This window comes from Pyxicephalus adspersus, chromosome 8 (genome assembly GCF_032062135.1).
Source record: "Pyxicephalus adspersus chromosome 8, UCB_Pads_2.0, whole genome shotgun sequence".
Lineage (NCBI taxonomy): Eukaryota > Metazoa > Chordata > Amphibia > Anura > Pyxicephalidae > Pyxicephalus > Pyxicephalus adspersus.
In genome coordinates, this window is record NC_092865.1 from 50,992,470 (window position 1) to 51,063,755 (window position 71,286).

At 41.5% G+C, this 71,286-nt stretch overlaps 5 protein-coding genes across 6 annotated transcripts; 3 read left to right on the plus strand and 2 right to left on the minus strand.

The window, feature by feature from the left end:
* Positions 1–3,525: 3,525 nt before the first annotated feature.
* Positions 3,526–34,709, plus strand: RAB7A (RAB7A, member RAS oncogene family). Of its 2 annotated transcripts, none has more exons than XM_072420561.1 (6): positions 3,526–3,668; positions 26,669–26,735; positions 27,574–27,700; positions 28,592–28,810; positions 29,590–29,718; positions 31,741–34,709. In XM_072420561.1, exons 2-6 carry the CDS (start codon positions 26,683–26,685, stop codon positions 31,834–31,836), a joined length of 624 nt encoding a protein of 207 aa, XP_072276662.1. In that variant the 5' UTR covers positions 3,526–3,668; positions 26,669–26,682; the 3' UTR covers positions 31,837–34,709. The 2 variants fall into 2 exon arrangements, with proteins under 2 accessions (XP_072276662.1, XP_072276664.1); XM_072420563.1 differs by lacking the exon at positions 3,526–3,668 and adding an exon at positions 13,693–13,796.
* Positions 34,710–39,116: 4,407 nt separating this feature from the next.
* Positions 39,117–40,616, plus strand: LOC140337048 (uncharacterized). The gene has a single exon (XM_072420559.1). The coding sequence runs from the start codon at positions 39,132–39,134 to the stop codon at positions 39,867–39,869; it is 738 nt and encodes a 245-aa protein (XP_072276660.1). The 5' UTR covers positions 39,117–39,131; the 3' UTR covers positions 39,870–40,616.
* A 5,135-nt stretch (positions 40,617–45,751) lies between these two features.
* On the plus strand, positions 45,752–46,763 carry LOC140337049 (uncharacterized). The gene has a single exon (XM_072420560.1). It carries the CDS (start codon positions 45,767–45,769, stop codon positions 46,493–46,495), a length of 729 nt encoding a protein of 242 aa, XP_072276661.1. The 5' UTR covers positions 45,752–45,766; the 3' UTR covers positions 46,496–46,763.
* A 2,462-nt stretch (positions 46,764–49,225) lies between these two features.
* Positions 49,226–52,989, minus strand: LOC140337051 (histone H2A type 2-B). The gene is made up of 2 exons (XM_072420564.1): positions 52,902–52,989; positions 49,226–52,824 (listed from the first exon to the last, which is right to left on the minus strand). Exon 2 carries the CDS (start codon positions 52,807–52,809, stop codon positions 52,429–52,431), a length of 381 nt encoding a protein of 126 aa, XP_072276665.1. The 5' UTR covers positions 52,810–52,824; positions 52,902–52,989; the 3' UTR covers positions 49,226–52,428.
* An 8,713-nt stretch (positions 52,990–61,702) lies between these two features.
* On the minus strand, positions 61,703–68,988 carry HMCES (5-hydroxymethylcytosine binding, ES cell specific). The gene is made up of 7 exons (XM_072420565.1): positions 68,836–68,988; positions 67,000–67,210; positions 65,397–65,540; positions 65,198–65,317; positions 64,661–64,821; positions 62,311–62,503; positions 61,703–62,211 (listed from the first exon to the last, which is right to left on the minus strand). The coding sequence occupies exons 2-7, from the start codon at positions 67,186–67,188 to the stop codon at positions 62,011–62,013; spliced, it is 1,008 nt and encodes a 335-aa protein (XP_072276666.1). The 5' UTR covers positions 67,189–67,210; positions 68,836–68,988; the 3' UTR covers positions 61,703–62,010.
* Positions 68,989–71,286: the final 2,298 nt, after the last annotated feature.

A 71,286-nucleotide genomic window follows, 5' to 3' on the forward strand; every position in this document is an offset into this window, starting at 1 on the left:
GAAAAAAAATTAACATTCATATAGAAAGAGAATGATGTGCTGCTGTTGGAGAGTTTGCTTCACTTCCTGTCTGGTAACACAGTGCCAGGTGGACAGGAACTAAGGGGAAAATCTCAGCCCTCACAGCAGAAAAAAAAATGTTTAATGCTCAGATAAAAACTTGCACCTCAACATAAATTTTAACCCTCATTGATAACATAGTTTAGATCTCGTTCACATGTAAATCTTATATTAATATTAAATACCAAAGAAATGAGTGGCCCGTAGATTGCTTTTAAATTAAAAAATACTAGGAGTGTTGTTTTGCCTGGGCTGGTGAATGAAAGAGGTTGAAGTCAAGTATTCACCCTGTCTACATTTATAAAATACATTTGATTATGTATTTTGATCATATTCTGATGTGACGACCCGAGCTAAACATCTAGGGATCACATGCACCGGGAGCATGAGAAAGTGGCTATGTTGTTGGGTGTACTGCTAGCAATATATAAACCTTTGATCTCTGCCTGGCCAATCCCTGGATATATGACGCACACCATGAACAGGGTCACCCATAATTGTGGGAAAAAAATGAAGATGAAAGTTTTAAGCTGCATGGGAAAGTAACTGCAAAGCCAACAGCCTGTGCATTGCACAAAGGAGTGCTGAGATCCCTATACTCCCCCCTTTCTTCACTGCCCCTAGGTAATCATGGTCCTTATTTTTACTATTTACCTGGAAGCACAGTTATGTGACAGACTGATTTCCACTTTTTTTTATCTGGGTCTGTAGTGTCAAAGGGTCCTATCTTAATAGAAATGTAATAGTTAGCAGAGGGTGGGCTGGGCACGGTGGGCACAATGAGCTCCCCCTACCCCAAAGTTGGTTTTTAATCTGCAGTCTGCCATTATCAGACACTAGCTGTTAAGGGTGACAACACCTTGTCCTTGGCTCTAATTATACTTCTATGTTGTCACTTATATGGGTCATTTCAGAATACATAACACAGGCAGGATCTACTGTCTTCACCATCAAGATACCCACCCTGAGAAACCATGCAATCCAACCAGGAAGGAAGGCCAGGTAAATACAGCCTGGTCACCTCTCCACCCACAGCCTGTGATTGGACAATGAAGCAGCAGCAGCACTCCTCATAAACCCCTCCACCAACCTTAAATCTAATATACAGGGTATTATAAGAGGCAAATACCACTAACATGGGTGTCCATTGTAGGGGGGCTGCAAAGAGGCTGCTTGGGATTTGCAGCACTAAATTGTAACAAAGAATTAACAAAAGTGAAATCAAGTATTCTAATAAGGAAATGGCAGCTGTACATCATACATGGTGCTTCAGTAACAAGGTAACATTTCAGTAGCCTACTATTACCATATAAAGTGACCCTGAATGAGAAATAACCATGGAGGTGAGTGTGGAAATCAGTTGCCCCCCCCCCAATATTCTAGGAAATGGACACTTCTAGGAGTGTGGATCTCCCCTGTAGCTTCAGTGGTTCCTCCCACTGACCACCACGTTACTATAGTATTCTAAAATGAGTGGAGGTCAGCGGGAAAAACCATTGAGCATGGTGGGGGGACCCAGGGGATCAGCACGTGTAGAAGAGTCTCTTTCTCAGCAGACAAGGGGGACTTGTTGTTACATTTGTCTAAAAAAATCTAATATAGACGTTTTCAAGCATGATCACTAAAGAGTGAAAACGGAAATCATTTTCAAATATCTCCTACTCCAGGGTTAGGTTATAGAGGATGAAATGGGCCAGGGGAAGTGATTAAAAACACAGTTATAATGGGGCCCCTGCGATAGGGACACATGAATTAGAGTCGGTTAAGGCAGCTAAATACAACATTTAAATGCATAAATGAGAATTATTTTACCAGCCAGAGGATCTACAATTCTGTCCAAGCAACCCCTTCATATACATTGCCTAACTAATATTATTAAACAGTATTTATATAGCACCAACATATTACGCAGCCCTGTACATTAAATAGAGTTACAAATGACAGACAGATACAAACAATGACACAAGAGGAGTGGACACTGCCCCAAAGAGCTTACAATCTAAAAGGAAGAGGAAGCAAGGACAGGTTGGTGACCACACTATTTTTTTTACTGAAGTTAGGCAATACAGCCTGTGATTGGACAATGAAGCAGCAAAAGCGACACACCTGATTGGGTCTTCCTTCTCCATCATCAGAACTATTATACTGGGCATTACAGAAGGCAGATACCATGTCATTCAAATAGCTGCATTTACCAAAAACACGTAATCATTTATAATAAATACATGACTTATTTTTTTACCTATTTTTTTTTTGTTTTATTATCCGCCCAGAGTTCAGGGCAGAAAATCAGGTTTGAAGCCTGAAGTCCACCCATTTTTTGTATTTTTTTCACTTGAAATGAGTAAAGAATTGTGTTGTTTAGATTGTACCATGTGACCCCATTGGGGAGATGTCACCTTACTTCCTGTCCGAGTGACAGCAGCACAAGGAATGAGTGAAGATCCCTTGCCATACTACTGTTATTATTGTAGGAAGTCCCTCCTGGAGACACATCCCCAAAAATGCCGGTTGCAAAGGATCAAATCTGCACTGACCGACCCATCAGATTGATTCCAATGAACACACCAATCACATGAGTACAGTATTCTGCCCTTCTGAACCACTGGACCAATAGAAGCTCTCAAAATAATTGATTGTTCATATACATGACATGCTGTGTATTTTCCCAACATTTCCAACCTGTCTACCCCAAAATCCATCACTTATCATTGACCAGATGTCAAGATCCTTTTTAAACCGAGCATTGGATCAGATTGGAAGTGAGAATTGTCCCAAATATCCCCACAAACTGCAATGTGGCTTGGAAAGGAAACAAATTGTCCTATAGGGAGCCTTTAGAGACAACAGAGGGAAAAATAATGAAATAATGACATTAATACCTACACAAATTATATATTTAAAGTGTAAATTACATTTGTAATGACCAAAAAGTTTAGATTTTCATTCTGGATAAAGTAGGGAAGGGTCTAATTCCTACAAATTAGTGAGATTTCCCTGGACTTCTTAGGCTATTGAGTCAACAGAAAGTGGGGAAAATCTCTTGTCAAGAGAACACTGCAAGATGTCCTCCATATTGTATATATAAGGCTATATTTATTCATATTTCACACACATCTGCTCAGGGATGTTTACCTTGCTGTAGAACAAAAAAACATTTCCCTTAGCAGGTGACTCCTCCCTGACTGGAGGAAAGCAAAGGTTTTTGTTGAGTTACAGATTATAGTGTCAGCTTTGACTTCCTCCAACCACCCAGTGGTTGAAGCCTGTGGCTGTCAATGTTCAGCCATGTAGCAGACACAATACCCCCTCCTATGGCCGCCCTTCCCTGGAAACCCCCTTACACTCTTCCACACCTGGCCCCAGGTAACATGGCGGCTAAGAGGTGACACAACACATCACATGACTAAGCTTTGTCCCCGCCCCGCCGAGCGCTCCAATAGGCGTGCAGAAGGAGAGGGTGACGTCAGCTGCCTCATGACTGCTTGTCACTTCCGTTGGGCAGAGAAGGGTTGGCAGGGGAGGAAGCAGAGAACAGCAGAGTGCCCGGCGGACAGCTAGACCGGCCTGGGGTACACAGACAGATACTAGACTTCCAGCTAGCGCCGGTAAGACACGGGAGAAAGGGGAGGCGGGGTGTGAGGATACCGGGGCGGGGGAGACACATTCGCAGCCCCCTCTTTACAGCTCTGTCACCGGCCTGCTGTACTGTGTACACCAGCGGGGCCTGTCATCCCCGGCCCCATCCCTTCTATATAATACGTCCATAGCTTCCGGCCTGTGTATAGGAGGAGCCCTCAGTCTACCTCTGTGTATATATAATACATCCAATATTCCCAGCTTCATATATCTCCATCCATCCTGCCTGTCTATTGGAGAACCCCTCACTATATATATATATATATATATATATATATATATATATTACATCCAATATTCCCAGCTTCATATATCTCCATCCTGCCTGTCTATTGGAGAACCCCTCACTATAAATATAATACATCCAATATCCCCAGCTTCATATATCTCCATCCATCCTGCCTGTCTATTGGAGAACCCCTCACTATATATATAATACATCCAATATTCCAGCCCACTTCTGCTCCTTGTATCCTGGTACCCCCCTCTGTATTATACATCCTATATCTCCATCCAGCCTGCCTGTCTATAGGAGAACCCCTCACTATATAAAAAATTTTATCCCCAGCTTCATCATCCAGGCTATGTTTGTTCCTGGTAACCCCCCTGTATTATACATCCTATATCTCCAATATCTCCATCCATACCGCCTGTCTATAGAAGAACCCCCCACTATATATATATCATGATATCCCCAGCTTCATCATCCAGGCTATGTCTGCTCCTTGTATCCTGGTCCTCCCCCCCATATTATACATCCTACATCTCCATCCATACCCGCTATCTCTGGAAGGGCTCCTTACTATATATATAATGAATCCCCATCTTCATCATCCCTCACCCTACAAACCTGGTTCCTAGTACTCCTATTGTAGTAATAATCATATAGCTTTATCCAGTCTGTCCCTGCAAGGACCCCTCATTGTACCCTGGTGTCCCTTGCAAATATGATTTATTGTACATGCATTGCAGCATATCTCCCACATTGTATCACATTGTACATCCAGGTCTGCATATGTAAAACATGACAATTTGCTCCATCTGCCCAGTCCCTGGAGGGACCCCTGACCCCCTTCTGTGTCTTAATTTACCTCTTTGTTATATTGTATTACTGCATCCCTCCTGCTGTATTCTGAGATCCCTTCCCCCTACTAATTTTCTATATTATGTATTGTATATATGTATTATACATATATAATATATATAATACAGTATATATGTAGTTTACATATATTTCCCTGACAATATTCAGAGTACATATTATAGTTTTTTCCATCCTTCGCTGTCCTGTCTTCCTCTTTTTATGCTATTAACGTCCTATATTAGTTCACCCATCCTGACCTTTTCCAGAGATCCTCTGCAATAAGTATGATTAAATTCTTTATTATATTGCTTCATCCATCATTCTCTGCTCTGAGATCTGCACAAAAAAATTTATGAAAATTTTCTTTATAACATAGCCTGATCCATCCTATTGTACCCTGGCAATCCCCTTCTTGTATCTTTAATTGTGTTATAATTACTATTGATATTGACCTAGGTTTAGATATTCTAATTAATCTCTGTATCGGGTAACTTGATCCCTTTTTCATGTACTGGGACCCCATACAGTGAATCCTGATATTTCTCTAGATCAGTGTCTCATGCAGGATTCCTCCAGACATTGCTAGGGGTTCCTTCAGAAATTTTTGCCTCTCAAGTCAGATTAAGTGCCACCAATGATCTGGTAATGAGGAGAGTACTTTTTGCTTTTGGTGTCTTCTATAAAGCAAGCCTTTCATTTTGTTTACGACTGAGTACAGGTTTGCAGTGCCATTGTTTAACCAAACTATCTATTTTACAATCTGTCTATTTTAAACAATACTTTGTATTGTGTTTGTAGGGTTTTACGCTTTTCACCCCCCATCATCACTTAGTGTCTGATAACTTTCTGTGTTTGTGTCTTGCTTCTCTGTCCTGACATATGCTGTATTGTATAAGCATAATATATATATATAAATATACAGTGGTGCCTTGGTATAAATCCTTAATCCGTTCCAGATTATTGGATTTATACCAAACAGTATTTATACCAAACAAATTTTTCCCAAAAGAAATACAAGGAAAATGAGTAATCTGTTCCCATGAAAAAAAATCCTATTGATATTAATATACATTGATGGGTTTGTATAGAATAATTAAACACTGCTTAATACTAAAGTACAAAATCAATTAGATGAAATAAATGAAATTTACCCTCACTTTACCTTGCTGAGAAGAGTCTAGTACCTACTAGGATGGTGCTGAGAAGGGAGGAGAAGGAGATGTTATGTATATCACAGAGAGTTATAGCGCGGGATGTGCACTGAATGGTAGCAACTGGCGTACGGACGCTCGTGGGCAGTCGTGGCTTTGTCTCGAGAGGTTTAAAAGGGTAGCGTGTGGTGTTATGACTCATTTTGACCCATACAAGTTCTAGTAAAATAGTTGTATACCAAGCAAAATCTTTCATGTCCAAACAGGACTTATACCAAGTTAGACTTATTCCAAAGCTGACTTATACCGAGGTACCAGTGTATTTCATAATCCTGATCTAGCGCAAACAGCCCTAATATCTCTGCCCTGGAATCATGGGTTTTATGTACAAAGTCAGTATCTCTGTTCATCATTTCCAAGTCTGAGCGATACTTTATTGCATTATTTATAGCCCAACACTGCACCTTTTAAAGCTTTGTCCATAAAATGTATTTGCAGCATCTGTGACCAAGATCTTTATCACATTCAACATTGTTATGTTTTGGTGTGTCTCCTCCCCAGGGTCTTCATACATCTTTTTGTTTTATATATCTGCACTTCACATGTCTACCAATATATCCCTCATACTATATATCCAGTGATATATTTTATGTGTATAATATTTATGTAATGTATATTCAATATATTTATATATGTTATGTGTATAATACATATATTTATATAATGAATTTATGTTCAATATATTACATAAATAATATATATTTATTTAAGTATCTGATTCTATAAATATACCAGGTTTCAGCCTAAGTTTTCACTATAAACTTGTTCATGTTCTATTATTTTCTCATGTTCATATTTTTCTCTCCAAATCTTCATTCTTTGTGCCCAAAAATTTGTTTAGTTAATTTTCTAATCACTCAGTTTTTTCAATTATTAATCTAAAGCCTTTTCATTATTTAACAATAGACTCTTAACTGCTCTTGTTTTTTTATGTGCTCACCTCTCGATTCACTTAATATTTTCCCAGGTATAAGATGTTGGTTTCAATTTCTATTCTCTTGCTTTCTTGGGACACATGTTTTCTTTACCTTCAAGGCAATGAAACACCACAGCACACAATGTAACAATGTCTTACCTGGGTAAATATTTGTCTAATGCCTAATATGCAGGGTTGCCTCAGAGATAATTGAACAAGGACAATTCTTCAGGTATTCCTCCCACCCCCTCCTGTTCAGCACTATTGTCCTTGTTAATCCCCCCAACCTTCAATGTGGTAAAATATTCCATTTAGTTTTTTTACTGTATGCTTCAGTTTCTTTTTCTATCACATCTGTAAATTCTGTTAAACATCATACTCAGCAATTGACAGATAAGTCTGTTTATGCTATGTGGTGCAACTTTCATTTTCTTTTTGGTCTGTTCTTTTATCAGCAGTTAGGGCGTTCACAACTGAATTCTAGCAGTTAAAATAAATATGTATTTATGTAGAATTTTAAAAACTTCTACAATTTGATGTTAGTCAGCCCCCCCCCCTGACTAACTACTTTTTGATTATTGTACTCTGGCACACCGCTGAACCAGAAGATAAAAGGTTAAGTTGGTCTGGGAATTTCCAAGTAGTAAGAAAAGGACAGGTTGACTTTATAGGGAGCACCATGAGTACTGTTAGCTCCTTCCTTCTGTTCCCACTCCACCCATATCTTTTAGTTAGTACTTGTGGTTTTAGGGGGTGTCATGTGATTATTCCTGCCTATCCAAAATTCAGTGTTTGGCACAATGAAATTTAAAAACATTTAACTTTAAGAGAGCAAATTTTCCATTATTAAGGGCAGCTTTGACTTGGACTGGGAGACAATATTGTCCTCAAAGAACACAGAACAGAAATGGGAATGTTTCATGTCTGTTCTACATAAACATACTGAAAAATATATTCCAATGGGTAGAAGCTAAAATTAAAATGTGGCTCACAGCTGATGTAAGAAAAGTGCATTCCAAAATTATAAAAAGGAAGGATCACCTTTATTGCTTGAAAACTATAAAGAATATAACATAAGATGTAAAAAGTAGATAAAATGTGGAAAACTTCAAAATGAAAGACAGATTGTCAAAGAAAGTAAAGCGAACCCCAAAAACTGTTTAAAATATATTAATAGCAAAAAGATTAGATCTGACCCTTAAAGAATGTCGTTTGGTTGGTAACTGGGCATAAAGAAAAGGCGGATTTACTAAACACTTTTTTTAGCTCTGTGTACACAAAGGAAAATGGCAGAGCTCAAGTCCAAATTCATAATAGCAATGTCACTTCCTTAAATGAGTCACAATGGAATTTATATGGTTGAGAAACAGTTGGGCAAAATTAAGGTTGACAAAGCACCAGGACCTGACAGATTACATCCACGTGTCCTCAAAGAGCTGAGCTTGGTTATTTCAAAGCCATTATTTCTAATTTTTTGAGACTTTCTAGTCACTGGCAAGGTACGGATAAATTGGCGTAACGCCAATGTGGTTCCTATCTTCAAAAAGGGAGCAAAGTCATTACCAGGTAACTACAGACCGGTTAGTTTAATGTCAATAGTTGGAAAGGTCATAGAGAGTTTGTTAACCACATAGAGAAGTTTCTGCTAAAAAATAATATTAAAAGGGATAGTCAGCATGACTTCAAGAAAGACCGAAGTTGTCAAACAAATTTACTCTCTTTTTATGAGGAAGTAAGTAAACAGGTAGACCATGGAATAGTGTACTTGGACTTTGCTAAAGCATTTGACACTGTACCCCACAGACAGTTAGTATGCAAGTTAGGGTCGATAGGTTTAGAAAAGTCATTCTGTAAATAGATAGAGAACTGGCTTAAAGATTGCATCCAGAGTTCAGTGTTGGGACCTTTACTGTTTAACATCTTTATAAATGATATAGAATTTGGGATTAAAAGTACCATTTCTGTGTTTGCAGATGACACCAAACTATGTAATGGAATTAGAGGTAGAGGTATGCACTTAGGGGCTAACAACATGCATGCTTCATACTGTCTAGGGGGAATACATTTGGGGGAGTCAGAAATGGAAAAGGATCTGGTGGTTCTAGTTAATAGACTTAATAACAGCATGCAATGCCAAGCTGCAATATTTAAAGCTAGCAAAGTACTTTCTTGTATTAAAAGACTACAGAGATGGAGACATCATCCTGTCCCTGTACAAAGCATTGGTCAGACCACATCTGAAATATGCAGTGCAGTTTTGGGCACCAGTTCACAAAATGGATATTGTGGAATTGGAGAGCGTGCAGAGAGGGTCAACTAAACTAATAAAAGGAATGGAGGAACTCGGCTATGAGGAGAGATTAGCTGAACTGAATCTATTCTCCCTTGTTACGAGACGTTTAAGGGGGGATATGATCACCCTGTATAAATTTATAAATGGTCCGTATAGAGAACTATCTTCCCCATTATTTGCTGTAAGATCATTACAAAGGACAAGAGGGGTCTCTATGTCTGGAGGAAAAGAAGTTTAAGCTCCGGATAAGAAAGGGATTCTTCACTGTAAGGTGTGTGAAAAGGTGGAATCAGCTCCCTCAGGAAGTAGTTTCAGCAACTTCTTTAGATTACTTTAAGAAAAATCTGGATGCTTTTCTAGAAGCACAGAATATAACTGGGTATTAGGGCTTTAAAGTAAAGATAACAGAGACTGATCCTAGGAACATCCGGTTGCCTCATGAAATCGGGAAGGAATTTTTTCCCCCTGTTGAAGCAGATTGTACCAGGGTTTTTTTTTGCCTTCCTCTGGACCAACTACGTCTTATAGGGTTTTATATCTGGGATATGTTTATTTTCCAAGTGGTTGAACTTGATAGAATTATGTCTTTTTTTCAACCCAACCTGCTATGTAATTATTATTTGCCTCTACATGATCCAACTTTTTTCTTCTACCTTTAGCCTGGCTTCCTCTTCCATTCTTCCTCTTTTTTTAACGTATTGCACTAGAGTGCTCTGTAGCAATGTGATGTAGAGGAAGGGTTGTCGTTTCACAGTCCTAGCCTAGAAAGGTCACCAAAGGCCTAAAGAAAGATCTGCCAATGGCCCCCAGACCCCCCCATCCTCCTTGTGCTGGAAGAATGGTGAACTAAAAGTCTAAACTGTTTTAGGCTGGATTCTTACCTTTCTGTTTTAGAAACAGAGAATACAAATGATAAATGTACAACAATGGACCTTATCCAGGATCTGTAGATGACCCGCCCCCTGTCAGTGTGCAAGGAATACAGCTGTGCTTTGTGGTGCAATAAAATACCGGTCCTTGTTGTTCTCCCAAATTCACCACAACAAACCAGTGCACCAAGGTGAATCCCCTGTGTACTGGGGAGGGAAACTGGTGCAGGTAGAAGGTTTGCTGTGGGCATTGGTAGCTCATTTCCAATAGACCAGATGCTTCACTGCATTACTGATTATTGTGCAAAATAAGTGTTTCTGAACCAGGGTTCCTCCGGATGTTGCTAAGGGTTCCTTGAGCAATGAGCTTTTTGTACCCCTCGGGTCCTTTTAATGGACACCAATGATCTTTTTGGCTATCTGTAAGGGTGACATTCTTCTCGCTGACCATCACACTAATGTACTGTGAGCTGTGTATATAGAAAGTTCCTCTATGTAAAAAAGGCCAAGAAAGGCTGCTTTAACATGTATACAGTAATGCGCTGTATGCGTGGTTCCATTGGGTAGATTCCCCCCTTTCATTCTTGTGGCAGTGTTGACAGCAGTGCAATATTTTTTAAAAAGATTCCCTAACAATGACACAACAGCAATAAAAACAAACTTTCTCAATTTCAACAGAACAACAAAAGACAAATTGGGCTGGGGCAATACTATGAATCCAATCTGTTCTTGGGAACCTGATGTTGAATTGGTCAGAGAAAAGGAGCTGTTTCAGCTGTCCCTGCTTTTGTTTAGGAACAAGTCAACAGCTGTTTTAATTTTTAGGTGTCCTTTTGTTTCATAAGAAGAGACTCTCACTTTGTCCATTAGGTTGGTAATGACAATCCTGGTAAATCTCATCTCCTGACCCACTTATATCTTAGAAGCAGCTGCTAAAGCCACATGGTCAGCTGTGTGTTGGATGGTGGTGGAGCTTACACAATGTCATGTGACCGTGTGGGCTCATGCATAGCTTCATGGGAGATCGTCTCGATTCCCTGTACGTTTTCTTTTTTTGCAACGGCGATATGAGTTATGTGAGTGTTCTGTTAAGTTGAAAAAAGCGGGTTGGGGTGAGCTTGAATGTACAAGTTGGCAAAACCGTTTTTTTTTTTTTTTTTTTTTTTTTTTTTAATTTTTTAGTGATCAGCAACCAATTCTCTTAACTGCCTGCAAAAGCAAAATCTAGAAGAAAAATTATCCATAGATGGATATCAAATTAAAAGCATCGTCAGTACCTGAATGTGACTTATCAGGCTCAAGTGATCCAGCGTGGCACCTTGCCAGCCTCTTGGCCATTCACACCTCGGGGATAGTTCTTAAAGAACCACATTTTTACATTTGGCATCAGGCGGGAACTAACTGTACTAAATCACTCACTGCTACCCCTGTTCATTTTTCTTTTTGGGCTGCTGCAGGTTGCTACATGGAGTGTGTTCCCTAAGGCATTAGTTCACTGGTATGATGAAGCGGTACAGTCATGGTACCGCAGATATTAGAGAGAAGCAATACGTGGAGCTAATCAAATGTCTTGCAAAAAAAGATGCAGGTAGTAGAGCAGTAGGACAGATCAGCTCATCAGTGTGATTCTTCCCATTTTACTCTCTAGTATAAGGTGAAAGTGAGGAGGAGACCTAGAGGTGAAAGTAAAACCATTCTTGGGTCTGAATGTAACAGATGTAGTGTGTGTGTGTGTATATATATATATATATATATATAATGCTCAACCCAGAAATGTTTGTAAGCTGGGTGGGAAGAAATTCTAGGCGGGTGGAAGCCCCTGAATGTTGACCCAACTCATCAGTAACCACCCAAAAACAGCCGGGTGGTTGCCAAAAAAGTGCCAGGTGGTGCGCCCAGCTAAAAGGGTCTGGGGAGAACATAAATATATATATTTACACATACATACACAAAGAGGGTGCTGACAAGTTCCTGGCTTTGCCCAGAAAGAAGAGATCCAGAGTTATGAAATAACACATTTATTCAACATATTCCCCCCTGAGACTGATGCACGTGGTACAGCATAGTTTCAGCTTTTGTAGACCGTTCAAATAAAAGTCCTTTGGTTGGGCCGCAAACCAGCTATCGGCAGCATCTTTGACGGCAGAAATGTCCTCAGAATGTTGCCCCTTCAGGTGTTTCTTCCAATTCGGAAACAGATAATAGTTCGAAGGGGCCAGGTCAGGTGAGTGGTGGACCAGTTGGAAACCCAGGGTGTTCAATTTGGCAGCCACAACGTTGGACGTGTGCACAGGTGCATTGTCCTGCAAAAAAAGGATCCCTTTGGTCAACTTTCCACAGCGTGTGGTCTTAATTGCCTCCTTCAGCGGGTCCAGGGGGTTAGCATAATACTGTCCAGTGATACTAGAGCCCTGAGGTAGGTAGTCCACCCAACAGAATACCGTCCTTGTCCCAGAAAACGGACGCCATGACTTTTTTGGACGATTTCTGGGTTCGGAACTTCTTGAGCCGAGGGGACCCCGCTGTGGCGCCATTCCTTTGATTGTTTCTTGGTTTCAGGATCATGGATGTGGAGCCAGGTTTCATCCTCAGTCACTAACCTAGCCGAAAAGTCCTGTATAGCTTCAAAATGGGCCAAAACGGCTTTGGATGCTTCAACTCGTTCCTTCTTCTGATCACTGTTCAAACATTTCAGCACCCACTTCGCTGAAAGCTCATCTATCAGCACATGGACAGCATCACAGGTTGCTGGGTCAGTTGAGGTTGGGGGGCGCCCACTGCGGGGGTCATCTTCAACGGTGAAATGCCCAGTCTTGAAACGAGATATCCAGGCTTTGACAGTGCTGTAGGAAGGACACTTCTCCCCCAGTGTTTGTGACATCTCAGTGTGAATGTCCCTTGCTGACTTTCCCTGGAGAAACAAAACTTTATGACGGCCTGTAACTCCAATGACGTGAAACATGCTTGTGCCTCTGCCATCACGGCTTCTCACTAAAAGAAAAAACAGTTTTAAGAATCGTAAAGACCTGATGTTTGCACAGTTACATAACAAGATATTAGGCTGTCATATGCCCCCACTCATTTTTCTTTTTCATCTGGAAGGGGGCAAAGCCAGGAACTTCTCAGCACCCCCTCGTATGTGTATATGTATATATATGTATTTGTATGCAGTGCTCAACCCAGAAATTTTTTTAAGCCGGGTGGGAAGAAATTGAAGGCGGGTGGCAGCCCCTGTATTGTGACCAAACTCTTTAGTAACCACCCAAAAACAGCCGGGTGGGTGCTGAAAAGTGCCTGGTGGTGCACCCAAGCTAAAAGGACCTGGGGAGAACTCTGTGTATATGTGTGTGTGTGTGTGTGTGTGTGTGTATATATATTTGTGTTGAGCAAAGTATGGTTATTCCTAGTCCAGGCATCGTCTGTGCCTTTCATAGCGTGTTGTGGCCCTTTTGGCTGTGTATTGAACAATCTGATCTCAGATCCCTTTTATCATTCTCTGTTATATGAAGTGGCAGGAGACTTTTGTTCTGTTTTTTAACTTCCTCATTTGAATCATTGTTACAAAGCAACAATTTCTGTTCCTTGTCCTGACTGTTGTTATTCATTCTGCTGAGCTTGATGGGCTTGGAAGTATATTAACCAGCTGTGGTCTTCTGTAAGCATGGAAAGCCCAATATGGTCAGCAAATTCAATCTGGGAGCAAGAGGCACTCTGCAGTCTATAGGTAATCAATAGGCTTTTAAGTTGTCTTGTTGTACTTGTGAATCAGCTTTTGTGCAGAGTTTATGATTTCAGTAACTTGCTTTGGGTGGTCATAGAGGAGTAGTAGTTATGCATTTGAAAAAGAAATTTGTCAGGTGCAATTAAATCATATTTTTACACAGCCTTGTACAGCCATACTCTGCGTGCCGCCATTTGTACAGCTATCACCTAGGAAGAAATAGGTCTGGAGCTTAAATGTACAGGGTGGTTTAGTTCTGCTTCAATTAACAACTTATACCACAGATGTCGATGTCCCCCACAGACTTTTAACATTTCTCATAATTTGCACGGATACCAGTCTGCCAAAAATAATTTTCTCATCACTTTGAAAAATCAGTTTGTCAGTCATATTGATATATAAAATAAAAACGTTGCACAAATTTGTTGAATATTTGTCAAAAATAAAATTTAGGTTTTTGGGCCAGACTGTCCTTTCCTGCTAAATCTGTCAAGGAACTGCAAATCCCAAAATGCCTCGTCAGTATTATGTTCAGGGTTCAGCTGCTGATCATACAATCATTTTCTGCAGGGAAATATAATCTACAGTTATGACGGTTGGCAAATGATCTGTATCCTGCAAGTTTGGCATTGTGTAACGTTGCCTTATGACATGTTGATTAATAGGGTTATTTTTGCTGTATAATCGCTGTGTTGTGTTGTGATTCAGAGCCTAATAATCAAGAGTGCCTAGGGGGCGGGGTTTATTACCGACTGTACACACGGCAGATTTTCGCCCGATAATTGGCCGATACCGATTATCGGGCGAGAAAAATTTGCCGTGTGTACGCAGCTTAAGTCCTAACAATATCTCCCATTTGCTGGTTTTGTAAACCGTTTGTGTAGTGGAAAAAAATGACTTTTTTGATCCTGCAAGGAAATCTAATAACTGATAACCTGTGCTATTAGTTTGTATTTTTCACGGGTTTCTGTGTGGCCTTTGGTATGGAATAGAAGAGATGTCCTGCATCTGCAGCCTTCAAACACTTATTCTTTAAGGGTGACTATCTCCAAAGATTCAGTATGGTGAGGGAGTGTTGCAGCCCTAGAAGGGGGAGACATACTTGCAGAGTCATTGGGTGAAAATGAAGGAAGACAATGACTGAAATAAAGAATACTGATGCAATCATTACATCTAAGGAGTAGTGAGCTACAATAATAAAATATTTGTTCTCTGGTGCATTAATTGTAAGCTCTTCGGGCAGGGGCCCTTTTTAACGTACAGTGCTGGTTACAGCTGGTGCAATGGTTTAAAACTAAGTTTAATCTCTGCTGTTCAGCGAACCTTCTTTTTTTTCCTTTGTAAAGGAACAGCAACGTTCATTGACTGCCCTGGGGAATATATATAGGGGGTCCTCTGTGTTCTCCCGAAATTTTTTTTTAGTTGGGTTGGGAGGAAGCTGTTGGCTGGCGGCAGCTCCTGTACTGTGACCTAACTTTTTAGTAACCACCGAAAAAAAGCCGGGTGGTTACTGTGTCCAGCCAAAAAAGCTTGGGAAAATGCTGGATCCTGATTGTGCAAACTTTAAATGTTGCTGGAGGACCCACGACCCTCTGTATGACAGCCCTGGCTTCAGATCGGAAGAGCACATTATTAGGTATTATTTGGTGCAGAGGTCACTGGGCAATAGAATATATTTTTTTTTTTCTCTACTCGAACAGATTTAATGTGAAAGGATTGTAGTATTTGTGTGAATAACAATTTCCAAATTGAATTTAACCCAGTTTTTTCATTGTTCGGTAGAGTAGGGAAGTGTTAGAAATTTTTTTTTATACCTGTAATTAAGAGGTAATTTCTTCCAAAGAAGGGAATTCCACCTTTACGTTGTCACTAAGACAGGTATGGCCAAAGGGGAATTTCCCTTTGGCTTGTTTAGAATTTGGCTACCTAGTTCCTGGACCTTTGTTTTGCATGTGGTTTTTGTGTAAGGTATAGGTTTCAGAAGGGCTTAAATAAGAGATTCCGAACAGTGGAACAAATTTAGGTCTTTACAGTTGTGTGCAGAGAATGAAACATGTATATAGTCCTGCAGGTACTTTAAGGTCTCATAAAATGTAGTTATGATGGAGATAATGAAGGAATTGGTGGTTGCTAATGGACAAAGAATAGGGGACTTCAATGTGGCCCCTGACAACTCCAGATGTTTTCTGTGTTAAATGCCCTTATTCTCCCTTTCTCCATAGAATAAATGTTCCAGCAAATATAAAGTTATAACTGCTATTGTGGTTGTGTACTCTACATTACTGCTGCTCTCCATTACTTGTGGTAGTTGAAGGGTTAAGAAATTGAGACCCTGCAGCAATTTTCAAAAAAAAAAAAAGGATTTACTATAACTTAGGACTTGGCTGTCTCCTGAGGTTTTTCCTGCTCTGCTCATGATTAAATCAAAGGAAATGCATGGAACAAAGAAAACTGAGCGGTTTCACAATTTACTTTGCCAGCACAGGTTGAGAATAGAAAGCTCCTCTTCCCTCATTTTCCTGAATTCTGTGCTATAGAAATAAAAGGGGATTTTTAGGTCTCATTGGTGATGGGTTTCCGTGGTGCAGTCGGAAGTAAAGCATGTGAGCGTGTTCACGCTGTAAGAAGATCAAAGCTTCAGACAGCGGACCGAATTCCCAAGGGTAGCTGCTTGTCTCAGAAGTGCCCAGTGCTACATTTGCATTTTTTTTTTCTGGGATTTTTTTGGCATAAAGGGAACTTCAGTTTTAGCTGTGCATATGAAAAACCTCTAAATCTAAGTATACCCAAACACAGAAGCAACAATGTATTTCACTGTATTATGTAATATGTAATATTATGTAATATGTAATATAGTATTTCACTGGCCCTTAGATGTGGTGGCTGCATTTTTCTCCTATCACTTTTGTCAATAATGCTTTTCCTGTCCGAAAATAACTACATTACCAAACTGGGCTATGAAAAAGCAGCGTTGCCACCCTAGAACAGGAAGTGTTGGGACTACCGAACCTTCCCATGTCTTCTCAACTTTATTACATAGCGTGGAGGAGTTCTGTCGTCCTCCGAAGAAAACTGGACCAGGCTGATACTAATGCCTGAAATTTCAATGCAGTAGAGGCGGAAACACGCCCTTTGTGTGTTCATCTGTGAAATCTGGCTGCAGTATATTGGAGGAACAAAACGCTCAATACTCACCTGTCCCGCTCCTTTGCAGGGTGCCACTATCTTTCTTTTTCTTTTTTTTCCTCATCCTGTAGATGTTCTTTGGCCATCCTGGTTGGCCAGGCCAGGATGATGACTGCAAGTTTTTTCAATCCCGGTATGCGCAAAGGGAAGCTGGGATTGCAAAGTATCACGGCAACTGAAGCTGCGCATGCACAGCTTTGTTTTTTTTTTAACAGATACCCAGAGCAATCAGGCAGGTAGGAAGAATTATTGAAGAAGGGACATGGCCATGTTGGCGCTATATAAGTCCTGTGTAATATTAATAATAATATGCTGTTTGCCTGGCTGTTTTGCTGTTACCTCTTTCATTAATTTGTGTGGCTGACCCAGAACAATCATGCAGATTAGAAAAAACCCTCATCTGCTTTCTTGAGCCAGGTCACTGATTCAGTATTGCAGCAAGATTGTGCTGCTTGTCTGAACTTCACACTGACAAAGAGGGTCAGCAATGGCAGCTTATCGGTTTGTCTCATAACAGGTTACTTTAATTGGTCAGATGATCCCTCTGGTGTGAATAGTAAAAACTTTCCCTAATGGAAAATAGAGTGGAGGATGTACACTGTTTATAGGTAGACAAGTCACAGTGTGTGGATACTGTATGCAGCATTTTTGGTAACAGAAGGTAAACCGACAGCTGGGGGAAAATGAGCAGATGGATCAGAGATGCTGCTTCTGCAGAGATTCCCCATCGCACGCAGATCGCTGGTTTATTAATAAATCACAGCCGCCATTATGCAATTCTATTGATGGCCTGGCTCTTTCAAACCTGCCATAACCTGATATAAGGCAGCACACTGCGGGGTTCCCTTCCCCGGCTGCTGAGGCTTTTACGCTGCATCCATCAGGCTCTTTGTTCACACGTGCTGTCCCTCCCTTGTGACTTAAGCAGCTGATTAACCACATGATTCTTCATACAACAATTAGGTCTTGAGGGTTTTCTGGTGGCTGAAGCTTGAATACATGAAGTTAACCCATTTCTTTTTTTTTTTTTTTTTTTGGAAATGCACATTTCAGGGTTTTGGACCATCCATCATAACACACCGACAAGGTTTGTGTGTCCTTTTTGTGCAGCAGCGTGTGCCGAGATTAGCAGTTTGAGAGGTTGGTGTGTTTGTCAGATTTTAAGGATCACCAATAAAGTACAAAATGCTATGTACATGGGGTCTGCACCAAGTCTGAGCTAAAGGGGAGGGGACTGATTTGTAAAACTGGATAGATAATGCAGTATTCTCTCAAGGATTTTTTTTTTTTTTTTTTTTTGAAGAAGCTGTAGGTTGGTGGCTGCCCCTGTATTGTGACCCAACTCTTTAGTAACCACCAGTCAGCAGCTGGGTGGTCACTGAAAAGTGCTGGGTGGTGTGCCCAGCTAAAATGGGCCGGGGAGGATACTGTAATGGTTACATGGCCCACTGTTCAGACAGGTGATTGGGACATTTTGGGCTTATTAAATGGTCAGCCCATATACCCACATCTCAACCCAAATGATGTTTACTGTATTCACAAGCTGACCACTACATACTAGTGTGTCCTTAGTTGGCATAGATTTTGGATGCTGAAAGTGTTTTGGCGAGCAAGAAGATCAGGGGCAGGCTCATTTTATCTTCTCTCTGTTCATTTACTTTTATTGCAGGGATTGTATCTTCATGTTCACTGCAGGAAATCACATTTTCTGTAAAAGAGACTGGCAGCAGTCTGATGCCATGTGTTGATGTGATTTAACATAAGATGCTTTCTGAAAGACCTCTGTTGTCCTGCCATGCTCATACCAGAACAAGTTCCATGCTGTATTTTGCAATGCAAAAATGTATAGTACATTTAATAATCAATTGCAGTTTTTCTTTTAGATCAAAGACCTTAAAACAGAATTCCAGGCAAACTACTGAGTGTGAAATTGAAATGTCTAGGGCTGTCATATGATTTATTTTTCTGCCCAACCAGTTTGAGTTTACTGAGCTTTGCTGCACAGCCCTATCTGGCAGGGTAAAGAATTCATTTTTAATGGCAGCCCCCATTACTAAAGCTACTGTGTTGTAAGGTTGCAAACAGTTTTTTTTTAATTGCAGAGGCTGCAGTGTATGAGGAAGCTCGCTGTGCGTGCCATGTATTGTCACTTCCTTAAACACGGCTATACTTTGGTTAAGGCAGGCTTAAGTTTTTCAATATTTTCTTGTGATTTAGTGAGTCAGCTGCACAGAATGGTGTGACTCAGGGAGGCGGGGCCCTTTCTAAAGTCTCCGCCCACATTCCAGTTTCGGCCTTTTTTTTTTTTTTTTTTTCCTGGTCAGCTGTTTTCCTTCCTTTTGTATTTTGGATCACCTTGCTTGATCAGATCATGTTGTAGCCAAGCTTGTTTTTTTTGCACATGGAAGAACAGATTTGGATGCTGTTGACTGAATAATTCTCTTTCAGTTTCTTTAGGCAGGGATGTGTGTCTGTCTCATTTAAAGCTCAAGATAATTCATATGTTAGGTTTTTGTGCAATCCTCTCAAATCATCTATGTATAAAGATTCTGAATATTTTGCATAGATCATTTGAAATTTTGCAGTCCGCATTTGTTGCGTTTTTCAGGCCTTGCTGCTACTTCTGCCTTGCTATAAATCTTCAAATCTGAGATCCAGTTCCATAGCACATAACTTCTGGAATTACTAGGTGTGCGCGGATTTACAAGATTTCGTATGAGTGAATGAACAGTCATGGTGTTGTGTCATCACTTATCAGTGAAGGGATTTTGTTGTTGTGTTGTTTAGCTCTCCTATTGCGATTGCCCAAGATCCTGGACCCTCTGTCGGTTCCTGGAAGTGTTGAGGAACAGAGGGCTGTTTAGGAATAGAACAGCATGTTGTAACACAAGACAAAATTAGCATTGGTGAAAAGTATCAGCTATTGCTTACATGAGGAGAAGGTAAAATCATTTTTACAGTTTTTATTTGCATATATGGGGCACATCTGCTAGAAGTAAACTTGTCACTTCTGTTTTGTATCAGAAACTAATTATATTAGGAAAAGAATGACCTTGCTTTAATGTCAATGTTGATGACTTTTGGTGAATTGACTTTTCACCCACCCTTCATCTGCTTTCTATTGTTCAATCACCATGAGATGCAGGTGAGGTGGGGCACTGCTGGGCTTTACAGAAAGCTTGCAGCTACACCCACCCATAGCGCTCTCCAGTGGTCTTGCAGAACAAAGCTTTTTAAAGAAATGAATAGGACAATGGCGTGCATGCGAAAGAAAAGTTCCTTGTGGGGAAACCTTGATCAGGCCCTGATTGTGGATTCTCAAAAGTCTTGCTTGCAAAGTCCCTTCTGCCTTAAATAATACTTACCTACCTTTCAGTAGTTTTTAAATAAGCACTTGCATGATATTTGTTTGTTTTTTTTCCATGTTGCAGTCTGTATACAATTATTAGGAATCTGACCACTTCCTGGGAGTGTCAATTTCTGTTTGTGCCAGGCCCTTCTCCGCAATACAGATAACAGGAGCATGACTACCCACTTGTTAGGATTGAGGGAATGATTAATGATTTATAATCTACACACCCGTGCAGATGCCATTCGGAGTTGTTGGTGCACAAAAATATCAACAAAGTGTAAACTGATTGTAATTGTGCTAATTGGAGGATGTGTCACTGCTGGCATTATTCAGCATTTCATTGTTTGAGCTCCTGCTGTCAGCCCTTTTGCCTTGTTAAAGGATAAATCCAAGGCTGCTCATTGAACCTTTAAATATTAATTATTGATCGTAGGGGAATAGTACAGAGCATCGGCTAAGTGACTGCTGAGTCTGCCTGGGACTGCAGATGTTGGTGGGTCTCAGGCCTATTCAGTATCAGAATATAAATATTGACAGGGAGATTAGATGCACACACAGTAATCTTGTAGGAAAAATGTTGCTGATACTAATATTATGGAAACAACAGGGTCTTCTGTAAAGAGCCCACATTGATTAGACTTGATTTTTATTTTTCACACAAACATAGCTATGGAAATGTTAATGGATCAAACCCATACGACTTCTTTCTTTGTTAAACTTGTTTTTTTTTTCTGTTAGATTTTTACAGCTAAGCTCACAGCCTTGCAGACATTCTGGATGAACAGAAGTTTTATAGACTGATGAGAAGGATCTGTGACTAATACTTAGAATGTTGTTGCTATGAAACCAATTTTTTATTACTCACTAACAGCATGCTAAATGTATTATATGCAACACTTTAATATTTCATTTTCTAATATTCTCTTGGTGCCAGGATGTTGGTCACCCTGCAGTGTTGTTCTGGTTCCCATTCGGGATATAATACTTCATATACTGTGCCTAAGGAGTTCTGAATCTTGGGATGTACTTTGAATTTGGGACAAGGACTCTTTATTTTAGTTTACTTCATCTTTTATGGCTACTTGTGCCTTGCAGCAACCAACAGATGTGATGGCATCAGTGGACTGTAGGAAGGCCAAAGGGTCAGTAGTGTTTTTTTCCCAGGAATTTTAAAGCTGGTTTGGAAAAAGCTGTAGCTGGGTGGTCAAAAAGTGGGAGAAAATTCAGCGTTCCTAGTTGTCGATGTCATAGCATTCTAGTAACCGCCTATGATTCTGTCAGATTTCTACCTACCCCTTTACTTTGTTCCAACTTTCTAATGCTAATTCTAGTATGTCCCATTTCTCTATTATTCCCCAACTTTCAGATTCCTCTGTGTTGTGACCCAACTTTTCAGTAACCACCATAAAAAGCTGGGTGGTTATTTAAAATTGCTCTGTGTTGCGTCCAACTAAATAGGGCTGGGGAGAACACGATGTAGGTTACATGACATCCAGCAGGGTGTGGGTTCAACTCTTATTTTGGAGAACCGTTTGTTTTGAGGCTCCTGGTTCACACTGGTAATACGCCCCAGAAGCATTCTTGATGTTGGCCTGTCATCAGACATATAATATTTTTATGTGTAATGTGCTGATGTAACACTTCCAGGTATTTTATTACCTTTCACAAAGATCACAGGACTCCCAATAACATGGCCTTCCTCTGCTTTTCTTGCCGGAAGTACAGAACCATCTTTGTTCAGGCTGCAGAACAATACAGGCTCGTAGATGACACGGTTGTCCCGGTGCCCAAATCATTGGCTGTTTTTATGAATTTCGAACACACCGAACCCCCTTCTGCCTCTTGCCTTGTAACTTTATACAAGTTAGGCTACATACTCCCATCGGATAACTATTGCCTGAGAGGAACAGTCGGGCTCATCTCAGGTGAGAATCTGACGTGTCGCCCAACGTCGTTCATGGATACATGAGTGGCGATCAAGGACGACTGCTTTGCGAGACAAAGGCGCAAAGCTCACTCTCTTGTCCTCTCCTCTCTGGTCTCCAAAAAAAACAGAACGGCGTTGTGTGTAGAGTGCTCGTTCTTCCGTTCATCACTGATCTTGAAAGAATGTTACCATCAATGAAAATCTAACGCGTACACAACCTTACAATGTTGCCTTCTGGTCGTTTGCAGAGTGGTAAATGGTAGCATTATCTATCGGGAAAATCATTTTAACCTTTAAATGACTTTATATATCTTACTGTGTATCCCCCACACTTCCCCATGAAGGCTTTTTATTTAAAACCTGAAGAAAATGTTATGTTGGCATGTTTCTAGTACATGCAAAGACAAACTCCATTCCATGATTCTTATCTAAAGTGCAATTATACTTTAAGAACTTAGTTACAACAGAATAAGGCAATAAAAAAAAAGGATGGAACATGATAGAATTAGGTTGGTTCTGCAATCAAGTTATATAGTGTTGGTTTCATTGTTTAGTCTCTGACTTCTCCTTTATTAATTGGGTCACAGGAGGATCAGTTTGTTTTCCTCACAATATACCGGCCAGGTCTTCTTGCTAGCTCCAACGGTCACAAATTGCATCTATGCAGGTTGCAATGTGTTTGCACTATTTCACTGTTCTCTGACTGGTGATAGGATTGTATAGTCAGAATCTCCTTGTGGTTGGTGTTTGGCAGCGTTCACGCTTGGGTTTGTGTTATGTATTTTTAGTGGCAATAACCAAAATTAGTGAACTGTCTATTGAAGAAAATGTTACAATTCCCCAGAAGTCTTAGGTATATGTGTGTGTATGTGTATATATATATTTAGATCATCTTTAAAGAGGATCTTCCACCAAGCTATAGCAAACAATAAAACTGTTCAAATGTTGTAATTATTCAATTTAATTTTAATTTCTCACCCTTTAATGCCATCTTACTTCTAACATTTTCTTGCTTCCCTTGTCTCTTTTGCGCCAACATTTGCATTTTGGGCAAATCCTTCTATTGCTTTCTGCCCCCCCCCCCCCCCCTTATTTTTTTATGTGACCCCCAGGTAACTTACTGCAACTCTCCACCCATGTGTTGGTCTTTCTGGGTAATATTTAGTTACAAGTTGCAGTAATGGTACCAACATAAGCAGGATCACCCTTTTAAGGCACTTCCTTGCACAATGTGGTTTTCCCCACCCAACTCGCAGACCTTTGGTGTCGTACACATTGCCAATAGAGCAAAGTAAATCTTCCAGTACTTCTGCCTGACAACTTCTGGAACACAATATAGAATTCCAGGGTATTCAGGCACCTACAACATTCTCATTTGAGGAAGCTACAGCTAAAAAATTTATATGGGAACTCATGGTAGGGGTTAAAGATTTAGCACTGCCTTATGTTGTAAATAAAAGGTGGCATGTGCTCTTTAAATATGACACGAATGTTTCCTCTGAACACTTTAGCTGAAAGGTTTTTCAGGTTGGGCTTGTACAATGTTCAGGATCATTAGGCCACAGGCTGATGGAAGTGTTAATAATTGATTACATGTTGCACTGCACACAGCTCACATGCCAGAGCCATTCAATCATATGTTCTGTGTTTATGATGCCCAAGTGACTTTTAAAGTCCATATTTCTGACCTGAGAAGGATTATTGTGCCGCTCTGAACCCAGATCTGTGTCTTTAGTGGTGTTTTGCTAATCTGTTTTTACATAATACATTTTGGAGTGCGAAGAGTCTGTATTCATTTTTTTGCAGAATGACTTAAAGCAAGGGAGTGTTCTGTCTCCCAGCAATCGCATTCAGCCGTCACTTTGCAAAAAATCAATGCTGTGACCTGCTACTCGCATCCTGCCAATTTATCGAAGACCAACTGGATTCCTTGAGACTGCACTTGCTTGATGGAGGTGACTCAGGTTGCATTTTCCCTATTTACCCAAGAATTCCGCCAGTCCATTTGCTACATAGATAATAGGCATATTGCATTGTCGCCTTAATCTGAACATTGGCCATGTTGCCTGTCTCTGGAGGATCAGTCAATGGATAGGCAGCAGTGTTTAACCCAGAAATTACCAGGACTGTGGTAAGAAATTGTAGGCAGGTAACAGCCCCTGTAATGTGACCCAACTCTTCAGTAACCATCCAAAAACAGCCAGGTGATCACCGAAAAGTGCTGGTTGGTGTGCTCAACTAAAAGGGGCTGAGAAGAACACTGGGAACTATAGCCAAAAACAAAGGCCATTCACTCACTAGATATGTACAACCATAGCCAAGAACAAAGCAAGGCCGTTCAATGACTGGAGATGAGTGAGGTTGCCAAGAATATAGCTCATCCATTTACCAGAGACTGATATTTTTTGGATTCAAAGTATAGATGTATGCATGCATTAATAATTAACTAAGCTTAGATTACAATAATTCATTCTCTGTTTATAATAAGAAGCTGGTGGGGAGAATCGCTCAATAGCCAACCCAGGCAGAGACATTGGTGCTTTGATGACGCTTGGAAAAGGTCTTGCTTCATAGGTTGTGGCCTAACCGCTTGTAAAACTCTTGCTGCCTTTTCTCGGCATGATCGGTTTCACATTCCAGCAATGCAAGTGTGACATCTCGAGAAGCTCTCACGTTAAAGTGTTGTTGAACTGAGGAGATCCTTAAAGTAGAACTGGGAAGTAAATGAAAATATGTTCTCAGGTTTGAAACTTTACAGATGTAAGCCTGTGGATAAAGTTGGTTAATGGAACCCTTGGTGGTGTCCACACTAATCAGCAATGATATAATTAAAAGCAGTAGTCTAGCTCGTCGGTTGGTTTGTAGCCTTTCCTATCCTATGCCCTGATTTTGTTTTTACATCTTTTCATCTAAGCAGCCATATTGGTAGGCCGTGTCTGATCTTGTTGTAGCCAAAAAGTTAACATGCAAATCTTTATATTGGACAACAACAATGTAACACTTGGATGTCTCATCAGATTTTACCGTTTGTAGTACTTAACAGAAACCTTAACATTTATCGGGTAAAGCTGCAGTAAATATTTGGCAATGTTTTGGCATCTGATTACTACACAGATTTTTTTTTTTTGGGGGGGGGGAGCATAAACAAAATTCATATACAAATACACATAGAAAGCCCAGAGTTTAGCTTTACCACAAGGATGACGTTGTGTTTTTTAATTTGTAGATCTTTTAGTAAAAGATTTGAAATATTGGGCTGGAAATATTTATTTAATCTTCCTTATTAAAAGTATTTATATAGCGCCAAAATATTAACGCAGTGTGGCTTATTAAATAGGGATTGCAAATGACAGACAGATACAATCTATTCAATGTTATCTCAAGTATCATAAAGGTATAGCTAGCGGTTTATTTTTGCCTACTCAATCTGGATTTGGATGAAATAATTTTTGTTGCATCCAGAAAGTACTCAAAAACTTTCATAGTATTTAGTCAATGAAAAATCACAAAATGACTACACTGATAATTAACAAATCTGGTTTTACAGCAGGGCAGACAGCTTGACAGATACGCTTTATCAAAACAAATCTATGCTCTTCGGTTCTGACATTTAGTTAAAATCTGCTACAATTCCACCTCCTAGATTGTAAGCTCTTCGGGGCAGGGTCCTCTTCTCCTTCTGTGTCACTGTCTGTATCTTTCTGTCACTTGAAACCTCTATTTAATGTACAAGACTGCGTTATATGTTGGCTATTTAAATACTGTTTATTATAATATAATATAAAATATATATTATATTAATATTATTATTAAGGTGCTTTAAATGATTGCATGGATAATGGATGCTCCAAAATGTTTTTTTTATAAACCTAAATTGTGGAAGCTGTGGCCAAAAAAAATGCACAGGAGGACAAGTCATCAGCTTTGATTTTGTGGTCTCCCTGTAGCTGATCTCTCAGCTACCAGAATCGACATTTTTTGTTCTATATCTGTGTGCTGGCAAGACTTGGCTTCCTCATGTCAGAGCTAACCCACCTGATGAATTTTGGGGACATGGCCTGTTTGTGTGCTGATCGATTGTATATAGCAGGCAGAAGATGCCTGCTTTCTAACTTTCAAGGTCTCCAAAATCTAGTTTACCGTCTAACAAAGTATCTGGCTTAGGATTGGACAAGTGTTTTTCAAACTTCAATCAACACAACATTTAAACCTCCTCCCCTTTCTAGGTTACAAAATGCATGGTTGTCTGGAGCAAAACCTTAACATGTTTGTATTATTCTTTTCCAAAACTGTTAGTCTTTTTCTTTATTAGCACCCAGACACTTCTCACCTTCCCTCCTCTGTGTATTCTCTTTACCATTTGTTCAATTGTCTTATGTCCTGGTAGTAATTTTGTATTTCTTCATGCAGTTTTTTTGTGAAAGATGACATCCAGAAAGAAAGTTCTTTTGAAGGTCATCATCCTAGGAGATTCTGGGTAAGTCAACACTTACAAACAATGCAAACATGACATTTACATATTCTTACAGGGTTTATTGTGTGTGTATGTATATGCGTATGTATGTATGTATAAATAATCTCTAAAAAAAATAAATAACTGTGGGCGCTGGTTGATTGCCTTCTGTAGGCTTTGTCATTCAAGGATCAGCTAATTCTGGGCAGGAAGTGGCTTTTAGAAAACTCTAAACTTTCATTTCTACATTGAGTGGTCCCTTGGCTTGATACCCACTTCTGTTTTCTTTGTAAATATATTTGGCTGCATTTTTTTCTTTTTATATCAAATTCTGTAGTGCCTTATAGAGTAATTGCAAGCGCCAGTGCAGTCTGAAACGGGAAGCTTACACTCTCACCCTTCTAAAACTTGACCGCAGCAGGACCACTTTACAATTTGCAGGAGATACAATCCCATCTAGGATTGGGACTCTTTTAATTTGAAGGTGATCGTTTCACGGCTGTGATCTGATTTTGGCTTCGGTGTCTAAAGTTTTATTACAGCAGACAAGATGTCAATCAGTCAGTCTTATAAGTGTTCTTAAAACCCTAACCAGAATTCTGATTGGCTGCTGTGGTTTACTACACATTGGAAGTTACCATCCTTTGCAGGGCCTCATTGAATACACCGTCAAGTAGTATTATGCAGTTGAAGTAGCAGGCTGTACTGGTAGGTGGGACTGCTGATAAAATCTCACAATCCTGTATGGAGGGGAGCTGAGATGTGGCCCCATCCTTATTCATAAGGCGGTGAAATGTACCAATTAGTTTGCTTTAATCCTTTTGCTTAAAAAACTTTTTTTTTCTGCTCTGTTCTGTTTCAGGGTTGGCAAGACATCTCTTATGAACCAGTATGTTAACAAGAAATTTACTAACCAGTACAAGGCCACAATTGGGGCTGACTTTCTGACCAAGGAGGTGATGGTGGATGACCGGCTGGTCACAATGCAGGTATAATAATTATATGGGGTAATAACCAGCTTGGTTTTTAGCCCAGTGTGGGCCTTGCCTATCTTCATGGTCTGTGTGACTGATGTTACCCTTTACTAAAAGTAAAGAAATTTTCCAGTAGAAAAACATGTTCTGGTCCCAACTTCCTGTTAGTAAATCCTCATGTATTGCAGCAGTTATCTTGCTTCCATTTTCCATGACAGATCATAGGCTGCGTACACGTTTCATAATTTCCGTTGGAGATAATTTTTTTCATGATCCTTACCAGTAACAAAACGACTGCACAATGCACAATGACTGCACAATGAGGGAGTGTTATACATATAGCGCTGTTCCGCTGTATGGAAAGGGGGGGGACCGAATCCCCCTTTCCTTTGTGGCCAATTGGTGGCCTTTTGCAAAGCACTCTGTGATTGGCCATGAAAAGTGTCTGGTAATATGAGCCGTTGCAGTAAAGTCGTGCTGTTCTCCAGGGATGAACTGTCTATTTCTTTTATGCAAAGCAATGGGGACAGTTTTTTTTTTTTTATTTTGAGTTCTATTAGCATATGTTGCTGGTGTCTGCAGTTGTCTTTAACTCTCATGTGATCACACAATCCCTTGCACCACCTAGCTGTCTTGGCATGCCTCTACAATCAGGTATTGTGCCAGTATCTATAGTAACAAATTTCCTAAATACAAGCGTAAATCACATGATGATGAGTGTGACATGCAGCATGCCAGCTTACATCTTCATATGTTCTGAACAGAAATGTTACTTCAATTACATGGTGGCTTAAAGAACAGAAATTAACTGCTAGGTTCTTGATTCCCCCCCCCCATCTATCGTTGGGACAATTCCTGTATCACACTTACTTAGTAGTTTGCTAAGTTTCTTCTCTCCTCCTGTAGATATGGGACACAGCTGGGCAAGAACGATTTCAGTCACTTGGTGTGGCCTTCTACAGAGGGGCAGACTGCTGCGTTTTGGTGTTCGATGTCACTGCGCCTAACACGTTCAAAACCTTGGACAGCTGGAGAGATGAATTCCTTATTCAGGCCAGTCCACGAGACCCTGAAAACTTTCCCTTCGTTGTCCTGGGAAACAAGATAGACCTTGAAAACAGACAAGTAAGATTTCTTTTTGTCCCCCCATTCAATATACAAAATGCAGCCCTGGAGCTTTTGGGGGGATAGGAGGCAGATTTAGCTGAGCACTAGGCTGCGTACACATCTTAAATCATTGTCAACAGTTGTGCTCCTCTGGTGCCATTCCGGGAGATCGAGGATTGACGGATCAGGAACAACACCTATTCGCTGTTATTAAGGAGAGCACAGTGAGGTGCCTCTCGCTAGCCCTCCCCAAAGAGCATGTTGTCTACAGTGCATGTTCTTTCACTTGTCATTCGAAAGTATTCAACTTGTGTACTTATTCAACTGCTGAGAGAGATTAAAGGGTCATTACAAGTAGGGGGTTTTGAGGTAGACTGAGTTTCATAGTCAGAGTTTGGAGGCGGAATCAGGTTGGGCTGAGAATGCTAAGTCGCTGAGCTGCCAGTTATTGTTGGGAGCCGGTGAAAAGGTGAGCTGAACCCTTGGCCCAATAACCTTGGTGCTACTGATGTGAAGTTTGTGGACATATTGCTGCACAGTGCCTACAGCTGCAGAAGGCCAGTCAAGGCTTATTTTAAATCTCTGTTAAGAATGTGTTAATGCTTAGATGTCCATAGCCTGGCCATAGATTTATGCTATACAGAGTCCCTTGAAGGTATTTTCTGAGCTTTTGGCTTCACTAAGAGTTTTAATCTCGACAGGCAACAAATCCAATGGCATCTTTCTGATCCGGGTGTCCAAAACATTTTCTGCTGGGTCTAAATCAACTTTTCATTGATGTGTTCTTTTCCATACAGGTCACCACAAAGCGAGCACAGGTCTGGTGTCATAGCAAAAATAACATCCCGTACTTCGAAACCAGTGCTAAAGAGGCTATTAACGTGGAGCAAGCTTTCCAGACCATTGCACGGAATGCACTTAAACAGGTAATTAGGGTATGCTGGGGTTTATGCATTGTGTATCTTTATTGAGATTGGCTTTATGTGTATTTCCAGCCAACATTTCATTGTCACTTCCTGTTGTGTGTGTTTTTTTGCCCACTACACCAGGGAGATTTCTCTTCAGCTCCTCTTACAAAGACCACAGGAAATTAGAGGAAATCAATCCAAACTAAACAAACTTTATACTAGAGAAATATCCTTATTGGAGAAATCTCCCTCACCTATTGCTTGGACAGCTCAAGTTGTAATAAGCAATACATGACTGGTCGTCAGGACATATAAAGGGGGTGATGCTCCCCAATAGGGACATCGATATCAATGCACAAACATGACTAATACTCTAACCCTTACCTACTTTATAAAAAAAAAATTACATACAGAATAATAAAACCAAAGCATGGTTTACGACTTCTATATTTGTAAGACATTTTGTAGCAAGTACAGAAAATTTCTTTTGATCTTGCCAGAAAAGTTTAAAGTCCAGCCTGTGACAGCCATGGCCTTAATGATATGGTAGACATATGAGAGTAGATAAAAAGGATCAAGTTATCTAGTAGCAGTTTATCACAATTACCTGAACTTGTAATGTTAAACTTTTCAGTTTTCAAGCTGCTTCATCACTTCTTTGGTTCATCGTAGAATATGAAGCAGCTTAGTAAGCTGTAAGAAGTAGGTTATCTACATTACAAGGACAAGTCCAATTGAGTGTGAGCAAGTACTACAATGATCTCCATAAAATCGAACCTTCATAGAAGAAGTAGATGGTTGTTGTCGGGATCACCAGATGAGGAAGAGAGTAAAAAAGCCCCAGTGCAGCCACTACAAGAGCTGGTAAACTGCACTTTAGGCCTGTGCAAGTCATCCTATTACATTAGGGTATACTTCTGTTCCTCCTAGTCTATGGTTCTGGAGAGTTTAAAACTCCTTATTACAGAACACGCAGCTCCAAAAAGCACCTTGATATTGATTGCTGTATTTTGATGCACTTAAATGTTTTACAATGCAGTCTTTCATATCTATCATGAGACAGGCGGTTGGTGTCTAGAAGATGGCATGCAGCAGCTCAGGACATCATGATTAAAACTGATGTTATCAGGTTTTTATTGTACTCTCTCTGATTCAGTCATTCTAGATAGTTCAAGTTCAGAAGGAAAGAGAGAACTGCAAATTATGGAAATTGTACTGAAAGAGTTGCTGCATCATTTTAGAGTTGGATTTTAGACAACAAAGAAAACATAATTAAATATTTGCTTCTCTTTTGGGCATTCAGCATTTGCTTTCAGTACAGTTTCTTTTGATCTCTGTAGAATGAGATTGGTTAGTTTCTAACACTACAGCCTTGCACACCCCAATAGGTGGCAATACATCAATGAATGGTGCGTGGCCATATAAACAATCATCTCTCCCATATCAGTCCTTATTTCACATATTGACCAGCACGATCGAGCACCACAAACAATTTAACTGCTCCAGCAGCCTCAATTTTGGTTCTGTCTTGCCCTCAGTCCTATTTAAAGCGAAACCCTGGGGTTATATGTCTGTCCCCATTCTGTTGCGGGTGTTCTTCCATATCCCAATCTTTGACCATCTTGATTGGCCAGGACTGAGTTCATTCATTCATTACAGATGGCCAGCAATCAGTCGGGTAAAGAATACTTATTGCACAAGGGACATCACCTTTCCCATTCTGCAATAAAACTCGGCCTGATCTCAAGTTTTTAGTTCCACTTAAATTTTAGCATCACAGTTGGTAAGTAACTCACTCTCTGGTGTTGAGGAAAAGGCAGGAAATCAGAACTTTGGTTTCTAAGCCCAGAGAAAAGAAATGCTTATTGTGTTTTAAGACTCCTTAGAACCTTGCCAAGGAAGAAAAGTCAATGCAGGAGGAGGACGAAGTATTGAGTGTGCCTCCCTCTTTGTTGTTCTTGAGCAAAACATTGGTTCACTTTAAAAGAAGATGAAGAATATTCAGCGTGTGCTTACTTTTATTTTTTTTCTTTCTTCTAGGAAACAGAGGTGGAGCTGTACAATGAATTCCCAGAGCCCATTAAACTGGACAAGAATGACCGGGCAAAGGCCTCGGCGGAGAGCTGCAGCTGCTGAGAGGGAGGCGACGGCGGAGCCCTTCACTAACAGATATCACACTTAGGCCTTCGAACACGAAACCCTCTCTCTTCCCTGCCCAGAGTGTCAAGGAATAAATAATATTCTCCTGCACCCTCTCCAGCTCCCAGGCACCGGTCCAAAAAATAAAATCGAAACAAACACTTGTATTATAAGCAGAACAGCCATTTTTTCTCACCCCATTTCCCCGTGGACTACTCGACCTTGTCGGGTTAACCCCCTGTGTAGCCAAAAGGCCTGCAACCCCTTGGCTTTGCAGACCCCTTTTGGGCACAAAGTGGTTAACATTACATACTGTTTGTTTGAACATGACTTTATTTTTGTGTCTTGCGGAGAGACAGGTTTTCTTTGTGACTTTTTTGTTTTTGTTTTTTTTTTTCCTTTTTACAGTTTTGTGTATAATTAACCTATTTCATAAAGTTAAATAATCCTTTTTAATCGTTCCATGTCCCGTTGAAGGCTCTAATCAGGCTGCATATCCTGTGATAGACAGAGGTAAAAAAAAACCCGCGGCGACTTAGCTACTGGCAAGCTGTAACTGCTGGTATGGCATGCTGGGATTTTAGTATTGTAACGGAGTGCTGTGTGCACAAGCAATTGCAACAAGCAATTGTCAAGCCTTTAAAGAACCCTTCAGCTTCAATTTGTGGGGGGGGGGTCCTAATCTTAATGAGAGTTCTGGCTGTCACTTTAAGCAAGGTGGTAGGCTTCAGCACTACTTAAAGCTTGTAAATGCCTGCAAGTTGCTCGTTTAAAGTGACAGCAGTCCAATTAGCATCCCCAACCTCGAAGTGTTTTCTTTAAAGGTTTCATCCTAAAGCTTCAGGAATCATGCTGACATCTCTACAAATGCTTTGCACAAGCTCGTTGCACACGATGCTCATTACCATCAGGTATCCATGTGTACATGGCCTTAGTTCGTGGGTAGCTAAGGTGCCTCCAGTTGCCTTTGTCTGCCATTTTTTTTCCTTTGCAAGCTCAGCACCCGGTTTCAACTAGGTATTTGAGTTTTGTATGTATCTGTTATTGCTTGTTTACTTTTAAACTAATCATTACTTTTACAGACTCCATTTATTATATAATGCTTCTTTAGGACGAAAAAAAAGTGAAAAATCATATAGTACATGTTAATATATGCAACCAATTAAAATGTATAAATTAGTATAAGAATATTTTTTTTCTTTTTGATTTAAGTATTGAAGCACAGGTATTTAGACCATAAAGGACATGTATTATGTTTTGTGTGCTCGGCCTGCAAATGTTCAGCTGGGAAAAAAAAAGCAGCCCTTTAGGTGCTGTTGAAAGTGAAGCCAATGGTTAAATCGCGCCACTCTCCTCGACTCATCAGAGGCAAACGTTTTATTGCATCCCAATGCTAAATGGATGCCTGGATAGCAGTTAAGGTGACCGCTTTGCTTTTTAAAAGAGCCAGAAAAAAATGCTCCTCCTTCATTTCACTAGATGAGCCTTGCTTGGCTCCTTTGCTACTATAGTTAGGTCTGTGGTGTGCATTACTGGACTTAAATATATGTTTCAGTACGCATTTTGGGTCCAGTTGAAAAAAAAAAAAGCTTTCCTGGAATGAGTAATGCTCTTGATTAACCCCCAGGGATGACCCCCATCCCTGAGCTTTAAGGGAAACCTGTAAAAAGAGGAACATGGTGAGTTGCCAGGACCAGCGTTGGTCACATAACTAGGTTTTTTTTAAAAGGTCAGCCATGGCAGCCTGCAGGTTTTCCATATGACAGCCTTCCTTTAAAAGCCAATAAACTTTCAACTTGGTATACTTCCAGGGCAGTAAAATAAAAGGTGTGCAAAATCTGTTTTCTTTGTATAAGAAAAGCTTTTCCCCGTATTGAAAACGGCGGTCTCTCTCCAGAGATCTAACATGCTTCCTGATCTATATCCCTCCAATCGGCAGGTCATATGTTTGTGGAGGACAAGCATTTATTTTCTGCTTGTGACGGTTTTAGAAAATAAACAACCTGTAAGATATTGAGCATTGATATTGTTTTGTTGCACCTGGAATGCATCCATCTGATGTACTCAGAGGGTTCTATTTAAACTACATCAGAGCTGAGGGCTGTGTGAAGTCTGAGTCCTTACCTTAAAGCAGGGTATTGGCAGGAGTTGTCACCTACAAATAGACCAAACTGCTGTATATACTCCTAGTATATCAGATCCAAGTCTACTTGCAGCCCACAGCTCTACCTATGACCCTGGTAAGCTGAGGGCTGTATACCTCCAAGCTGCTGCGGGTAAGACGCATTTAACTCTTCATTGGGCAGCCTCTTTAAAGCATCTGAAATAACTGCCTATGCAACCCTCAGCATCCTGTTTATCCAGTTCTGGTTAGATACTGAGAAGAATTTAATTGAATTTGGTTGCATTGGGTAACGGTTGTTTCAGGCGCTTCTTTCAGAAGGGCGGCTTTGTATCCATACCTTTTTTATATTCTTGCCATGTCTGCAGGGGATATTTTGCTAGGCTCTCTCTCTCCGGGGGGGGAAGGGGGGTAGGTTTCCCCAGGTATCCTGTAGAATATGAGCGCTATTTCTAGACTGGGGTATAATCTTGCTTTTTTTAATTTCCTATTCTCCACTGGCAGGTAATGTAGTATTAGACCCCTCATCCTCTTCTTCCTCACCCCCTGTGCTGCAGATCAGACTATTGGTATGAAATCCCCTTTGCCAGTTGAGCTCCCCAATGTCTCTGTTCTTGTGGCTTGCATCCATATAGCACTTTTGCCTTTCTTTCTATGTTTTTTTTTTTTTTTTCTCCCAGGCAGTCTACATATTAGGCTGGACTCTTCTGTAAAGATGACAATGATGCCAATAAACTTAACAAGAAAAGATAGTGATGTATTTGTCTTTTTTGCATTTCTGCTGGTTGGGGGGTAAAGTATCCATTATGAAGCTGAAGTCTGAGCAGAAACTTCTAACTTAGCTTTTTCTTCCTTTCAAAGCACACTCCTCAACAGCGCTAGAACTGTGGGCTTCAGCTCTAATGCATCCAGTGCTGCAGTTCCTGCTTCCTGACCATTCATAAGTCACACAGCCCCAGCAGGCTTCTTATATGAATGACAGGGAGAGAAGGAGGTGAGGACACAATGGCAGCTCTGGGTTTATTGGAGCTTCAACACTGGATACATTGGAAGCTTCCCTGATCTGGGGATGTAGCAAGATGCTTTTGAGAAAATTCTGAATTAAGGGAAAACGCTTCCAAAAAGAACGGGAAGCATATGTAAAGATAAGATGTTTCTTCCCAAATGTCCGCTTTAGGGAGAACTTAAAAAAATCCACACTTCACCTGCTTCAGTAGGACACATGCTGGCATTATTCACACAAACGTATATATCTAAAACTGGTTTCAGTTCCTGGTTCCAAAAAGGCTTTGGATAGTGCAGAGCTGGGCTAAAATCCCTGTCATCTGTCTAAGATTTCATTTTATTCTGTTTAGATGCTGAACAGAAATCCCCCAGACAGCTGCAAAATGTTAGATTTCTCATCACTTCTAGCTTAGGTGAGGTCAGCAGGAGAAATCATAGTTAATATTCCATAATCACATCTTGCTGCCAATACTAAGCGAAATTGTACTTTTCTTGACCGTTCTACTTCTTGCCTGCTATCTTCAAATAGATTCACTTGAAACCACTTTCCCCCTGTTACATCACACAACTGGAGGATACAATACCAGCCTAGAATGTTATGGTGAAGAAAAGGAACACAAAAATATTAAAGCCTTCATTTCTATAGGTCTGAGGGAGTGGTTGAGTAGTTTAGCAAGACACTGGACATGGCTGACACCGCTTGGTCCACAAAAATTTGGTTACAGTGGCTTAGAAGTTGTATGTGTGGCTCTGGCAGCCAGGTAAATGGTCATCTATATGCAGGAGTTTCTTCTTTTTGGTCTGGACTATCAAGTTGGCTGAAGATGACTGAGGAGAAGCAAGTTTAAGAAAAAATGTAAACTGCTAGGTCAGTTTATTTTTTGCAGAAAAGACATCACAGCCTCTACTTATAAATTATTCTCTCTTGAGTTCGCTCATAAAATTTGTTTCTTATCTTTTTTGATATCTGTGCACGTTTGACGATTGGCCACTAGGTGGCAGAACGAGTCATTGTGTTAATATGAGATCTGTAGAAAAATATGTCAATAACATTCACCACCAGGGAATTTCAGAGAATTCGACTGGAGAATAATTTATAAATAGCGCCCCACCTGTTCTTTCTGCAATAAAGAGCCTGCCCGCTTGCACTTGGAATTGTATTTGTTAGAGTTAATGGAAGAAAATTGGAACTGGAAACAACTTTATTGTAATAACTATTTTTCCTTAAAGAGAACTGCCTAAAGGACCAGGCTTCAGCTGTCAAATTGTTTCTAATTATTAGGAGCCTACTCCTCAATATTGAAGTTACTGGACTCCAACCAAGTATGCTGCGCAGAAAGATAATACAAGTCAGAACCTCACATTTGTTTCATGTCATTGACTCATTAAAGATGGTGACTTAGATCACCAAACAACCAGCATTCTCACAGGTAAGATATGGCCAGTGAAAGATTTATGATTTTCGTGTGCAAAGAAGAGGAATTGTGCGACCCACACCAAACTCTATAATTGGGAACAATTTACTGGTATCCTAAAACCATCTGAGAGAAAAAAACAATCCTACTTAGTTACATATTGTTTCCATTTACAATTCTTTTCATGTTCCTTATGTTTTGGCCCTCCAGTACATTGTTATATTTATAAAGAGTTTGTGGATAAAATCCTAGGGCTATGTTCACACTTACCATGAGATTGCAGCGGAACTTCTGCCTTGGGAGAGACCCTATATGTAACTGTTCCCTGGGGCAGCCCCATAGAGAATGAATAGGGGCAGCAGTGTCAGCTGCTGTCAAATGTACAGATGTTGGTACTTTAGGAACTAGTGCTGCAGTGTGAGCCATCGAATGACTGGCAAGGTGTCACCCCAGAGGCAGCTCTGCACCTTCCACAAGACTTATATTGCTGATCTCTTTCCTGTTTAGCTTTTTACAGTTGTCTATTGGACATCAAATATTGTTGCCTGAAATCTTTGGTGACAGATAAATGAATGAGTGCTGTACACACAGCTCTGTTCTGTTCTATGGAGAGAGACAAAAGGGGAGCAAGAAGCAGCCTGCTGTATTCTCCTTCATAGGAATGCCCAGCAGTCGTTCCCAATCAGTCATTCATCAAACCACCTGGGTGACTTCCTCTCCAGAAGTCTGAGGTGCTCCCCGCTGATTCACTTTCATTTCTAGTCCCACCAGATGTCTACACTTTGTCTCTCTGCAACCAGTTAGTTCTCTGTAAACTCCTTATATATCCCTATGAGGCTGACCGCTAATTGTGGCCAGGCGCAGAACAGAAGATGGGTGGAAATGGTGCCAGCACAAACATTTGGAAAGCAGAGGTCCCTTAATCTAGGGCATGAATAATCATAAATCCTGGCAATCTCACTTTCGTCTGGTCAAAAGACCGCACAATTCAAGAGTTTATTTTTCTTTGGATATAAGAATCCTTACCATTGGTTATCAGCTTTCCCAAGCACCTAAGGACTATGGAGGACCCAGCAAAGTGGGTACCAATAGTCCCCAAGTGTCTCAACAATCGAGCAGCCACCAGGCACTCCAAAAACTGAGAGGGCAATGTCTGCCTGTGGGAGCCCCAACAGCTGAGTAGGCACTGATGGCTCCCGGGTACCCCAAAAGTCAAGGGCACTGATGGCTCCCAGGTACCCCAGAGTCAAGAGGGCACTGATGATTCCCAGGTACCCCAAGAGTCAAAGGCACTGATGGCTCCCAGTTACCCCAAGAGTCAAAGGCACTGATGGCTCCCAGTTACCCCAAGAGTCAAAGGCACTGATGGCTCTCAGTTACCCCAAGAGTCAAGAGGGCAATGATGGCTCCCAGGTACCCCAAGAGTCAAGGGCACTGATGGCTCACAGGTACCCCAAGAGTCAGGAAGACACTGATGGCTCACAGGTACCCCAAGAGTAAGGAGGGCACTAAAGATCTCTGGGTACTCTAACAAAAATGGAGGCACTTCTGGTCCCAGGCACCCCAACAGCTGAGAAGTACTAATAATCCCCAGGTGCTTTGACGGTCAAGGGGTGAGCGTCGATCCCTGGGTGCCCTAACAGCCAGGGACACACTGATGATCTCAATTTTTTTTTATATATTCCATCTCCAAATTGTCCATAAAGTGGAATCTGATTATAATATAATGCAGCCTTCTATTTACAGTCAGTCCCTAAATGTGACCTGCACAGCAGGAGAAGAAAAAGGAGATAAATTCAAATGTGGACAAGAAGCATGCCAATAGGAGGAGAAAGATTAAGTGGAATAGATTAGCTCATTAATGTGCTGCTTCTAGCTTCATTGTCCAATCACAGGCAGGTATAAGTCTCAGGACAACCTGGGCTCAGAAGATTTAGGTCATCAGAGGACATTGGCCGCTAGGAAAAAAGTATTGTGAGGGATTGTTGAAAAAAATGCAGCAAATCTGACCTTGTTATTTGATCTTTTATTAGAGTTTTGTTCCTAACATATTTTTGCTGAGCATTCTGCTTTAAATTCTGTAGGTGAATTTCCTATGTACATTTTAGATTGCTCAAAACAGCTGCTGGATGACAGGTACTCTTTTTTCTTCTAAAACCATCTATCAGGACAAAAGTTGAAACTGACATTTTTTTTTCTTCTTTTGGACATTTTATGATCCAGATCCTATTCCATAATCAGTGTCATCTCTCCATGCTTAGCTCTGTGTACAAACAATGGAGAAAGGCGTGACTCCTTTTTCATTAATTCAGATTTCTACTGATGTGTCATTGCGCAGTGCTGCCGCTAGAGGGCGCCCCCTGTGTTAGTTACGACAAATGAAAGCTATTAATTTAAATGTCCCCCAACGTGGAGAATTCTGGAATAGTGGGCAGCATCGTGTTTAACCTGTTCTCTTCCCATCCCTGTAATTTAATCCCCTGATGACCAGGTGGGAGGGAGATAGAAGCCTGCAAACAACAGCCCCCTATCCGCTGCCGCAAGACATTTGCAGGGTGCTGCTTTTAAATTGCACCTGGGAGGGGTATTGGGGCAGCCAATGGGCAGATCTACTGTGGGCTGCATGGAGAAGCGTCTGCAGGGGAGAGGTGGCGGGGTAATAAAGCTGGGGGGTCTTACACAGAGGGGCAGAGGGGGCAGAATGGGAAAGAAGAAACACAAGTTGATGCAAAGATCTGCTGGAGCTGGTGATGTTCTCAATTCGGTCCGCTCAGCCAGTACAAGAGCAGCAGAGCCCCGACTGGAGGATCAGACAAGCTGCAGCTCTGATCAGAACCGGTACATACACAGCAATCATGTCCCTACAGCTGGAGGAGAATGTCCCCACCACTGAGGAGGAGGAGGATGAAGAGGAGGAGGATGAAGAAGAGGAGGAGGAATCTGGCAAAAGGGTTTCTGGCAGGAGAAGCAAAGCATCAGCCTCCTCCACCAGGTCCAAAAAGAAGAACAAGAAGAAGAACCAGCCCGGCAGGTACAGTCAACTGGTGGTTGACACCATCCGAAAACTGGATGAGAGGAACGGCTCTTCCTTAGCCAAGATCTACAGCGAAGCCAAGAAGGTCTCCTGGTTCGACCAGCAGAACGGCCGCACCTACCTGAAATACTCCGTCAAGGCTCTGGTCCAGAATGACACCTTGGTTCAGGTCAAGGGCGTTGGTGCCAATGGCTCCTTTCGTCTCAATAAGAAAAAGCTAGAGGGGGGAACCCCTGAAAAAAAGCCCCTCCCTGCCCCCAAACCTCCCGCCAAGAAAGCGGCACCCAAAAAGAGTCCCAAAAAGGCCAAAGCCAAGAAGGAGAAGCCCAAGAAGAGCACCCCCAAGCCAGCGGCCAAGAGCGCCAAGAAGAAGGCAGCCACCAGCGGGAACAAGAAGGTGAAAAAAGCGGGCAAGCCCAGCGGGGTCAAGGTGCACAAGACCAGAAAGGCATGAGGGGGTGTGGAGAAGATTGGGAAGTCATGGTGGAACCTTGGAAGATCTCCATACTTTAGCAGGACACAATGTGACTTGTTGCTTCTGCCCATCCAGAATGCTTTTCCTTCTGTTTGTGCAATATTATTAGTCGTCCTTGGGGCCGAAGGGTCCCTAACACCCCTCCGGGCCTGGAGAGCAGGGTAAGGAACAAGAAGAACCTTTCCCAGTATGTGCAATGGACTTTTCCATATCGAGACTGAGCCGCTTACGTTAAAGCACTGAGCCTGCCGCACCTTGATTCCCAAAACTCGAAATTTGACGTGCCTGTAATTTTCAAATCTAATTTTCTAAAAATAAGCCACATTTGGAAATAAGTATCCTTATCCGGCTGGTTTTGTGACTGCTAATACTCTTCTAGCAAACAATCCGAGCTTTTCTATGAGCGTCTGCAGCAACGGTGTGCAAGGGGGCCGGACTGATGTGACAGCTCCCTCACCGGACTGTCAGGGGGGTGATTAAGGTGATGGCAAAGTTTTTGATGTTTTTTATGATTTTTTGCTTGTTTTGTAAGCAATATCCTTGCTGGGACCACAATGTCATTTTTTTATTGTTGTGTTGCTTTCTTTTGCACATTGATGTTCTTTTTATGTGAAGACATCTATGAGAATATTGTTTGGTTACTTTTTATGCTGAATATAAAAAAAAAAAGCTTTGCTTATAATATTGTCACTGAGCAGGAAGAAATAGCAAAGCATTATTATTTTATACTGGCAGTCTTTTCTATATATTGATGATGACAGCTCAGTGTACTGCAGGATGATGATCATGCAAAAAAAAAACATTTCCCAATCAATCGAATATGGTTATGGGCCTGAATAATGAAAGCTCTCCAAGACTGGAGAAGATAGACTATCATGGGGAAAAACCTGGGTGATCCAACAAACCTGGAATGGATTTCTTTCAATTATTTGCTAGTAGGCCTGGGCCAGATTTATTCCAGCATTGCTGCATCAGCCAGGTTCTCCCATGATAATATATCTTGTCTAGTCTTGGAGAGCTTTTATAAATCAGGCTCAATGTCTTTGCATAGAGCCCTCCCCCCCTTCCCGGCTTATCATTTTGCTCCGTCACAGTTGGTTTACAGGTATGGGAGAAGCATGCAATCCCCATACCTGACACATGATAGAGGGAATGATGCCAAAAATCTCCTTAGCATCCAGGATTTGAGTCTCAGATCCAATGAAGGATCAATAGCAAGGTACTAGCTTTGCATAGATGTTGTCCCTTTCACCTTAAAGTGGACCTGTCACTGAGAGATTATGTAAATTGCCATTGCTGAATTTATTCTACAGAATGCTAATTGGCTGTATGTAAGGCTGATCCTTCGGGGTCAGTAGTGTCAGTCGCACACAGGAAACAAGCATGCAGGTAACTGTGCATCATTTAGCTGAAGACCTGAGCTACGTTCACTTTCTGGGTCAGTGATTTGGAAGGTGTTCAAGGCCAAGTATCAGAACACCAACCAGGGAAGCTGTGAATAACAGACCCAGATCGGTTTTTATATTCTCACAGTATAAAAAGTTTCCTTTAACAATAAAAGTCATGCTGTATATAAGATAGCATGGGGTTTAAATGAGATCCCACAGGGAGTTTGACTTGAAATTCTCAATGACCAAAAACTTCTGCAGATATTTGGGCACATTAGGCGCACACGGTTGAGACATTAACAATTAACATTTTAGCCTCAGATGGTAGCCAATTGTTAAGGTACACAGTGGGCAGCATTCCTATAGGTTGGTGACAACAGCAGGTTCATCACATGGGCTGTCGCACACAAACACCAGCCAATGGGAATCCTGCCCACCATACACCTTATCAACAGGCTCCCATTTACTGCTTGTTTGCCGAGGTAAACATTGGCTAAACAAGTTTGTGTCAAAGTCTCCATGAGATGTTCACTGCAAAGATCCATTAATCTAATCAGCAATGGTGACAGTAACAGAGCTTTCGTTGGTTTCTCATACAACAATGGCATTTCCAATTTATTCATTAACAAGTGTTCATATTTCATATAAAGTCAAAACTGATGCTGTCATAGATGTCCATATTCAGGCACTTCCAGCAATAGGGTGACAACTTCCTGTCCACATCTCCTAGTTCTGCTTCTGCGTTGTCATCTTGTCATATAGGCTTCAGATGTAGACTACAAGCTGACATTTTAACTCTCATTAAGCAGACGTGGCCCACTATTGTCATCATCAGGTGATCCTCCCAAATGAAATGGCCAGCATTCATTGAAAGTGAGAGAAAATCTCTCAAAATTTAGGAAATCTCTTAATAGACATTTGTCACAAAACAAGAGTCGCCATTTGCTGTAACTGGTTTTCCCCTCACTTTCAACCCCAAAAAGTGGTCAAAATGTCAATAGAGAGTAAATATAAATACTCGATATACTGTAGATAGTAATAAAGACCCATCAGAGGTTCTACACCCTCACCCCTCCATCCCAAATCATTCTGACGCTGATTGGTGACCGAGCAAAGTCATTGCATTTCTTGGTGAGAACACAACCATACGTGACATGTTTCTGGTATCAGAAAATAACATCTGCCCATGTAAAGCTCCCAGACTCACATAAACAAATGGGGGTAAAGGAGGGCAAATCACTTTCTAAAGGTTTTTGAGAAAAAATAGCAGGAACTTTTATTAGCTAGAAACATCTTCTGGCAGCTACAGAAACAAGTCTCTAGAGATCAAAGCACTCAGCACAGGTCATCAAAGACAATTGTTCCCCATTGCACTGTCCTTTTAGAGAAGCATGGGAACCGATGTAAGCCCAGGGAACTGAGAGAAAAAAAAGACACCAACTCATAAAAATCCATGTGAAGGCTCAATTTGGGCAGTGAATGGAGAGGTGGCCCATCCACAGCACCTCCATGCTGTTCTTGTGTCTCCAGCTGGTACCCTGGGGTGATGTACAGGTAGACCCTGGATTTTGTTTTGTTTTCACATTGTACACTGAGGTGATGTAGAGATGGACCATTCACAGACCTGACCTGGATGTCCTTGGACATCTTCTGCTTGGTACCCTTGAATGGTGTAGAAGTGGACTGCCCATAGCGCTGTCATTGATGTATTTTCTCTGCACTTGGTACCATGGGGTGATGTGAAGGTACACCATCCAGAGTCTTGCCCTGGATGTCCTTTGTTGGTACTTGGTACACTTTGATAGTGTAGTGGTAGACCATCCAAAACCCTGCCTTTGACATCTTGAGTCTGAACCTTAACCTGGTACCTAGGGGTGATGTAGAAGTAGACCATCCACACCCACAGAACTACTATAGAGGTCTTGTGTCTCCACTTGGTACCCTGTGGTGATGTAGAGGTAGACCATCTCCTTGGAGGTCTTGTGTCTAGACTTAATATTCTAGACTGATGTAGAGGTAGACCATCCACAGCTCTACACTGGATGTCTTCTGTCTCCACGTGGTACAATGGTGTGATTGCCATGTTCTATATGAGCAGTTGGTGCACTGCCGTGATGAATAGAGAGTCCATCTCCAGGCTTGACTTGAATGTCTTCTATCTGCATTCAGTCCCCTAGGGTGATGTAGAGGTGACCATCCGGAGTTCTGCCTTGGACTTCATGTGTCCGCACTTGGTAACCAAGGATGATCACCCTCAGGGGACAAAATGTCTCTTTAACATCTTGGTCTACCATCTGTCCTTTGCCCTGAAGGTCCTGTGTCTGCACTTGGTCCCATGAGGTGATGTGGTCCTGGGCCTGCTTTTCATGTTCCTGGGGACCCGACTATAAACAGAAAATCTGATTGTACACTAAATGGCAAATTATTCACATCAGTCATTCAAGCACAAAATTACCAGTGGATCGGCTTCCCCAACTTCTTTGTCACCTAATATTTTAGTGACTTCTTCCTGTGGCAGAGTGGAAGGACCCTCTCGGTGAGGTTACTGGTTACATGGGCACTGATCACAGATCCCTGACCTCCACTCCTGATAGCATAAACACTAAGTGATCCGGACAGGGAAAATGAGATCAATAACAATGCAATTAGAGTTTTTTAGAGGGGGATTATATATGCAGAGATGACTAGTGTACATTTGGGGGATGACACATCACCTGATCTTGTACTAAAGGAGTGTAGAGCAGAGTAAGCTCATCACTGCACTGCTTCTGCTTTCACTGTCCAGTCAGAGGTTGGGGGTTGTCAGAGGACAGATAGATAGATAAGAAGATGATAGATAGATAGATAGATAGATAGATAGATAGATAGATAGATAAGAAGATGATAGATAGATAGATAGATAGATAGATAGATAGATAGATAGAGGGATAGATAGATAATAAATAGATAGATAGATAGATTGATAGATAATAGATAGATAAATAGATAGATAGATAGATTGATAGATAATAGATAGATAGATACATAGATAGATAGATAGATAGATAGATAGATACATAGAAAGATAGATAGATAGATAGAAACAAAAGTCAGATATCACTCAATTTGTCACAATACAAAGAAGAAGAATTCTTTCACAGATCCAACATCCATAAACTGAAATGTGATTGTCAGGTTGACCTGCACTTTCCTCACCATTATACAGGACACACTCAGCAATTTCACACACCCATCCAGGTGAATATAGATAACTCACCTACCAAGCCCCAGCTACATTGACAGTTCCAATAATGGTTTCTTGGTAGTAGGGTAAACATGATTTCTTATTTTCTGATAACATCTGACAACTGTCACATTTGCACCGCATTTTTTTTTTAAATTTAAAATTCATAAGCTCCACAGCATCGGGTCAGACTTATGAGGAATGGCGCTGCCCTTTACTGTAGCGTACACATAAATACCTGATTTATTAAAGCTCTTGAAGACTGGAGAAGATAGACTATTATGGAGGAAAATTGGGTGATCCAGCACACCTGGAATAGATCTGGTTGTGGACTGAAAACATTTGCCAACTAATAGCAAATGATTTTAAGAAATCAATTCCAGGTTTGCTGGATTATCCAGGTTCTCCCGTGATAGCCAGTCTTGCAGAGCTTTAATAATTCAGTCCCAATAAGAGTGTGTGCTTGCCACAGATACAGTATGAATATACCCAGCTAATATATAAACGTTTAATATTATTCATTTTCCTAGGGGGATTTGGGAATCATGGTGCAGTTTAGGATTCTGGATTTACATTAACTTGTTTTAGTTTTCTAGGCTGCAATTTCATTGTGGCTATAAAAAGATACAAAACATCTACAAGGATATAAAAGATACAAAGTAAACATTCAGAGATAATTCCCATTGTGATCCATACAATTATAACTGATAAATAATTGTAACCTCATAATGTTATATAGTTGTTTACTGTTTTGCAGTAAGAAGCTACAATAAATTGAATTGTAAGAAAAAAAAGTTTCTCTATGACTTCAGACCTACATACCAGACCTCAGAAGATGAATGAGTGCCAGGTGTACCCTCTTCCACCCAGGTGCCAACCTCACCATCATTCCCCAGCTCCAGGATCACGTGAGGGGCGCTCTGTGTTACTTGCACCAAATTAAATTCCTTCTAATTCCCGATCCCCTCCACCTAGAGACCCCCAATAAATTGTGCCTGCTTTGTCAGAAACCCCTCTTTCTCCTCCGTATTTCTTCTTCCCCGAAATCTACCCCCTACTGTGAGAAAATTGCCCCCAAACAGAGCGCCTACCCACCGCTAGGGCTATGACGGACAGGGGTGCGCTGATTAATTCGCCGATTTTAAGTTTAATTTCGCCTTAAGACTTCAGGTTTTCGAGGGGGATCGGCGGCGGGAGGTCTGGAGATGGCTATGGGTTGGTGGTAACGGTCCTGGGGGCTTTGGGTGAGTGAAAAATACTGAGAAATGTGGGAGAAAAAACACAAGTCTCTGGCGAATGATGATGAGAGATGTTGTTGTTCTCAACTTGGTCCGCTTTTTATGTATAAAAGAAGGCGGAGCACCAGAGGCAAGCGTCATTCTGTCACAGACAGCTCGGAGAAGCAGAGGATAGTTGCCAGAGACGAACATCTCCCCGTTGTAGCCATGGCTCAGACCGAGGTCGCTCCAGCCGCCAGCAAACAAGCCAAAGCTGCCCCGGCTGCCGCTAAGAAGTCCGGCAAAAAGAAGAAGAACCAGCCGGGCAAATACAGCCAATTGGTTGTGGACACCATTCGCAAGCTGGGCGAAAGGAACGGCTCGTCCCTGGCCAAAATCTACAACGAAGCCAAAAAGGTGTCCTGGTTCGACCAGCAGAACGGCCGCACCTACCTGAAGTACTCTGTCAAGGCTCTGGTGCAGAATGACACCTTGCTGCAGGTGAAGGGAGTCGGTGCCAATGGCTCCTTCCGCCTCAACAAAAAGAAGCTGGAGGGGCTGGCAGTGCCCAAAAAAGCGCCCGCCGCCAAACCTGCAGCTAAAAAGCCCGCCAGCACCCCCAAGAAGTCCGTAAAAAAGGCCGCCAAGCCTTCCCCAAAGAAAGCCCCGGCCAAGCCTGCAGCCAAGAGCCCCAATAAGGTCTCCAGCAGCAAGGCGACCAAGAAAGTGAAGAAGGCGGCCAAGCCTAAGGCTCTGAAAGCCAAGAAGACCAAATAAATCGGACAATTGCTGGACATTGCCGCTTTCCTATCTGAGAGACTTTCATTATTTTGTATACAGAAGATTCCTGTAGAAAGCCAAGCGCAGCTAAGTGCAATCCCGGGACAGGAAGGGTTAACTTGCTGCCGCTTCTATCGGCGGAGACTCGCCGGAACCCCCTTATGAACTTGCATGGTTTTGTCTTTGCAATATATAACCCAGGCTTGGTAGATTTACTTTTTTGTACATATTTTTTTTAATATGATTAAAATGTTTGTTTTTTGTATGACGTTGTATTGATTGAGTACGGAGGGGTGGCGGCAAATGGCTTCTAGCTGTTGTGGGTCAAAAAGTGAAATAGTAATGGGCGGGGCTAATTACATTGAAGCTGTCTATTGTGGGCGGGGCTAATGATTTGCTATTGTAGGGTGGGTAAGGCTTAATACGAGTTGTGGGCGTCGTTAATGAAATAGAAGCTGTCAAACGAACATTATGGGCGGGCTTAATGCAAATAGGATTGCAAATCTTTAGTCTCAACAGAAATTGAAGTGTTTTTAGGAGAAGGGTTAATACAAATTAATTGATGCTGTGGTACGTTTATAAAAATAAATAACCATTGTGGGGACGGTACTAATGTAAATGAAATTTCAGCTGATTTCGGTCAATTAACTTAAATGTTGGTAGTTTTGTGAGCAGGCAGATCAAATGGCATTCTGAATCAAAAAAGGAAGCCTGAAATCTGGTTCTTGGCTTGCCTGTGATTTTGGGAGAGGGCAGACTTTAATATCTTTTTATTGCTCCGCTTTCAGCGCCAGCACTGCGTAGGTCCGTTATTTGGTGTTGAAAGCTGTGTACGGTTCTCCGCCTCTAGAGGGCGCAGTTCTGTTTGTTTATGAAGGTTGGATTTAACTCTTCCGTTACAGTTTTGGTTAATGAAGCGTTATCCTTTAATAGAAGCCATACAATGGCAGGACAGATGCGGCTGGCCAAGTGTTCTTCAGATCTGAGTCTTCCTAGGTCTTGGCAAAACCCAACGATATGCCAACGGAAAATATTTACCACAGGTAAGGATCTGGTATGGAAGGGATGGAGTTAAACTATTAGGTCGGGGATAAAATGGGTACAATGTGAAGTGGGCGTTTCCAGACGGTGGTGTTATATCAGTGGGCGGAGTTTAGCATAGTGATTATGTAACTGCAGATTGGGGGAAATGTTGGCACTGTCTCTAGCCAGAATAAATCCGATTAGACAAACTACTATAATGTGGGAGCAGAGAAGTGAAGGAAACTGCTATGGGGACACTTTTAATTTTTGTTTTTTTAACTGCTTCATTTTGTCACATTTTAAAGTTCAGCTTTATAAATATAAATATCCTCTGACCCATATTAAAAAAAAAAACTTCTAGTTTACCTTTAGCCTCTCCAGTCTTCACCAACCTTATCTATCCCTGGCTGCCCTCCCTGTAACCCCTAGGGGGCGCTATCATGCAGGCTGGGCCGCCGTGACATCACCAGACATGGAGACTGCAGGATATAAGGGATAATAAAAACACCAGGGTGGGGGCTTCAGGTTGAATGGGCGGAGCCCCACTTTAAGGAGATTTCCCTGCACTTTCTGCTCGACAAACAGTAAATGATCAGAACTCTCCTACTCTGTATCCATTAGGAAAAGAAGCCTCACTTGTTGCCCAGGTCTGCATTACACTCCGGGGAATCTATGTCTGGTACAATGTGTGTCTGCTTCCCCAATGTCAGGTCTGGGTTCCTCCTCCAGGCCTCCCCCTTCCAGTTTCTGATGTAGCAAGCAATGAATGGCTCCACAGCACCCAGAAGGGCTCCAGGTATTTGGTCATAAGTGTTGGATGAGAACATTTTAATGAATTCTGTAACTCTGGAATAGATCAAAGGCCTAAAGAACAGTAGGACAAGGCTTAATGCAGACACCTTCTTTCCAAGGCCAGGGCCCCTACCTTCTTTTCCCCATGCCCCAAATTACAAAATAGCAAGGGGTAAAGGGAGCTTTAGGGGCACTTCATATTTGCCAGTCTCTGTTTATTTCTCCAGCAGTGACAGGCATACTTCTAAGATGTGTTTCTTCAGTGAATCTGGGTTATCCAGCAAACTTGGAATGGGATCTGGTCCAGGATTCAAAACATTTGCTAGCAAATATCAAATTACTTCAAATAAATCCTTTCCAGGTTTTCTGGATCCCCTAGCTTCACTGATGAAAGTGTATCCTCTCCAACCTTGGAGAGCTTTAATAAATCAGGCCCAATGAGAGAGGGCCAGAGAAAGGGCGACAGAGAAAAAGAAGGGGTGAGGGAGGGGGACTGAAAGAGAGAGGGAGTGAGAAAGGAAAGAGAGAGAGAGAGAGGGAGGGAGAGAGAATAAGGAGATAAACAAGAGAAAAGTAGGGAGAGAGTTGGAAAGGAAGAGAGAGGGAGAGACTGAGTGAGGAAGAAAAAGCAAGAGATAGATAGAAAGAAAATTCACTCACTTACCAGTGGTCATTGAGTGACTTCCAACCAGAAGACTCCCAGTGTCCCGGATCTTCCAGGTGTACGGTTCTGGCAGGTACAGAGCTTCCAGCTGATAGAGATCCAGCATTCTGTATCTGCCAGAAAGGTGCAGTTGGAAGGTCTATGTGCCCCGGCTGGGGTGGCCTCTTCAGAAATCACAATATTCAATCAAACACAGTATAATATTTGATCGCAACTTAAAAAAAAGAAAACAACACGGCACTCCCAGATAAAATTGGGGATACAATGGTTTACTGACACATTCAAATAGAAAAAGACATTTAATATTAAGAAACGATTTCCATCCATTAAAGTGCTTCTACAGACAAGTAAAAAAAATTAAACACACGAGTGACACAAATTACAGCCATTTCCATCCCAGATCACAGAGCCGCCCAGGAAACTTTCAGTGCACAGAAACATCATCAGTACGATGCAGAGTTCAAGGTCCTCTATTGTCCATAAAGGGGTCCATCGTCACCGGGAGATCTCCAATCAGCATGAAATGTACATAACATCCAGTGAAATGCCAGGTCCCTATCTATGTCAGTCTCATTTTCTACAAAGAGTGCACACGCAACACAAGCAAATTGGATAAACGGGGACCTAATCCTGACTGCCCAGAGTTCTCCTTAAGCTAGGTTGTGGGACTTGTTATAGGTATGTAATAAGAAATGATAAGCCTGGCCTTGTCGATTTTGGGATAGCGTTAGAGCCCTTTGTCAGCATCTGAGTGGCCATAGTGAGTATCTAACCCCCTTCTAGGGAATGACGTTAACACATACAATGTTATTTACCATCATCCTGTTTGAGATCTTTTAAATAAAATGGCAAAGCGAGAGCTGTTACACATCACAATCTAATGCTCAGGCTGGAATGTTTGTAATGAATCACACAAATGTGACAGTACAACGAGTGTGATGAGCTTGATGTACACGCAATGATATAAACTGCTGGGCAAGTCTCTAACGTCAGGTAAGTACTTGCAAAATGGAGAACTGCTGGTGTCAACATTTTTTATTTTACATGTGTTCATTGCTGGCCATTGGCAGTGGTGTCCCCAGGGTTTTTTTTTATTCCTGGCTCTGACAGGACTGAACAACTCCGAAATCCTATTTCCTTGATTGGCTGAGTCATATGATCACATGACCCCTAAATAGCAGCAATTTATCACTTTAAGCTCCATTGCTGCCCCTTCATTTTGAATCCTGCAACCCAGTGCTGCAGAACAAAAGGATAATAATGGATTCTGGTACTTGTATGAGCTTCATTCAAAGCATAGAAAATGATCTCATTCTATCCTGGCATCTATATACCCCTGTGTGTGACAGGTCCACTTTAAGTGGCATTTTCAATATTCGGCATTGCAAGGTGCAAACCATTTCGCAGCGCGGAATTTATCTGCCACTATGATGTGGAAAACCAGCTCATGGGTTTCTAAAACGACACTTAAGTATAAACACGGGACCTTCAAGCCAATGACACGCCAATCTCCCTCAAACAACACATCACAAAACTACTAAAAAAGAGTTTCAGACAATCACAGCGGAACACGCTAAAGTCATGTGACACTTCTAGCCTATAATAGGTTTGATGGTATGTACTGTGAGCCTGCGCCATTCAGAAGAGGAGACGTGATCCCTCTACTGGAGGCGCAGGGTATTAGTTCTTCAGGAGCAAAAATCTAAAGGGGACACATCCCAAAATGAATACTATTGCTGTTGGAATTAGTGTGTACCCCTCTACTGTTTTAGGAGACCCTACAGGGGATATATAAAGATTAAAACTGAAAAAAACTCCCCTAGCAGTGGGGTGACCCTGTCCATCAAGAGTTAAATTCTTATTTAGCTCTAGAAGGGATTTATACAGCATGTTTAATTATCCCTCAGCTCCTCGGGGGCGAGAACCGCTTATGTGGGTGGGTCCTCAGCATCCTCTGTTACACCGCAGGATTGTTTGACCTGCAGATTAGAGCATGATATCAGTGCCTGAGAATGCAGTTCCCAGAAAAAGCTACAGGGAGCAGTTAAATGGAGAAGGAGCTTGCAAAGGAAATAAGTAAATGTATTATTTTTATATTCTCCCTAGATGAGTATTTAGCTCCTAGGGGTTGCCCCACTGTAAGGTAAGTTAGCTGTACTCCCATCACCATATGGAGCCTCCTCTTACCCCCGCCTAGTGCAGAGTCTTTGCTGGAACCCCAGAAATTCCTCCGCAAACCTAAAGTGACCACGTGACAGCACTCAGGACTGGTGATTGGCTGCACTGTGAAAAGCTGAACTAGAAGACAGGTAAAGGAGGCGGAGCCACATGCAGATTCAGGCTGTTTTTCATTACTTCTGCCTGATTCAGGAATGACATTTGGAAGTCTGTCAGTTATTCTCTGATTCATACTTTCACTTCCTATTTATGAAAGTCCCAGGAAGAGGAGCAAAGCACTTTGCAATACCTGCACCTGACCTGGCAATACAAAAATGAGGGTGTAATACTCTGCAATGGGCACGCTGCTCCTCTATAAACCTCAGGGGTGGACCTTGGAAAAGTAGCATCTGCTGGTGCTAAATCATTTTTGGGTACACACAGTGACCCCTCTCTTCCCATTGGCTTTTTTTTTAGAAAGTAGGTGAGCAGGGAGATACTTTTTTTGCTTCCTGGCATTTAATAAAATTTAAAAAGTGTAACTGATTTACATTCAGACCACCTACCCTGCCTGTGCCAATGCAAAATGTGTGCCCATAGAAAATGGCATATATATGAAAATGTTGCCCCAGCCAGCATGCACAAGATTCAATTTAAGATGCCAATTTCTTAAATCAATATGCATTTCTTCCTTGTCCACACATTGCCCTAAAAAGTCAAAAAGATACAAAAGTAGCACAAAGGATAAAATGAATAAAACAAGCGGTAAAATCCTCTAGGAAAAAAACTCCAACAAACTGCTAATTCTATGTAGCAAATGAAGAATAAAATCTAATGAAAATTTCAGGTAAAAAGAAATCTCAGTGATGATGTAAAATTAAAAAAAAATTGGGGTGAAAAGGCAAAATGTCCCTATCACTGCTTTATAAATAGGCATTGAGTGGTAAAAAGCAGGTCACACGGCGCTCAAGTCCCAGGTCACATGATCAGCGGCACCAATAGGAGAAGACATAAGTGTTAGCATGTGGGCCGGTCATGCAGGAAATCAGCATTTTTAGAGGTAGCTCAGCACCCCTCTGCTCACATTGGCACCCTATAGTGGTCATGTGACCCAAGCGTGTGCACCATATTGTTATCCCCTTCCCCCCCAAAATTTGCAGGAAATGAAGGAATTTTGTATTTGGGAGTCCAGTGCAAGTCATGCAAAGTGCATTAACCCTTGTGGTACTGGGCGCAGTCACATTTTACCCCCCAAATTGTATATGACCCCCCCCCATCCTTTCCATTGGCTGTCTCATTTTTTGGAGCTCTGGGTTTTTTTGGGCAGCAGCACGGCCTGGATGTTGGGCAGGACCCCCCCCTGGGCGATGGTCACCCCTCCCAGCAGCTTGTTCAGCTCCTCGTCATTGCGGATAGCCAGCTGAAGGTGTCGGGGGATGATTCGGGTCTTCTTGTTATCCCGTGCGGCATTGCCCGCCAGTTCCAGGATCTCAGCGGACAGGTACTCCAACACGGCGGCCAGGTACACCGGGGCCCCGGCACCCACCCGCTCCGCGTAGTTGCCCTTTCGAAGCAGCCGGTGGACGCGGCCTACGGGGAACTGGAGCCCGGCCCGAGAGGAACGAGACTTGGCCTTGGCCCGGGCTTTGCCGCCGGATTTCCCTCGGCCCGACATGGGGGGGGGTCACACCTGCGGGAAAAGAAACACCGGTGGGGAGGAGTTATGATGTTAAATGTTGTCACCTACCTACCGCGGAGCGCACCTACCTGCTGCGGGCTGGACTCTGACAGAACGATGCTCCCTCCGCGACAGGCAGCGCTGCACTGAGCACAGGCCACGCCCACCCGCGTCTTTCCTAGACCACCGCTCACCGCTATTGGCCCGCCCCGTATAACTGACACCTTCTCATTCGCCCGAATAGCCAGCCGCGATTTGCATAAACACACCCCCTGTCAATGAGTACAGCTCTCCCTCCTACAGTGCCAGATCTGGGGGCTTCATGCTGCCTGGGGGGATAGGGGGGCTGGATGACATTTGTATTCTATTTCTAAATTATTCAAAGACAATTATTGAAGAATCATATTCTTCTAACAGTTATTAAAGCTACTTTGTATAAAAGGCAAGGCCCGCCTATGAGGTCCAACATCCCCTCCCCCCTATTGTTGTCAAAAATATTTTTAATTTCATTCTAACTGCCCCCAATCTTCCACCTGCGCTCCTTCCAGAAAGACCCAGGGGATTCAGATCAGAGCAAAGCTCTTGTGCCATTTTTTGGGGGATTGTGGGGTACTCATCGCCCGCAGAAATCTCATTGGGGTTAAAGTCTTTATAATCTTGCAACTGCCAAAATCTTCTGCATTCAACATTTTGGATGTCTGTGTCCCCAATGTATACAATGGTTTCACCCACCAGGCTAGTATTTATTAGGGAAGATGTATGCAGCGGGTGAAACCATGGCACACCGGTAGCACACAGTTCTAATCCTGTTTGGGCTTCCACATTATTTACCTATCTGGGCTCTATTTTCTTTCATTGGATTCATCTCCATGGGCTTATAAGAACTCTCCAATCCTGGATACACTTCTATTTGGATGATTTCTGAGCCTAAAAGTTAAAAAAAAATTGGCCCTTTTGGTAATCAGCCCAGTAGTGTCCTGCCATGCCTGCGCCCCCAGCATCGCTACGTCTGTCATGCGTATTCTTGAAACTACAGGTTCATCTTTGTTATATTACCTTATTGTTTTACATGGATATATGATCTCTGCCAGTCATTCCTGAGGAAGCAGCTAAAATTGCTGTGAAACACGTCAAATGAACACACCCCCACTGTACAATGAATTTGTGAAAGATCTTCCCTTTGGAGGGGTGATTTATTGTTTCAAAAGTTACTGATAATATTGAGATCTATTAACTATCGCTATATTGATGCTGATCTGTTTTTATTGTAGCACATTGATTTTTTTTTTATTAAACAGAATTTTTTTTTTTTACATTTCGCATATATTTACAATATTCAAATAGTTAGACAAAAACAATAATCATAACAGCAGCTCAACAGAAAATAAAGAAAAAGACCTAAATAAAGCATACAAAACCACAATGAGATAATAAACGAAAGAGAAAAACATATTTAGGTACAGTACTTTACATCAATGTAGAAAACTTCTTCACCTGTTGTACATTAATATTGCTATTCAGTACTCTCTATTAGTTACCGTATATACCACATAGAATGTTGAAATTTCAAGTTGGACCTGCAGCCATAGTGTCTTACCAATGACCAAAAATACATAAAAATCGGTTAAGAGGGATCGTGCAACCCATAATCCTCGCTATAAATCTAATAACACGTTGCCAATACGAAGAGATTAGGACAAGACGACAAATGATGTTTCAAAGAAGGCTTATGACCCCTACATTTATGGCAATTCGTCACACTGGGCAACTCACTAGAAGACTGTGAATAAAAAATTTTGTATGCCCTGTGCATCAGTTTAAATTGTGTTTCCCTCCAATTTTCATTAGTCATGCATTTACGAACCGACAAATATCCAGACAGTATTTTCTCCACCACATTAGAACATGGGAAATCTTTTGCCCATTGTTTTACGTTGATATCTTCCAAAGATGTTAAATAAAAAGATTGGAGAAATGAGTAAACCGCAGATACAGAAGGTTTTGGTAGAGAAAGCAGTTTATCAAACACATTAGAATGAAATGTACCAAAATAACCAGTAACCAAAGACTTCCCATATTGATGTATCTGCATAAAAAATAGGATGTACTGAGTAATCCGGCAAAGAGTACTTTTGTTTCAAAAATCGCGGGGGCAATATCCCAGAAAAGTCCGGTTTAATCAAATCTCCCATCACACATTGGTTTCCCATACATGAAATGCCTTTTGAAGTTGTCCCTGTGAACATTCTGGATTACCTTTAATCGGCAAATATCTTGAAAATGAAGTTGGGAGCTTCTCCCTTTTCCTAATATCTTTCCAAGTTAGAATTGTATCTCTAATCAATATATTATGTTTTAAAAAGCCGGGTAATTTGGCTATTTTAGTATGAAGCAGGGCTTTAAGGTCCTAAGGATATACTATAGCTTGTTCCAGAGTGTAATTAGAATAGGTAGAGGTGCCTTTCAACCAATCAATCATGTGTCTAGAGAGACACACCAGATTGTACAAGCTGATGTTAGGTAAATTCAACCCACGATATAGCTTACGAGCTGAAATACGAGGATGGGTGCCTTTCCATAAAAATTTTTTAAATGCTCTATTTAACAATTTGACATCCTTGTGTTTCAATAACAATGGGATAGTTTGCAACAGATACAGTAGTTTAGAAAAAGACATCATTTTAAGTGAATGGTTTCGTCCTATCAATGACAGAGGAAGAAGTTCCCACAATTTCAGTTCTTTCAGTAATTTTTGTATGAGTGGGGGATAGTTTAAAGAATATAAAGAAGACAGCAAAGTGCCCACCTTAATTCCCAAATACCGTATAATAAATGTTGTTTGGCTATTGCAAAGGGAGTCGAGCTCAACCAACTTCTTTGTTTAATTGGGGTTATCAGTAGTATTTCACTTTTATCAAAATTTATTTGAAGGCCCGAAACTTTACTGAATTTTAAAAACAAATCATGCAAATAAAGCAAGTCTATATCCGTCCTTGAAGTAAACACCAATATATCATCTGCAAAAAATGCAGAGCGTATCTCCTGGGTGTGAAACCGCACGCCATGTAAATTTGTTGCATTTTCAATGCCTTGTATTAATGGTTCCAAAGCAAGATTAAAAAGAAGCCGCATCAACGGGCATCCCTGGCAGGTACCCCTTTCCAATGAGATGGTATTAAATAAGAAACCAGGAATACTAACTCGTGCAAAAGGGGATTTATACATTTCCACCAACAATTAGTAATAAGGACCTCTCAATCCTATATAGCTGAGCACTTTAAAAAGCCATTGCAGATTTACACTATCCAAGGCCTTTTCTGCGTCTATGCCCACCACTGCCACATCTTTGGTGGATGTAATTTAGCATTAGGAGCTTCCTAATATTTGTGACTGCCCATTTTCCTTTGAAAAAGCCTACTTGCACCAGTGATATTATTTGTGGGAGAAACTTGCCCAATCTATTCGCCATAATTTTAGATAATATTTTGGCATCAATGTTTTTAATGAGATAGGTCTGTGAGATTTGGGATCCCTATCTTTTTTTAGGTAACACCTAATATATGATTCCCTGCCAGTTGGAAATTAGTGGTTCCCTTGCCACATATTTGCATACAACTGTTCCAAGATGGGGGAAACTTCCTCCCTAAGCATTTTTATACAATTCAATTGTATACCTATCAGGGCCTGGCACCTTTCCCATGGCCATTTGACCTATAACTGACCTTATTTCCTCAATAGTAATTGATGAGTTCAAATATTCTATCTCCGGATCTAAAATAAAAATGGCACTGTCTTCCCAAAATGTACTACCAATGTCTTTGTCAGATTGCTTAATTGTATACAGTGTTTGGTAATGAGAGGCAAATGTCTCTACCACTTGTTTGGGATGTGACACCAGATCACCATCTTTTGTAAATATCGACCACAACATTTTATGAGCCACAAAAGGTTTAAATAAGTTTGCCATCATTTTCCCAGATTTATTTCCATATTAATGATATTTCAGTTGTACTGTTCATATTTCATTAACCAATGATCAAACTGGCGTTTGGTTTCTTGCCATGTGTTTCTATTTTCAACAGTTGGATTAGTATTAAGGTCGCAATTCTCAGATCATTTAAAGATTTCAGATATTGAACATGTGTTTTACGTTTCCTACTTGCTGTGAAGGCTAAAGTTTTACCCCTCAAAAATGCTTTACCTGCTTCACAAAAAAAAAATAGGATCAGTCACATGGGCCGAATTAGTAGTTGTGTATTCCAGCCATGCTGCTTGAACAGTAGCTCGAAATTCCCCATCCTGGTGTAAATAGAAGGGGAAGCGCCAAAGATAGGTGTCTCCTCTGGGAAATGCATCATGGACATACAGAGATATTGGCGTATGGTCAGAAAACACCATTGGATGAATGTCAGGCAAATCAACAAAAGGCAATAGAGGTTCAGTGCAAAACAGGTAGTCTAACCTTGCCTGTGAAGCAATTACATTAGAATAGAAAATGAATTGTCTCTCTATCGGAAACTTCTGTCTCCATACAGCCTGCAATTGCATTGCATGAGCAAAATCATATAAATATGTGGGTTGGTGTAGCTCTCTTGGTGAACTTGAGTTGAAAAAATGTTGGGGTAACTTTCTATCCTCAATATGCATTAATGTGTTACAATCCCCTGGCACTATCATATAGGGGGTAGGATCTTTCAAAATCCTTGTGGATAGGCTTTGAAAAAAAGAGTGTAGGGGAGTCCGGGGCATACACGTTGTATAAAACTATGGATTTATCATATAGCTCCACTACCATTGAAAAATAAATAAATAAAAAACATGCTGCTGAAACACTGACAGAATAAGACATCAAATAGTGCAATTTCCACTCAGGGATGGGCCTTCCTTTTCCTCAAGTAGTAACTTTCCGATAAACTGAAAAAAAGGACAAAAACATTATGTACCAAGCTCACACCGTGAGGGTACATATATAAAGACAGAATCATTTTATCAAGCATATTTCTTAAGCCAAAAATAAGCCAACGCCTTACCTGTAAATAATTACTATTTACTCCACATCACTGTTTCCTCCCACTAAAAGTCCAGGATCCTGAACAATTCAATTCCTAACAGTCACTTATGCAACTTAATTTATTTTTCACTTGCTTATTCCTTTCCGGCCGAGAATGTTGATTCTTAGGAGGGGCTCTTTTAGTTGCAGTTTTATCCATTGTACGTTTCAGTTTCAATGGAGGTATACTTTTTTCTGACACTGAATCTTTTGTGCACCGAGGATGGGAGGGAAGATGGTCTTGACAATAAATCAGAAATACCGGTATGTACCTGCAAAAAATTTTCAGCTTCTTCCACTGAAGTGAAAGAGTGATTTTCTCTCCAAGTTACGTACATGTAAAGTAGCAGGATAGGCCAAAGTAAAGCGAATTTTACGTTTGAAAAGTTCTGAACATATTGTTTGCGTGTAACTTCTGCAGAGTAGTCCGCAAATAGAAGGACAGAGTGATCATCCAAAAGATGACGACGTTGATGTCTAAAGGCCTGTAAAACTTTAAATTTGTCATTGTAATCAAGGTATCACACTATGACCGGCCTTGGTGACGCTGAATCTTTGCGGGGAGGTCCCAAACGGTGCGCCCTTTCAACTTTGCACTCCTGATTCAGACCCAAAAGTGAGGGAATAGTTTTAGCACACAGTTCCAGCAATTGTGAAGGTTTTATAGACTCAGGTATTCCTATCATGCCGAGATTAGTTCTGCGTGCTCTATTTTCTAGATCATCAATTTTCTCATTGCCATTGTAGTGGATTTGGTTTCTAAAGTAGATAATTGAACTTTTGCAGCAAATAAATCATCTTCCAATTTAGAAATCCTGGCCTCTGTATTAGTGATTTTAGTAGCATGAGTTTGGATTTCCTGACGAATTGCTTGTAACCTTTTTCATAGCTTTATCAATTGCCATTTATACAGTGGGTATAAGAAGTGCTGCCACTGCTTTTGCAATTTGAAAGTGCTCAGCAGAAGGGGATACAGATTCCTCACCTGACTGTAAGGCCAAAGAGCGAGTCCCTCGTGTCTTCCTGGCTGGCGGACATTTTGTCTGCAGCAGCAGTGTCTTGTTCCCTTTTGGGAGCAGGCTGTATGGAGCACGGAGTCTGCGATCTTGTCAGGAATCGAACCGTCCGTGGTCCTGGCTATCTGCCGGAGCCTCCGGTGGGATCGGATGAGGTACAGGGCTATATTCCCCTCAGTGTGTGATGGAGCTTCCGTGAGCTGCTGGAACTGGAAGTCCAGCACATTGTTTTAAAATGGTTGAATTAATTGTTTTTCTATGATTTTTGACCTAAGTAAGCCCTTGAAATTCCCGCTTTTCAGAACCCCTCTGTCCTTGTTCTTCTAAAATAATCCTCCATTTTTGGGATGTGGCTTTTTGTTCTTATTGACTTGTTTAAATAATTAGGGGCCAATACCTTGATTCAGAACCATAGCACACAGCACAGGGGGACTCAATCATCCAATACATAGGTATTGGTACAACCACACAGGAACACTTTTTGGAACAACCGCATAGTAATCCAGACAGCCAGTACCATTGAAGCTCTTGACTCCTCCCCACTGATTACTGTCGTAAAGTAGTTGTGCTTTTCTTTTCCAGCCAGTGACATCAAAGCACAAAACGCGTAACGTGTGCTGTATTTCCCTTGAGGCTTGATTGGGTAATTTCAAGTTACTTTGATCCCAACTTATGGAACTTATTTCATGCGAGTGTAATTATTAACTTTTGCTAGAAGTTATGGCCTTCAAATCAAGACGGCAAAAGATGCCAAGCCCAAGAGGAGCTGGCGAAAACATTGGGTCCTTCAAAGGAGCTTGCAGATGTTCCATTGCTGCAATTGAAGGCACTACCGCTCTGTTTAGTTTTGTTTTACAGGTTCATTTCATATATTCAAATAATGACCCCACACTGATATTTAGGAGACAAATAATGAGGGTCTACAAAATGCAGACTACTAACTGACCAAGATTTTATCTCAGCAGTTGAAATGATGCAAACATAGCACTGAAGGTGTGTAACAATGAAAATGACTTAAGGAACAGTTAAGAGAACTTTTTTTTCTCCTCAGGAAATATGTCAATTGTATTTACAGTAGAACCTCAGTTATCCGGCACCAACAGGGAATAGCCGATTCCGGTTAAGTGTAGTTTTCGGATAAATGAGGTTTTAGTTTTCTCAGCCGTTCAGCACTAGACTTGAATGGGGAGACTTGTTCCTATTCACCTCCAGTGCTGAATGGCTGAGAAAAGGCAAAACCCTGATGTCAAGCGTCATCAGGGTTTCCCTTTACTCAGCCAATCACGGAGCGGAGCAATCAGCAGAGCTCTGCCGATTGCTCTACTTTCTTGATTGCCGTGGAACACCGGTTATCAGGGACTCAGATTTCAGATAACTGGCACCTGAAAGCTCCGCTTTCTTGATTGCTCCTGCAGCCCTAGCAGAGCTGTCGGATGCCGGTTATCTGATTTCTGGATAACCGGGGTTCTACTGTAGGTCCGGTCTGTGAATGACAATGTATTTTATGTGGGAAAGTAGATTTATATCTAAACTGAACATTCAGTTTAAATCATCCCACAGTACATCAAAACACGACATGCAAAATCTTACAGTTGGTTTTCTGCTCAGCTAGTGAACTGTAAAGAGGAGTCTGTCCTCTGCCAGCATGCTGCAGAAAAGGAAGTTTCTTCTGATGTGGAACAGTGATCACTCTGCGAAGGTCTAACAAGACAAGTCAGACCAATAGGTTTGCAATTACTAAAGCTCCTTGCTTGAAAAGGGAAAACTAAGCTACATACCCTTTTTCCCCGATTATAAGGCACTGTCTTATATTTTTTGAAATGCCAAAATATGCCCTAGGTCTTATTTTCAGGGGGATGTCTTATTTTTCCATGAAGAAGACTACAGTACACATTTATTGTTGAAAATCACTCATGTGTCATTGATTGTCCCCTTCTGATCACTCATGTGCCATTCATTTTCCCCTTCTGATCACTCATGTTCCATTGATTGTCCCCTTCTGATCAATCACGTGCCATTCATACGGTATTCCCCTTCTGATCACTCATGTGCCATTCATATTCCCCTTCTGATCACTCTATGCAATGATTGTCCCCTTCTGATCACTCTATGCCATTGACTGTCCCCTTCTATTCACTTACCAGTACTCCGTTAGGGCAGGGATCTCCGTTAAGGCAGGGATCAGCAGCTTGCTTCCTGGTGCAGAATGCTGGCTTCTTACTTTCAGTTTCGCTCTGGACTGCAGCCAGGAGGAGACACACACTGCAGCCAGCATCGAGGAGACACACACAGGATCTGATATCAGAGGATGTCTTATTCACGGGTGAGTGCCTTATTTTAATTATTTTATCAAAAACCAGGGGTGGCTTATTTAATGGGGATGGCTTATAATCGGGGAAACACGGTAGTATCTGCTAGGATGGGGTCAATGCTAGGAGGTGGAAGCAGAGTTTCAGATTTATTGCTGGGAGGGGGCAACAAGATGAGCTGTTAAGTCAGGGTTAAAAAAGGGTAGCAAGGGAAGCTGAATTCCTGAGTCTGCTGGAAAGGGGACTACAGAGGTATAGAGTGAATGATGAAAGGTGAGAGCTGAGATGTCGAGTCACTGCTAGGTAGGGGCAGCAGCATGAATATAATAATCACTACTGGGAGAGGGCAGCAGGATAACCCAAGGCTGCTGAATCACTGCTAGGAGGGGTAGCTGAGGTGCCAAGCAGTAGCTACAGATGCAGACAGATTTGCTTTAATCTGGCAAACACTATCATATTATCATTAAAAGCTATATACTCAAGATCTGAAGCAAAGTACCTCATCATAATATATCTTTTTATAATAAACATAAACCAGATCTTTATTAAACATCCAAAAAAAGTACACAAACTATGACATTTCTGGAAGGGCCGAGGCTGTCAGGTTGGTGCAAAACCCCATTACCAATTCTGCAATAAAGGAAGAAAAGTGACCAAACCAATCACTGAAATGAATAAACCAGACTCCAACAAACTGGAGTAACCAGAAATTAGGCAACCATTGGAATATAGAGAATAATGCTCGGTGAAGAGATAGACTGAAAACCAATATGTGAGTCTGTAAGAGAGTAAGTAAGGGAGCCATTGTACAAATTGCAGTGCGTCATCTCTTTGGTCTCTTTGGAGAAGGCTCCCCTTCCCTCTTCAACCATTGATGCATTAACCCTGCACTGGTCTTTTTGGGCGACACAGCATACTGAGATAGTTTTGGGGACTTCAGCACTTCCCTGGGTTCTTCTTTCTTTGGAGATTTACTTTGCAGCCATTCTAACATCTTCTTACTGCTGGCACTGAGAGCAGGCTCCTACGTAAAGAAAGAAAGAAAGATGAAAAAAAAAAAGATGGAAAATCTAAATGGAAAAAAAAATACCAAGAGCACAGAACAAAATGTTCACATAATGACCTTTTTAGGTTTTAGAATGAGAGGGACAATGCATTCCGGTGTGTTGTTTCGGGAGTTGTTTACTACGGTGGACACAGGGTGGTAGATGATGTTTTCAATGGGGTGAATGAGTTTAAGTGCTTCTTTGGCAGGCACCTCCCCAAAATCCAACCACTTCTGGATCTCCTCGTCTCCATCCAATATAGCCGGCATTCTGTGAACAAAGCAAAGTAACCAGAGACGTGAAAATCTGTATGATGCTGCAGAAGAAAAAAAACACATATAACAATCTGTAATTAGAGAAATGTATAGACTGCAGTCCTTTGTAAAAGGAAATTTGTAATTTTCCTGGGTGTCCAGCTTTAAATTAGAATCACAGACAGAACCCCTGACCTATTTTGTGCAACATGTAGATATGACTAACCTGGATATCAGATGTATAGGAGTAGGCTGTACAGCAAGGCATTTGGGAAGCCTTGGGTATGTTTCAAGCAGCTTTGCTGAAACCTTAAAGGGGGGACTAATCCCTGGGGACACTCACCTGTCCCTGTTCCTTCGTGGGGGCCACCGTCCTCTCCCTTCTTTTCTTCTGCATCCTGATCCTCAGCCATCTTGATTGGCTGGGTTGGCATTTTGTTCAGTCTCAGCAATCGCAAGGAAAGCCAGGATTTTGCCAGATATACCTGGGAACAGGGACAGGCGGGTTGCTATCAGGCAGGAAAGAATACTTATTACAGAAAGGATATCCTGTCCTTTTCTGCAATAAGGACCTACCTGATGTCAAATTTGTAATGCAGTTTTGCTCCACTTTAGGGATGGTAAATACAAAAACCAGGGCTACAGTCTAAAACTATAAAATATATCTAAACCAAAAAACAGAAATGTAATAGTTTACCAGAGCTGGTGATCCTGCTGCTAACATTTGTTACTGTTAACTGACATAACTTCCTTTGCCTGCATGGAAAGGAGATCAAAGGGCCATTTGCTGTCTTCTATCCACCCAAGGCTTAGATTTCTCTTTTGCCACTACAAGTGAATCCACGTTGTGATATCAGTAGTGCTACAGAAAAGAAGTTGCAGGCGCTGCGGTTGTTATAAGAGTTGAGCCGACTAGATGGAGGAAGAGAGAAGATTCGCTTCACTGAGCACTGAGTCAACTGGAGAGCCCAACACAGGCAACTCTCCACCGGAGAAACAGAATGAAAGTCTATAGAAACAAAGGATCACCACTTTCACCGATGATGACAGCTCACTATATGTAATCTTCTCTGCCCGCAAAACCACAAATTGAAATGTTCAGATATCAATCAAGATAGTTAAACATTTTCTTCTGTTCTAAACAGACCTCTGTGATAATAGAAATTGATTATTCCTACCAGACAGCAGAGGCTCCTGGCATCACTAAACACTTTCCAATAATCGGGCTGAGTTAAGTTTATTAGAAGTGAAATTAGGTTTCATATCAAAATAATGAATTGACTTCTAAATATAAAAGTACAGGCGAGGAATTGTTATGTTCACTACAATAAATAGCTATTTGCTGCCAAAGACTTTGTTATTAGTTGGTTTTCACCATATTTGTTTTCACCATCTGGGAAAAGGTTATTTTTGAATCCCCTCAACATTCAGCTCATGGTGCTCCTGTCATACCAGATCTTGGTGGTGCCATTGCTGATTGCCCCTTGTAAAGGCTGGTTCACTGGAATAAATTAGGAGACCCCATCACTTTCAGTCAGGGGAAACTGACAGTGCCAATCGGCAGCCTAGCCACCCCCAGAAAGGAACATTCACCTAGTTATGCTTTCATGATCTCTGCTGAAGTAATATACATTGAGTACGTTTTGGCATTTTGAGCACATCTGGGTAGAAAATGTGACAGGTAAATAAAAATCCAGAAATATTTTTTCCATTGCTATGTAAATTGGGGCTGCAATTTCACTGCAAGGGTCAAATGTGTGTTTAGGTTTTATGGGGCTTTAAAATGACCTTACTCTTTGCTCCCTGGGCAGAGGTGTGCTTCTTTATCCCTTGATGATTTGGGTTTGTGGACAGCTCTATGGCATCCTCATCTACAATGCAAATCATTGGTGCTGCATTGTAGAAGATGAAATCAGAGTCTGCTATGGATGCACCTTAAGAGAGGAAGCTGCTGTGGACAGGATGCACCGGGAAGGAATCAAAAGAATGAGAAACAATCAAGTCCATTTACATCTTCCCTAGACAAAAATGAACATTTAACCCTTGCAGTGTGCAGAATCTGCAAGTCAGGCTATAATTTATCCTGCTGACAGAAGCAATAACCTACTTCTGTCTTTATATTAGCTTTCCACAATGAATTAAGCACAAGATCTATCGATTTTGATGTACTTGCCTGTCATGTATCCAGTTCATGGTCTTAGAGGCATCCACCGTGATTACTGTGTAGGAATAAAGAGGTTCCCCGCCATTGGGGGGCTCCCAACAGTCAAACAGCCCGGCCATAGTCAGTAGTCTCCTGCCATTGTCATCAGTGGAGTCTTTCTCATCTGGAGACTACAGGAGAGCAAAATAGAAGTATTACCTACAAATGTTTTATGGATTTCATTTTAATGCACTTTTAATGTAAGTACACATTTCTTTATATTTTAATTTTAAAAAGTACAGAAAAATAACTTATAACTGTTGGTTTGTCATTATTCCAGTCCAGTTTTAACTGTCTTCTCCTGCAATCAAATAAAAAGGAAATAAAAGGAGAGGGACAGGGACCACAGATTAGGTGGGCTCCATCTGACTTTCTGCAGCTTGTAATGCATACTGTGAACCAAAATCAGAGTGAGCACAACCAGTACAATAGGAGTCTGCAGGTTGAACATAGCACAAGGAAGCCTTACAGTTATAGAGCTTTCATTCAGTCATTGTGGGTAGATACCTGCTCAGCTTTTACTGGTGGGAAGTATATATAATATGGCTGCTTTTCACCATCCTGCCTTCTCCATTCATAGAATCCATCTGCTAGAATCACACAGCGCTTTCCTTTAAACAACGGCCCCTGTGAACAGAAATCAGCTATATTAGACAAATTATACAACATTTTGCACACTAGAAAACTAAAGAACTTTCGCCCTTACCTTGTACAAGGTTTTCTCAGCCATGGTGTCACTGCGGCAGTTGCTGGTGTTGTACTGCATTTTGGAGGGGTCACTTTCAGTGAACCAGGAAGGAATGAGACCCCAGCGCATGGCGGCAAGAACGCGTTCTGAAGAGTCAGCATCCTATACTCGAAAGGAATCACAAATATTGATACGATTCATTTATAAGTGCAATCCCAGTATTCTTCCCAGACATTGTTTTAAGCTGGGTGGGAAGACGCTGTAGGCGGGTGGCCGCCCCTGTATTGTGTGACCCAACTTTTTTGTAGCCACTCATAAACAGCAAGGTGGTTACTAAAAAGTGCTGGGTGGTTTACCCTGCTAAAAGGGTCTGGGGATAATACTGCAATTCTAACAAATAAAATCTTTCAAAACAAAGCTATTACTCTGTCCATCCAAGTGCTTATCAGCACATTACATCATTGCGCTTTTTCATGTAAACCTCTCTCGGCTTCTGATAAAAAAGGTCAGGGGGGAGCCTGAGCCCAATGGGATGCTTAGTGTAAGGAATAACGTTTTTACATGAAGAGAGAGTGGTAATGTGAAATGTGCTTTTCAACAAGTCAACTAAATACTTATTCTTTAACTTTTCTTTTTTTCTTTTAATTTTCACCTGTTCATTAGGCCAGCGACACCCTTCCTGTTAAGGGGTGACAACACTTATTTACTGCAATGAGGAGCAGCAGTGTCACCCCAGAACTGAAAAACCCAAAGTTATATTCACTGTACAGGAGTACCGAAGAAAGAACTTTAGGACGACACCTTCTTCTTCCATAGGTTGGGGATGCTTTGGGAGCTTGTACAGAGAACTGTGAACAATGTAACTAATAAAAGTTAGCACAGGATGTTACAAGGAATTTAGAAAGTCTGTAGGTATTTCTTTGAACTTACTAAACAGTTCAGTTTGTCTGATACAAATGTCAGCTAAAAATCAATCAATAGTACTACACACTGCAAACCAATAATGATTCCTTATTTGAGCACTGGAATTTTTCCATCCTGACTGATTGAGGTTCTCTGGACTGTAACCAGTGTTTCCCAACCAGGGTTCCTACAGGGGTTTCTAGGGGTTCCTTGAGCAATGAGCAACTTGTTCCACCCAGGTCAGTATAAATGACACCAATCTTTTTTTTTTGGCCATCTGTAAGGGTGACATTCTTGCCATGGCCAGTAATGTAAGAGACATTCTTCCTACTGAACACCACACTATACTAATATACTGTGAGCTGAGGATATAGTCATTATAGCAGGGTTTCCCTGGGTTTTGACCTGAAAGTTATTTCAAGGTTTCCCCCATGTTAAAAAAGCTGCTAGAAACTATAAGTAGATGCCGGTTCCAGTACATTGACCCAGCACTAGCAGTGCACTGTTTCTTTTTTATGTTCAAACAACGGTTTCCTTTCAAAAATTGAAACCGCTAAATTTCAATCTGAAACCAGCACAGTCATGTCTCCCCTTGCGGTCTGCAACACTGAAACCATAATACAAACTCGGTGTTGGTCGTATTTTTAAGCCAGAGAACAGCTGCTCAGCTGATTTTAGGTGGAGGTGTCCACAATTTAATGTAATGGTTGATTCTCACCTTCTGGAAATGCTTCAAGGACAGGAGGACAGGGCTGTTGGATTGGGGACATTTGTTATACGACGGCTTGTACTTGTCAGAATCGCCTTCTCGCCACCGGGGGCGCTTTTGTTCTTCACCTTTGTTGCGATATTCACAGGCTTTGCTGATGTCGTCCGGTGCCAAGGTACACGCCGTGCGTCCGCACATCTTGATGTAGCTTTACAGGGACCTGCAAAAAGGAAATGAGAAAGTAGAACACAGCTGGGAAATGTTCAGCAATTAGATTTGGTGAGCAGTGATTGAATTGTACGGAGCCAACCTGTATTTAAAAAAAAAAATGGCTATCATTGCTCAGCACCTTTTGGAAATGGCAGTTTTCTGAGTCCCAATCGTTGCCCATCTGGGAGCTCTGACAGCTTAAAGCCCCCAATTCAACCGGCACCCAACCTGGAACCCCTGATCCAACAGGGAGCCCCCCATCCAACCATCACCCCCAATCTAGCCAGCGTTCAACAGGAAGCCCCCTATCAAACCACAGCCCAACCTGGGGCTCCCGATCTAAACCACATCCAACAGGGAGCCCCCTATCCAACTGGTGTCCCTGATCCAACCAGCACCCAACCTAGAGCCCCCAATCTAACTGGCACCCAACAGGGAGACTCTGATCCAAACGGCGCCCTAATCACCATCTTTAAACCAGAAGCACCAATTCACCAAATTTTAAAGATTTTTTTCCCCTTACTAATATTTGGATTTCCTGAACAAATCATACCTTGTACATCACTTTCTGATTAACTGAATCACGTACTTACAGTAATCAGTTTGTGAATGATTTGTGGAATGATTGCACTGTGTATGGCCAGCAGCCTCCAATCTGAGGTTACTATATGAGCTATAGGTACAGCTTAGATTTTCACACTTACATAGCGTCAGAACCTATTATCTGGTGAAAAATCTCTGGATGACAGGTGCTCTTTAATACACGGCCCTGGCTGCTGCATTTGGAAACACTTTACATATTGTAAATCACTACAGGAAGCAATCATTTAATTTAGGCTCCCCAGTCAGTACAAACCCCCGGGGGGACACAGCGGAGGCATTGCAGGCTCAAGTGAAGGTGCAGAGCCTTTAAGTGAAGGTGCTGGGACTTGTAGTTCTGTTGTGCAGTAAACGATACAGATTAGGTGGACTACAAATCCCAGTATGCAATGTAACACTGCTGGTTACAACAGGACTACTTGCAGAACCCCATCCTCTACAGCTGAGCATTGTAGTCCACCTCTGCAAAGTAGCTTGACATGCTGAGACTGGTGACCCACCCCAGCTGAACCAGTGCGGCCCTGCATGCTGGGATCTGTAGTCCACCTCAGTGGAGCAGTGCAGCCCTGCATGCTGGGATCTGTAGTCCACCTCAGGTGCACAGTGAAGCCCTGCATGCTGGGATCTGTAGTCCACCATTGCCACACTGCACACCCAAGCATGCTGGGGCCTGTAATCCACCTCAGAGGAGCAGTGCAGCCCTGCATGCTGGGATCTGTAGTCCACCTCAGGTGCACAGTGAAGCCAAGCATGCTGGGATCTGTAGTCCACCTCAGTGGAGCAGTGCAGCCCTGCATGCTGGGATCTGTAGTCCACCATTGCCACACTGCACACCCCAGCATGCTGGGGCCTGTAATCCCCCTCAGTTTGGCTTGGACTACTGGGATTTTAAGTTTTCCACCAGTTGGAGTTACATAATGGGAGCTGTGAGGAATCCCAGTCCACTTTGGAGAAAGTTCCCTCCATGCAATGGAGTCATAGCCACAGCCAACTATATCAGGGTGTTTCCCCTATCTCTGTCTCAGTTGCACTGACCTGTACTGTGAAGAATCCACCGAGCCCGGGTCTGATCACATCGCCATATCCTTACATCTGCCGCCCCACTCTCACCCAGGGAGACACCAGCACGTGACCTCACTGTCTCACGTGATCCAGTCAGCCTGGGATGGGCGTGGCTGCGGGTTGATTGACAAATTCTGGGCGGGAAAGTGAAGCTCGGTCCAGCTGCTGTGTGTGAATAAGGAGAGTGTCCGCCATATTGGATCTGACACCTCAGCTAAGGAGACACACAGGAGGGGTCAATGGGGGCCTTTCATTAGCAATAAGAAATGACTGAGTTACTGAGAAATAATATTGCAAAAAAAGGGAAAAAAAAAAAAACAACCAGATTTATGGTCTCTTTTTAATAATGTAAATAAAGTGTTAAGTTCCAATATTACAGGCTGGGCAGGCACAATACCAGCTATGAGGTAACCTTAGCCGTCACCTTCTGAGGTAACCTGGCACCGTAAATTCTGCCAGGTGGCACCAACTCCCATCTGAAAATCTTCCTTCGCCCGATGCACCTACATTGTAGCAGACATTTATAAGGAAGGGAGAGAGAAAAAGGTCCATAGGTGTCACATAAAAAATTCCTGTCAATGTGGGGGTACATTGATAAACATAAAACAACAATGAGCTTCTCTCAGACATCCGGTTTCCATGGTGCTCCGTCATAAGGTTCCATATTTTCTCTGGGGAAACACGGCAAAGCGCCACGGAAACGGGTTTTTGGAGGTGGTTTCATCATGTTTTCTATTATCAACATTTACAAAGTTTCAGCACCTTTTAGGTAAAGCTGCATGGGAAAATATACTAACGGTGTCTCTGCAATTCAAACATTTTTAGCTGTGCGTTATGACGACTTCCCAACAGACATTGATGCACAATTTTATTTATCAGCATTTTGTGTTACCGGGGACTGGAATGTACACTTGCCAACTGGCTGGTATTTTACCCATCTGTCTGGTAAGAATTTGACTTGTTGGCAATTTTTTAAATCATAAGTAAAAAAAAAAAAGCAGGTGGCTTTTTTTTTGCAGCAAAGATGGCAGCCCCTCTGGGAAGCCATGATGATCATTTAAAAAGGCGCATTATTTATGCTGTCCAGGCAATGTTGCTATATTTATTATATGTTCCATAACTAGGGCTGGCACCCTTTCTGGGTAAAAAGACTGGACTTTTTGTCTCCCTGTCCAGTTCTTTTAGTGCAGGGCTGTCAAACTCAAATACACAGAGGGCCGAAATTAAAAACTTAAACCAAGTCGGGGGCCAAACTTGAAATTTATTGAAAAAATTGAGGAAGTTTACTACTTCATCCATAACTAACAAAAACAAACCCCTCTACACACACTTTAGGGCGGAAAAGACTAATTTCTATCTATCTATACAGGCTGTTTGTTGTTCATCCTCTCACATCACAAGTTTGTCTGACACTAAGTATTACACTATGCAGTCTCTAATGGATTGAAACAAACGCAATGCCCCTGGTAGTCAGGCACCATGTGATCATTCTATGTATTGCATGTATTGAAGATGTGAGGTGGTAACACGGGCGGGCCAAATGTAGTTCATTTTCGGAATTCTTTGGGGCCAAAAAAGAGGACCTTGAGGGGCAGATTTGGCCCGCGGGCCAGAGTTTGACACCCTTGTTTTAGGGGGTCTCCAAATGGACCATCAGAGATGAGACAGTAGATCCTAGGTAAGAGAAGAAAATCAAATACTTAGCAGTTAAAGCAAAGAGATTCTAACTAAAACCAGGAAATACATCAATCTTTATAGGCATACAGAATAATTACTGTATTGGAGGGATTAAAGCGTACCTAAACTCAGAATTTTTACTTTACATAAAAGGGTAGACAACCCTTTTATGTAAGATACAAATTCTGTTTGTATTTTTTTTTTTAAGCACCATTTAAACAACAAAAAAAATAGGGTGGAGCACTATCCCCTTAATTCTCTATTGCCTAAGTGATCCAGAATAAATAGGAGAGCAAAGCCTCCCGGGATACCTATGTCACACATCCCTGGAGGCTCTTGGGTGCTCCTTCTGCACATGCCTGAGCACTTTACCCCTCTGGCGTTCTAATTCTGTCCATTTTTTTACACAAAAAGAATTACATTGTTTTTCATGGAAATGTATTTTACATTGTAGGCCTATAATTCTTAGGCATAACTCACCCAAATATGTCCAATATTTAATAAATTTAATACTAAACTTTAAATAAAAAAAAATCTGTTAAAACAAGGGTGCATAAAATATTAAAAAAATACAGAAACCGGTAATATAACTGTACAGTAGCATGTATAATATATATAAATAAAATATTTATTTATATATATTATATAAGGATTACTTTATATTGGATTCAATACAGCTATTTTGTATTGAATCTAATACACACACCGACGCATGCACCAACGTCACCGGGTAAACCCTGGGAACGT

Excerpts from the sequence above, each read along its gene's own strand:
- RAB7A (XM_072420561.1), top strand. The coding sequence starts at position 26,683 with ATGACATCCAGAAAGAAAGTTCTTTTGAAGGTCATCATCCTAGGAGAT. Across the intron at positions 26,736-27,573 it reads ATCATCCTAGGAGATTCTGG|GGTTGGCAAGACATCTCTTA; the intron begins GTAAGTCAACAC and ends GTTCTGTTTCAG. Across the intron at positions 27,701-28,591 it reads ACCGGCTGGTCACAATGCAG|ATATGGGACACAGCTGGGCA; the intron begins GTATAATAATTA and ends CTCCTCCTGTAG.
- LOC140337048 (XM_072420559.1), top strand. The coding sequence starts at position 39,132 with ATGTTCTCAATTCGGTCCGCTCAGCCAGTACAAGAGCAGCAGAGCCCC.
- LOC140337049 (XM_072420560.1), top strand. The coding sequence starts at position 45,767 with ATGTGGGAGAAAAAACACAAGTCTCTGGCGAATGATGATGAGAGATGT.
- LOC140337051 (XM_072420564.1), bottom strand. The coding sequence starts at position 52,809 with ATGTCGGGCCGAGGGAAATCCGGCGGCAAAGCCCGGGCCAAGGCCAAG.
- HMCES (XM_072420565.1), bottom strand. The coding sequence starts at position 67,188 with ATGTGCGGACGCACGGCGTGTACCTTGGCACCGGACGACATCAGCAAA. Across the intron at positions 64,822-65,197 it reads CACCAGTAAAAGCTGAGCAG|TCTCCAGATGAGAAAGACTC; the intron begins GTATCTACCCAC and ends GCTCTCCTGTAG. Across the intron at positions 62,504-64,660 it reads ATGAACTGGATACATGACAG|AATGCCGGCTATATTGGATG; the intron begins GCAAGTACATCA and ends CTTTGTTCACAG.